We start from the raw sequence: 72,089 nt of genomic DNA on the forward strand, positions 1-72,089 counted from the left end.
ACCATGCACAGTGTGCTTGTACCTCCCATACCAATTATTAATCAAGAAAATGCTACATAGATATAGCCACAGGCAAATCTGGTGGAGGCAATGCCTCATTCAGTTTCCCACTCCCCAGGTGGCTCTTATTTGTGTCAAGTTGAGAAAAAAGTTAGGCAGTTCAGGCAGGTTGGTATATCCAACAAAACAGTTTCTACAGGAATCTGTTTCACCTTTTCTAGGTTTGAACATCTAAAGCAACATCTATAAACACCAAATTAATAAACATGCCATTTTATCAACCAGCCTTCTGTTATGGGATTCATGGCTTTAGCAACATGTGGGGTATTTACTGGATCTGTGAACTCTTATATCTCATCAAGTGGAAAGAATCTTCCTTCTTCGCACCCAACAGTAGCATGACATGAATTCATATTTTCAAAGAATTATGAAAATCTTGTGTCAAAAGCCAAAATTTATGTATTCATGGTAAATGTCAACGCTCTTTTGATCCCACTTTTGGTTCTGTTGTTTATTCAAATTCTGATTCCACTGTTTATGACAGCTTTACACACTTGAATAACAGGATGTCATGGCTTACTTCTAAAAAAAAAATCCTGCTCCCGACTATTGCTTCCAGCTTTACTTGCTATATTTGTATATTGTCATTCTTTTCTACACTGGAATGTAAATGTCATGAGAGAAAAGAAAACATGTCTATTTTGTTGATTGTTAGAACCCTAATATCTTGTATACCCTTGACACTGGATAGGGCTTAATGCAACAACTACAGAAAGAATAAAGCTGGAAGCACATATGTGTCTTCTACAGGTCAGATCCTGTATTCAGTCAGAGTCAGGGCCAATTACTGGAAATATGTCAACAGATGCAACATTCTATATGGCCTTTTTTCTATTGCAGTTTGGAACTTGGACATATGGAAGAGCCAGTTCTGATAAGATATATGATGAGCATGCAGCTATAGAGGAGGGGACTCATGTTCTCTAGCAGCCTGACACAGAGTCTAAGCTACAGTAGCTTGATTTGGCATAGAGAACAGAAGTTCATTATGGACATTTCGTGGGAAGTGAAATAATAAGAGTAAGTGATGAATGAGCTCTGTCAAAAAATAGACACGAGGCAAAAGCAATGAACCTGCTGAGGATTTTAGCCTAGGCAATGGGATCAGAGTCATGCAATTAGTCAAACAAGAGATGTTTATATCAGGAAGGAAAGTGGAACAATGTATTATATTTATGTGACTATGTTAAAACATTCTCTGTATCTGTGGCATCAGGGCAAAGATTCTCAGTAAATTTCCCAATTCCTGTTTCAATTACAATAGCTACAAAGAGTCTGCAAATTATCCATTTTCCTTTACAGTGTCAATTACTTCATAGTCCATGCCTTAAAGACAGAGATAGCTTCATCATTTAACCAAAAATAAAGATTCAAAGACAGACCGATTCAGAGAGTATGCATCTCACCTATGTGAATAGTCATTTGATTTATCTACAATTTACAGATAAGTACCTTCCTTTTTGACAGAGCAGGCACTCATTAGTTTACCATGTGTCTGAAGAGAACATTTTAGGAGTTGCAAGCAAATTTTAAAAGTTGGTTGAAGTTTTCTCTAAATTATCCTTTCATAAATATTTCTAGAGCCATAGCTTTCATCTATGCCCACAAATATTATCACCCGAACTATGATTGGTGCACAGTAGAAGCTTCAGACCAAGAAAAATGTATTAGAGAGCCTTAATAGGAGAATCCAGATCTTTGCCAACAGAATACCTCTTTAGCTCTTACAGACAGAATAATCCGACATAATGCAACTATATTAATTATGCCTACCAGGTAAGGAACTTGATAATCGGTTGTGGAAGGTTAATTGTCAAGTCTTTTCTTTATTACTGCTCTCCATTTAAGGACGAGAGGAATGAGATAGTGAAAAGGGAAAAGAAAGTAGATGCAGAAGGCAAAATCAAGACACAGAAATCTTAAAAGGCTACCAAGATAACCCTCCGTGTTAAATGGAACTTGTATTTCACATAAGGAATCAGACTTCCTACAACCACGTCATTTCATGTTCCCAGTGAATTGCCTCAGCTCTCCACTCCTCCAATTGAACACAGGAGTGCCTTGAAAGCCTTTAGCACTTCTTTTAGAATTTGGGCTAATTTTCATTTTGGTTAACACTAGGGCAATAAATAGATGAACTTACTCCAGAATTCTTACTCAGTTTTAGACTGTGTAAAATAATCAGAACCTTGAAAACTAAGAGATGTTTTAAATTACTAGATAATGACTCATTTTTCTGAGGTAGAGAAAAGTAACTCAGAATTTTTGTGAATACCATACTATGTAAACCTTTAGAAAACTTCAATTCTGCTTAAACAGAAAGAATAAATATTAGAAGAAATGCAAACAGGACCATATTGCATCCAAGTATCTTTTGTAATCTACACAATTATAGTGGAGCAAACAGTTGCTATAGTAACAAAGAGACTGAGCCATACACAAAAAAATGACAAGTCCAATGAAATTTACTGTCAAGATATGGGGCAACATTTCAATAAACCGAAGATGACAGCTTAGAAACATAAACATACAGTAACCAAGGATTCATTGGCTACAAGCTATGAATTAAATCAAAATATTAACCAAGCAATTACTCTGTGAGATATATGTAAAACATCTGTCTGGCTACAGCTTACTTTATAGTCAGGATGCCTAGTCAAGCCAAATAAATTAAACAAATATAAATAAGCAACTTTCAAGATAAATAAAAGTAAATATTCATAAATCCAAAGTACAACACAAGTTTTTATAGTAAAGAAGATAGATATGTCCTAGGAATTGGAGAAACAAACATGTGTTTATATCTAATAATTATGTGGCAATGATCATGAGATCAAAGCAAACCATATGTCTAAAATTTACTTGAATAAGCAGAGAACATGTGAAAGGCACATCCATCCACCATGAATAAAATCACAACTTTATTATTATTTGGTGTCTAACAGGTTTCATTCTCAATATTAGAACAAATTATGTTTCTTTCAAATGATGATAGGATCACAGTCCCCAAGAGGTAAACAAAGTGCAAAGCACAGAAAATTTACAGTTACGTAAAATATACTACAGAAAATTAACCAGGTGAATGAAAAGAAGAGAGGTTCTTTGATACAGGCACTACCATGACTTGGATTTTCAATTCCCCAAAGATTACTATGTGAAAGTTCAATCACCAATCTGTGTGGCTACTAGAGGGTAATGGGTTTTTCTAGATACACAGCTTATTACAAGGAAGTCAAGTGACTGAAGAGGATACTGGGATCCTAGAAAGTTCTCCTCTTCTTCCTCCTCCTTCTCATCCACCTCCTTCTCCTCCTCCTCCTCCTCCTCCTTCTCCTCCTCTCTGTTGTGATGAGGAGAAAGGTATTGCTATGTGCTCCTGCCACAAGTATTTATGGCTTAGCACAGGTCTAAAGCGACAAAACTAAGCAACTACAGACTGAAACCTTAAAATCTATAGGCCAAATCACACCTTTCCTATTTTAAGGCTTAGTTTTTACAGTTACAGAAATCTACAGGAGACATTTACAATGAAACAGACAGAAGAAAGTGGACACTCCAGCAAGCATATAGAGAAAGTAAGTTTTGATGTATTTTTCATCAGGTTCACTTTTCATACTTCATGTACTGGTCTGTATCACAGAATAACTGACATCATCTGTTTTAAAGATGTCTCCCTCCTCTTGGCAGGTACAGGCTTGTAGAAGTAACCGTCTTTTTCAATAAGAAACACAGAGTCAATACAGAGATGACAGCCAAGAGGTCAGAACAAGAGCTAAGAGCTAAAAACCTTACCCTTCACTGTGGCTGTTGCACTACCTCTCTCAAAGAGACCTACTTCCTGTGTGTCTGTCTTTTTATAGTGTTTCTGTTCTGCCTTCTCATTGGTTGTAAACCCAACCACATGACCGCCTCATCACTGCCTGTCTGTACAGACCTCCAGGTCTTCTATGGTTGGTATTGAGATTAAAGGCCTGTGTCTCCATGCTGGCTGTATCCTTGAACACACAGAGATCAACCTAGCTCTGCCTCCCAAGAGCTGGGATTAAAGGCGTGCACCACCACCACCGCCCAGCTTCTGCGATGGCTTGCTATTAGCTCTGACCCCCAGGCAACTTTATTTATTAACATACAAATAAAATCACATTTCAGTACAAATAAAATATCACCATACAGGCTGGCACGATACAGATGTAGAAATAACACTGTTTTATTCTAAGGTCTTAGTTTTAATATCAGTTCTACCCTCTTGAACTATGCAAATTTAGGAAAGAGACTTTAAAATATAGATTCAATTTCCCATTAATTCACCTGCCTCTTTATTTAGGAAAGTACGGAGTAAGAATTGCAATGCTTCCATTAGAGGATTATTGTAAAGATAGGAAAGTATTGTGCACACATAGTTCTCATCATTGTGCCTGCCTCATTGTTGGCCATAAATGAGACTTTAGTTCTCACCATGATCTTCCATAATATAATTCACATCTAACCTTCAAATCAGTTAGTCTTAGTGTGCTGTGGAATGTTGTTCTGTATGCTGTGAATATGTGTTGCTCTGACTGGTTGATAAATAAAATTCTGATTGGCCAGTAGCCAGGCAGGAAGTATAGGCGGGATAAGCAGACAAGGAGGATTCTGGAAAGAGGAAGGCTGAGTCAGGAATCTCCAGCCAGATGCAGAGGAAGCAAGATGCGAAGGCAGAACTGAGAAAAGGTACCAAGGCACGTGGCTTAACATAAATAAGAATTATGGGTTAATTTAAGTGTAAGAGCTAGTCAGTAATAAGCCTGAGACATGGCCATATAGTTCGTAATTAATATAAGCCTCTGTGTGTTTACTTGGGGGATGCGAGTGAGAGAGATTGGTCCTGACCCACGGGCCTGGCCTATGGAACACAGGAAATCTTCTGACTATATTAGTATATGCAGTGTCTAGCTAAGACGTGTGTGTGTGTGTGTGTGTGTGTGTGTGTGTGTGTGTGTGTGTGTGTTAGTTTGATTTGGTTTGGGTTTTTTTGTTTTGTTTTTTTGAGACAGAGTTTTTCTCTGTGTAGCTTTGGAGCCTGTCCTGGAACTCACTCTGTAGACCAGGCTGGCCTTGAACTCACAGAGATCTGCCTGCCTCTGCCTCCCAAGTGCTGGGATCAAAGGTATGCACCACCACTGTCTGGCTTTGTATATATTTTTGTTTAATCATCATGACAGTCCGAGAAGTTAGTTTTGATTAATGTATGTTTTTCAGAAAAGGATATGAAAGCTTAAAGTATTACTGTAACTATATAAAGTCACAATTATCTCCCAGTTGAGCAGAATTTAAACTTGTGTTTATTGGGCTCAATAGTCTAGTTTTCTTTCTGTTACCCAACCTACCATCACTAAAATGTTGGATTAAATCTTATCCCCTGATACTCTGAATCTAGGAGAAAAAAATTGTACCACTTTACTTCTTAGCCTCAGTTACCAACATCTCTTTATTGTTGAACCAAATTATTTTATAGGATCATATATGATTTTTGGACCTAGAATAGACAAATAATTTTCAAGTGTTGTGATAATGTAGCATATAAAATGAAAATGATAATGTTTCATACCAATTTGGATGTAATGATTAGTCATATAAATACATAATATTCAAATAACCTAAGAATGAAAATGTTTTAGTTATAATAGTATATGAAGATGTGGCACCAATGTATATGCAAAATTTAAGAGATTAGGTAAAGCTTTCATTTATATATGAGATAAAAGATTATGGATATTCTTTTGACTATCATTATGGCAGAGTAATGTGTTAATTGTACATACCTGAAAAATTCAAAATAGAAGAGATATATTTAATATATGTATGTGTAATTATACTTATACATACATGTAATTATATATAGCATGTCTTAGATATTAGTTACATAAAATGTGATGAGAATAGATCATAAAGATAGTAGTGAAATTTAACACAAGACAGATACAACACATTTTATGTTACATTTTGAAATTTTTGTTTTTGAAAGTATTGAGATGATATGATCCTGATAGATATTTTCTTTCTCTACAAAAGTAATAAATAGTAACTTTAGAATTAAGATATTCAGAGCATGGCATCATAAAGAAAGAACTTTGTAAATCAAGTTTAGACATTAAATCTTAGGTCACTACTATACTGAAATTCAGTATGGAAAAGTTGGCCTCCTTAATCACATTTTCATTATTATTTTAATGTATTTTGCACCCTCAAAATGAGCCTGCCATGCAAGATATCCCCACTAATATGATAAATGGTACAACTGTTAAGGAAGTGACCAATTGCTCCTTGATTGGACTTGAGGTCCACTTTACCAGGAGGGAATCCACAACTAAATCTATAAATCTGGTCAAATACCTTTGATTATGATGTTTAATGTTCTGGAGGGGAATGTACTACTAAATTAAACTTAACTAAATTGATATAGCATTAGGCTGCCTTCTAAATACCTATACTTTTATATCTACAGAAATGGGCTGTTCTCAGCGAAAACTTTGTTTGTAGTAAGTGGAAGTGAATGAAGAGAACAGAACTGCACACAATGTCAAGAAGAAAGGACAAATTTGGGTCTCAGCTCTAACGACCATATTATATTTATAGAATCCCATTGAGGCTAAGAAGATATGAGGAAGTGGGTTGAAAAAAATGGATTAGCCAGGAGATAGAAAAAAGTGTTGAGAAATAGCATCTTCTCTGCATGGTCATGGAAATAAAAATTCATCGAAATTGCATTGACTGGCACTAGGCTTGAGTAGAGTCTACCCAACTGTCAGTCATGAAGAGAGATTGGACTTACCAGTGCTACCACTAATGGATTAATGGAGGTGAGGAAACATAGAATCAAGTTGTATACCCGTTGGCAAGCCCACCAGTCTTTAATGCTTAGTTCCAAGTTGATGGTCACAAAGATGGTAATTGTTAAACTCTATGGCATTAAAAAAAAATAAAGTCATGAATAGGACAAAGAGATTTGTCACAAAATGCCACTGGTAGGGGGAATAGGGATATAAGAAAATTCATGAGGTGGGCAGGCAGAGTAATCAAAAGGCACTGTATACATGTGTGAAATTATCACAGAATACATTATTAATGAAAAAAGACATAAGGACAAAACAAATCTTCCCAAACTTAACACACACACACAATTCTGGCTATTGGAATAATTTATCTTTTTTGGACTGATGAAAGAAATGAAGTTGTAGGGCAGTCAACTAACTTAAAATTTAGGTAAACAGATATTTCCAAGGACAGGCAGGGATGTGATTTATCATTTACTTAGGTAACAGACAAGTAAGAAAAATGCTACTGTGTTTTTAACAAGTTACTGAAAGCCAAGTGCTGTCCAGCATGAAAATACAGAATGACTCAGAATGAAAGTGACAGAGGAAATCGTTAATCACTTAAGATAGTGTGATTATGACTGTGGTTCTGAAAGGTTAGGACAGGGCAAGATCCCAGGAAAAGCATGGATGCTGGTGAATGCCAGAAAACTGACCAGTGGCTGTTATAAAAGCTATTAATCCCTAACCCAATTCTATTCGCTTACTTTCCTGTGGAGCAAAAACACCATGGCAAGGGCACAAAAGCCCACTGACCTCAGGGAACAGGAGAAGACTCATTAGCTCCATAGGGGAGGAAAAGGCCATAACTATAGCCATAATGTTCTGACCCCGCAAAGAAGAAGGAGGCATTTGTAGCTGCGTATTTTTAAATAACCCCTGGCTATCACTGGAAAGGGGAAAATTCATTGAAAAGGCCCCCAACACATAGACTCCAAGACAAATTACCTATCCTAGATTGAAAATGATCCAGGGTAATACGTGATATAGACCACCACCAGACCAGAGAATGCCAAGTCATAGCAAGTGCCTCTTCTTCTCTTAAAAAATATGTAGAAAGGAAATCTCTTTGAGGCACAGACTCACTTCAGAAGACTAAAACTGATGATGGACTAGAAATGCCAACAGAAGCTTTCTCTAAGCAAGCACTCAACCCACAACTAGAGGTGATACTAAAAGAGTGTGAAGTCTGTGGTCCATTGCAGGAAATGTAAACTTAAAGCATTCCAGAGTACGCTGAGTCACCTACAGAAAAACCTAACCTTATTACTAAGAATATGCATTATTTACCTCAATCTCTTGTACTTTAATGGATTTCTGTCTTTCAACTAACAATTGCAAACTTTTCAAAGGCACAAGAGGAAAGGGCCTAAAATCACAATCATGATATGACACTGAGGGGCAAAGAATGTAGCTCAGTGATAAAGCCCTCATCTGGGGTCAGTCCCAAGTGCCACAGGAAAAAAAAACATGACTGATATAGCAAGGTTTATATGTAGAATTTCACATAATTATCATCAATATATTAAAGGATCATGTGAAAATATAGACAACACAGAGTAATAGAGACGGTGTTAAAAAGGTAAACATTATAAGAAAGTATCTTACAGAAATGTTAGATATAAAACTGTGGTAAAATGGACTCTGTGTTTTTGGTAGGCTCAGTACTCAATTAAATACAGCTACAATGAACTTGAAGTAGATCACTAGATTTTGTCCAAACTGAAATACAAAGAGAATCAGCAAAACAGAAAATCTAAGACCTCTTGGGAGGGAAAGTAAGAAAACATTGTAACTATTTAACATGTTAAAAATTGAAATCTGCAAGTAGAAAAGAAAAGATGGTAGAATAAATATTTTTAAAAGTGATAGTCAAGAACTATTCAAAATTGGTGAATAGACTGCTACAAATCCAAGAAGCTGAAATATATTGGAATAAATGTGAAAAATAAATTGTGTATTTCATTTTTAAAAATGTTCAATAACGATTTAACTAGACTATGTGGCAGCATCATTTCAGATTGCTCCAGACATGACTATGGATTTAATCTGTCAAACTGAAAATATAACTATTTTTTTCCTTTCAGATACTCAAGGACAATTTTATAAGTTTTAGGTGTCAGAGGGAATGGAGGACACCAAAAGAACATGGCCCACCAAATCAACTGAGCAGGGCTCACATGGACTCATAGAGACCAAAGCGGCGAACATGAGGCCTGCAGGAGTCTGCACCAGGTCCTCTGCATATATGTCATGGCTCTTAGCTTGATGTTTTTGTGGGACTCATAGCAGTCGGAGAAGGTGTGTCTCTGACTCCCTTGCCTGCTCTTGGGGTTCTTTTCCACCTATTTGGTTGCCTTGTCCAGACTCAATATAAGGGCTTTGCCTTGTCTTATTGTATCTTGTTTGGTTGTTATCTGTTGGGTGCCTATCTACTCTTATTTGAAGGGAAACAGGCAGAGAAGAGTGAAGAGAGGTAATACTGTGGTTGTATGTATTGAAGAGAGAAGAATATGTTTTCAATAAAATAAGAGAGAGAGAGAGAGAGAGAGACAGAGACAGAGACAGAGACAGAGAGAGAGAGAGACAGAGAGAGAGAGAGAGACAGAGACAGACAGAAGACAACCCTGGGGCAGACAAGGTATACATCTTGGCAGCTATGAGGAAGAAGATAATGGAGGAAAATAGAGAATAAAGAAAAACAAAACACACACACACACACACACACACACACACACATACACACACACACACACACAAAATATATCTACCACAAAATCCTACATTACTCTTGAGCATATACCCAAATTCTCAGTATCTTGCTATAAAGATACTTGCTCTTCCATGTCTGTGTGTGTGTGTGTGTGTGTGTGTGTGTGTGTGTGTGTGTGTTGAGAGAGATTAGATAAATAGATAAATAGACGATATGTATGTATGTATGTCTGCTTGTGTCTACATGTGAGTATGTACATGTGATCCAGGAGGCCAAAGGAATTAGAAGCCTGAAATTGAAGTTAGAGGCAATTGTAAGCTTTCTGACACAGATGCTGGTAACCAAGTTTATCTCTCTAGTACCCAGATATATATCATTAAGTACTCTTAGGTAAAGTATTTTTAACACGTAGGAACAGCATGTTTATCTTTGTCTTAAGGCTGTTTCATCTAAATTAAAACATTCCATCTGTAAAGCTATAGTAATAAAAACAGGATAGTACTACTAAAAAATAAGAAGACAAATTGATCAGTAGACTAAAGATGAGAACCCACAAATAAGCCCACACTTCTACAGCTATCCTATTTTTTTTTTACAAAGAGGCCAACAATTCACAAAGAAAAGATAGCATCTTCAACAAGGTTGAACTCAATGTCTACATGCAGAAGAATGAAACTAGATCCTTATCTCCCATCTGTTACAAAACTCGACTCCATATAAATCAAGGACCTCAACATAAGACCTAAAACCCTTATCTGATAGAGGAGAACGTAGGGAATACATTTCAACTCCTTGACACATGAAAGGCCTTTCAGAACAAGAACTCAATGGGACAGACATTAAATGCAATTAATTAATGGGATCTCCTGAAACTAAAAGGCTTCTGTACAGTAAAGGACACCATCATTTGAGTGAAGAAGTACCTTACAGAATGGGAAAAAGTTTTTACCAACTATACATGTGACAGAAGGTTAACATCTACTATATACAAAGAACTTCAAAAGCTAAGCATCTAGAAAATAAACTACCAAATTAAAAATGGAGCCTGAATATAAACAGAAAGTTCTCAGAAAATGAAGTAAAAACAGCTAAGAAACACTTTGTAAAAGGTTCAACATTCTTAGCCATTGGGGAAATGCAAATTACAACTACTTTGAAATAAAACACATGACAGAAGATGGTGACAAAGATGTGGGGAAAGAAAAACACTTATTCACTGTTAGTGGGTGGGCAATCTGGTGCAACAACTATGGAAATCAGTGTGGAGGTTACAACAAAAGCTAGAAATATATCTACCACACAATTCCACTACATTACTCTTGGGCATGTACCCAAAGTCTCTGTTTCTTGCTCTTCCATGTTCATTGCTGTTCTACTCACAATAGAGAATGGAAACAGGCTAGATGTCCATGAACTGACAAATGGATAATAAAAATATTTACACAATGGATGATTATTCAGCTCTTAAGACAAATATCATTATGAAATTCGCCATACATGGATGGAGCTAGAAACTGGCATTTTGAGTAAGGTATTTAAGACTCATGCATGACTTTTTTCCTCATTTGTGTGTTTTAGCTTTTAAACTTAAATATATGTGTTTCATTTGGAATATACATAGAGGTTAATAAAATTAATAAAGGAGTATAGATAGGAGGGGATCTTTCAAGAAAAGGAATATGAATGCTGTCTATCCAGATGAGCAGGACCAAAGGAAAAGCAACTACTGAACCTTGCCAAGACAGGGTAAGATGGTCTTTCAAAATTCCTGCTTCTGAAATGCTCTGTCAGATTTTCTAGGCCTGCAGCCAATGATGCTGCAGAATCATTAGGTAACTGTCCAGGCTGCCAGCTGCCTCTGTTAATTCTCCCAAATTTTTGGAAATTACTTGCTTACACGTCTTGTTTTCTCAGATAATATTATTTTCCTTCTCATGTCTTTGATACGATTGAAGACTAGGCAGTTATAGTTATAATCCTCTCATATATTAACTAAGAATATTTTATATACTAAAGTTAGAATCTCCAGGATAGGACAGCTATTGGAGTAATATCTGTAACATGTCATTTACCTATGGTCTGAACATTTCTGAACATTTAGTATGTGTTTCTTGCTTGTTGTTGTTCTTGTTGGTTGTATTTCTATTTTGTTTATGTTATTACTTTTCCCCTCTCCTGCACAGTACTTGATAATCATTCCTATTGTATATAGTTTTGTATTAGGTTAGAACTTTCTTATTTATACAAAAGGGGAGATGTAGTGGAGAACTGTTCTACCTATAAATGTGAAGTACCTGCCCCTGGGGCATGGTCTGGGGGCTACCATTAAGACCTGAGATGTACATACACCAGTTTCTGCTCTCCCCCATGGGCTTAGATGGTGCAGACTGACTCAGGATGCTGGAGCAGTGGAGGACAGTACCTCCACCTGCTGTGGGATGTATGGCAAATGTGTTGCTGATTAATCAATAAAACACTGATTGGCCGTTGGCTAGGCAGGAAGTATAGGTGGGGCAAGGAGGAGAATAAAGCTGGGAAGTGGAAGGCTGAGTCAGAGAGACACTGCCAGCCGCCACCATGACAAGCTGCATGTGAAGATCCTGGTAAGCCACGAGCCATGTGGCAAGGGATAGATTTACGGAAATGAATTAATTTAAACTGTAAGAACAGTTAGCAAGAAGCCTGCCACGGCCATACAGTTTGTAACCAATATAAGTCTCTGTGTTTACTTGGTCGGGTCTGAGTGGCTGTGGGACTGGCAGGTGATAGAGATTTGTCCTGACTGTAGGCCAGGCAGGAAAACTTTAGCTACAAATGGCGTCCAACGTGGTGGCAAGAGTTTCCACCTAAAAACTGAAAAAAAAGATTCTAAAACGGAGCTAAAAACAGCTTCCTAATTGTCTCTCTCAAATGAGCGGCAGCTGCCGGTTTGAGCTACTTGTGGGTTCCTAGCATACGCTCTGTGGTGGGAATGAGGCCTCTGCAAGTGGCACATTAAGCTGCATGGTGGATTTAGACTTTGCTAATACAAAACAAAAAAAGAGGTTTCTGGGCTACATGCTGCTTGGATAAAAGCATAGACCCACGATAGCTCCCAGAGCTGGTGGTAGAGTGCCGCTGCCATGTTGGGAAGCTGAGGTGGGTGGAGCCAGCAGCCACAGCTGCTGCAGTTTAAAGCAAGAGATTCACAATAAGACAGATTCAGATATAATAGTTTACAATGTGTGTAAAAATGTACGTAGGCTTGAAAGAAAAAAAAAGAAATATATACAGTTATATAAAGAAATAAATAGTTTTTAAAAATAAAGTCTTTAAAGAGACAGTAAAGGTAATATAAAAAATAAGCCACGTAATGATGAATATTACACAGAGAATCTGGATTGTGTTGTCTTTGGGATTTCTAACTGCAGAAAAACATTTGATTGTAAAAGCTGTTGAGTTATGCCAAAATGTATATTTTAAAGGTACCTTGACTTCAAAATTTGGATATAAGGATATGTTACTTTGGAAAGGAGTCTCTGCTTGTGTTCCCACAGAAAGCCAAAGGCTATGGAATTGTTCCAGATTAAGATACATCAGGTTTGACCAGCCAAGACCCCCTGAAGGTCTCCGATGACACCATGGCCCAGATGATCCAACATCCAGAATGGTTTGAAGGCATCTGGCTCAGACGATACAGCCTCATGGACTATTCCATAATTCTAAAAGTTTCTTTGTTTCCCCATAAGATACAGTGCCCCCCTCCAGCAGGAAGTAGTAAGAGAAGCTACGCCCAAATTCCCAAATTATATGTAATTTTACTTTGTTAAGGTTAAAACCTTCCTTTTGGAAAAAAAAAAAGGGGGGGGGAGTGCTGTGGGATGTATGGTAAATGTGTTGCTGATTAATCAATAAAACACTGATTGGCCGTTGGCTAGGCAGGAAGTATAGGCAGGGCAAGGAGGAGAATAAAGCTGGGAAGTGGAAGGCTGAGTCAGAGAGACACTGCCAGCCGCCACCATGACAAGCTGCATGTGAAGATCTTGGTAAGCCACGAGCCATGTGGCAAGGGATAGATTTATGGAAATGAATTAATTTAAACTGTAAGAACAGTTAGCAAGAAGCCTGCCACGGCCATACAGTTTGTAACCAATATAAGTCTCTGTGTTTACTTGGTCGGGTCTGAGTGGCTGTGGGACTGGCAGGTGATAGAGATTTGTCCTGACTGTAGGCCAGGCAGGAAAACTTTAGCTACATCCACCTTCTAGGACCCTGTGATGATTCTCCTATCCTATTTAGTGAGTTTTCTTTCCTAATAAATTCCTTTATCCTTTAAAAAAAGAAAGGGAAAATAGAATATAGTGGTGTAAAGGGTGAAAGTGAAAAGTAGGATAGAAATGATTAAAGGGAGGAGTAGGCAGAAAATGCAGAAGAAAGATTATGGAGAAAAGTGATTAACTTTTAAAAAGTGTCTTTTTTTAAAAGTTGATTTTGTTATTTTATTTGTGGACATGAGTCTATATAGGAAATTATTATTATTTCAATGATTATTCTTTGCCCCATTGAGTTGTTTTGTCTCTTTTGTCAAAAATCAATTGAACATTATTGTTACTGTCTAAGATGTTACTCTATTTCTAACAGGTGGTCTTCAGTAACTGGTGCTCGCATCTACTCCACTCATTATCCATGAAGCTAATGTAGGAAAAAAAAAAAACCTCTATACTTCTGTACACATATGTAGAGGTTTGAATAAGAACAGACCCCATAGGCTCATGTGTTTGTGTGTTTGAAAGATTGATTCCCAACTAGTGGAACTATTTGGCAAAGATTGGGTGTTATGGCCTTGTTGGAGGAGGTATGTCACTTGGGTAGGCTTTGAGGTACAGTCTCCTTCTCTTATTGCTTACTTCCTGCAGATCAGGAAGTAAGCTCTCAGCCACTGCTTCAACACCATGCCTGCCTGGCTGCCAAAATGTTCCCTGCCATGATGGTCATGGACTGACCTTCTAAAACTGTAAACATGCCCCCAATTAAATGCTGTCTTTTAAAAGTTGCCTTTGTCGTGGTGGTGTATCTTCATAACAATAGAGCAGTAACAAAGACACATACTATGCAACTTCTCTTCATTTCACCATTTCATTGGGAAATATAAATGCACCCTGAATTATAGAGTATGTATTCAACCACTTACAGTGTAAGATCTAAAGTTAAGATTTAAGATTAAGTACTCAATTGGAATCTAGTAAAACAAAGAAAGTATCCAAAGGCTTAAATGAAAATCCCTTCTCCAATTGTTAGACAGCCTCCCTTACTGAGGGAACTTGACAGTGTGCCTCATGGTCCATGAACAGCAGTGTGTAGTTTCTTGCCAGCATGCAGCAGTATTCAAATAAGCTAATTGCATCCTCCTGTGAGAAACAGTGGTCACCCTCCATAGTGGTATCATGATATCTGCCCCACACAACTTCTAATTGCTCACTCTGTGTCTGAATATAATACTCCAGTGGCTCTATGAGGAATTGTGACTTCTTCCTTGTTTTGAGTGCATATGACCCATTATTGTTAATCTTGTCTGTTCATCAAAAGTTGTCTTGTTTTCACATATTTTCATAACCTCAGGACAATACAGTTTGGGTCTTAGATGTAACACAAAGGCCCTGTGCTAAATGGCTCAGTCACCAGCATATGGCATTAAGAAGTGGCAGGAAATTTAGGAGAAAGTATCTAATGAAAGGAACTTAATTCGTTTGAAGACTATCCTTGAAAGATATTGGGACAATTACTCATGTTCTCTCTCACTCTTTACTTCCTGAATTTTGTAGTTTGCTCTACCACAGGCACATACCATGTTATACTTTCACCACAGGCTCAAGGCAGTGGAGTCATCTGACTATGACTACTTAAAATAATGAGCAATAAATCTTTCTTTCTTACGAGATGATTAACTCAGGTATTTGTTTTAGGAAAGGAAAACTAACACAGTTATCATCCCCCCCTTACTAAAAAATAATGATAATGTGGTCACAGGACACTATTGTTTATTATGTGACTCAGGAGTCACTTCAACTACAGTACCTTTACTTTACTCTACTATGAGGGAAGAACATTACTTCAATAATATCTTGATATGTCTCATCTTCTCCTTCAACTCTATTACAGATTTGTTCTTTTACCTTTCTGGTTGTATTTTAGCTTATTCTTTGAACTCTACTACAGCATTTCTAAATGGAAAATGACAGAATCATGGGCACTATGGGAACCAGCCAATTTGAGCTCTATGGATTGGAACTCATGTATGCAGGATTACCTAAGCATGATGTCAGAAATATTAATCAATACTGAGAGTAAGCCGTCAACACTCATATCCCAAAGTCCTGATTACGGAATTGCATACCATTTTTTTTCTTTTGGGTTGTCTCTTTTCTTCTTCCTATAAAATCAACCCTTTGGTAACTTCTGATATGCCGGCTTTAGTGATAGAATAACACTCTTCCTTTCTATCTTCAATTCATAGAAATTTTCTCACTATCACTGGAAGAATCTTGGGCAAATGTGACTTTTTAAATTAAAATATCCTTGCTTGGCTTTGTCCAAGTTCAGTCTAGAGCTAACAACAACAACAACAAAAATAACTATTACCTTTTCTTCCACTGTGCATGTGCGTTGTCCCAGAAGGAGTTTATATGGAGCAAGTAGAGATCCCTGTAAGGACACTTGTGCATCAGACTGGGCCTCCTGGTTTTATCATTATTTTTCCTCTGATTAAACAATTTGCTTCCCTACCTACATGCCATGTTACTCTTTTCTCTAAAATTACATCAAATTGTTTTTCACATGTTCATGTCTTTTTCTGCCTGCCAATATGTAGTTATAATCCCATTTGTTAAGAGAAACCTGAAAACTAGTTTCTCATTTGTAACACAAATGTAACACAAAGGCACTGTGCTAAATGGCTCAGTCACCAGCATATGGCATTAAGAAGTGGCAGGAAATTTAGGAGAAAGTATCTAATGAAAGGAACTTAATTCATTTGAAGACTATCCTTGAAAGATATTGGGACAATTACTCATGTAATTGAACAATAAAAGTTCAAGTTTATTGTTTTACAATTAAGTATGGAAAACAAATATACTTTTTATGTTTAAAGTGAACTGAGAGACTGAATGTACAGTGCTCAGTTTTCTGAAAAGTCTAAATTATCAAAACTATTTTTTCCTTAAATAGTTGCCTATTCATACAAAGCTGTAAAGTTCACAGAATTATTTATTTAATTGACATTTGAAAATATAAGGGTTTCCAAGGCATCCTCACTAATAGTGGGTTTTGCTTTTATTTTGCTTTTCCATCTGGAACTGTCTAAATTATAGCCTAATTTTCCTTGTCCTTAGTCAGCTTGGGAGAGATATACAGCTCTACAGGTAACTAGTTCTGACTATGACTTCATTTGAGCCTCTCCCTTTTGTCTTTGATATCAATAAGATATATAGCATATGCAACACACTCAATTTAATAGAAAATAATGGTAATTGTTTGCTTTGGGTTGAAATGTTGGTGAGAATCCAGTATCTTTTTACCCAGATACATTCTAGTTTTCAAAAATCTCGAGGAAAATTTTTTAGTTGTTTTTGCTGTTCTTTGTGCTGAATTGAATTCCAGTCATGGACCTAAGCTGAAAAGGTTGTCTGTCCCTCAGCCCCCACACCCATCCAATCTCTGTCTTCTCCTCTGCACTAATGAGACTGAAATTATACAAACTACATTTAAATTTGTGAGCTCACTTCCTTGATATTCGTCTATGATTTTCCAACAGGAAATTGTGTGGCAAATAAAAAGAATAAAGGGCTAGTGCAACTTTCTTACTTGGACCAATAGGATAGCACCTAATGAATTTGGTGGGGGGAGCACCTGAATCAGATGAGCGCAGAGTTCAGTTAATCTGGTAGCATGGGCATATATCAGCAGCTCCAGCACTGGTCCAAGTAGCCTTTGTTGTTGTAGTGGTTTGAATGAGAAATGTTCCCCTATCAGATATTTAAACACTTAGTTCCCAATTGGTTGCCCTGTTGGGAAGGTAGAAAGCTTTGGTTGGTAGAGCCTTGCTAGAAGACAGAGAAACTTGGGGCTTTAAGCCATCATGGTCTCACTTCACATACAGTTTGCTCTCTCTGCTATCTGAGTCTTGCTGGAGAGACATTCAACTTCTTACTCTAGCCACCTGTTATCATGCCATTATGGATTGTCCATCTGGAACCATAAGCCAATGTAAATTCTTTCTTTTATAAGTAATTTTTGTTCATGGTGTCTTAATGAAACAACAAAAAGTTACTCATATGTTCCTCACAATTGTGTCTTTAATAGGACATCTGTATGTGTGGGCTAATAGACTCCACTCCATAGAGAGCAGATTTTGTTTTATATGGTTACCACTGTTTCACTTCCTTTTTCTGAATGAACCTTTCTTCTCTAGATTTTCAGTCTTTGAAACATTGTTGGAGCTCCTTTCTTTCATTCAATTGCTTGTTTGAATTTCTGTATTTCTGGATTTACATTTTCTATATAGGTATGATTTTATTCATGGACTTATAAGAGAAAGAGTAGGTGAAATAAGTAGAATGGAATGCTATAGTCTCTTGTTACAAAGGAAAAGGCTCTCTATGGATATAAATGTATATTATCCTGGAAAGAGAATATCTAGTTGCACTCATGCAAGGTTACTTCTGAAGTGGAAAAGGAAGTGTTGATTTAATGATGCCATTTTAATAAATGTTGACCTCTTATTGATCCATCAGGAATAAACTAGAATTAATTTGTGTGGTGTTTAATGGAATGGACATTTCCCCTGTATATTTGAAGGACAACATGTTCCCACTTGTATCTGGGAATTTGTACAGTGAATTTTATTTCTTCCTTCTCTCCATTTTCCTACAGATAATTAGACATTGTAACTGTGAAGCCATTGCTAATACCCTTATTCATCTTTTGATTGTCCACCTAAGCCGAGAGTTTTACAAAAGTATTCTACTTCTCTGTAGCATTTAGCCTCTTCCTCCAACTTAATGTCTACTAAGAATGTTCCATACCATACAGACAATGAAACCCCTTCAAATCCCTGTGGCAAGTCCTGTCATCCTAGTCAATATTGCTTCATTAGAATATGGTTCTTAAAAGTCAGGTAAGCTGGTCCATGTCTATAATCCCAGTATTTGAGGAGGAGGATTGCCATGAGTTTCAGACCAGCATGGAAACCACCAGACAATATAAGTTTTCCAAGGATAGCTATTAGATGGTGGAATTATTTCAAAGACTCAAGGAGCTACATGTGCCTTCTCTTCCCACCAATACAAGAAACGTAAGAAACATAAAGAATAGTCTTGTTTTAAATCTGAAGAACTGACAACTGCCTGTAATATCAAGTCATATAATAAAGGAAACAGTGTGAGGTAAGAGAGCATGTATCCTGTATCATGAACTTCACTGAAGTCAGGCTCTTCCATCATGAATAACTTCTGCTGCCTTTTCCCTTCCACTGAGAAAGACAGATGTTTGTTATCAGTTCCCATACAGAAAAACTTGTCTGCAGATTTTTATTTATTCATTTAAATGTACATTATTGCCCGGGAAAATCTGTGCAGTTATGCCACAGGTACTTTGTCACCATTGACATCTGGATGACAACTTTCAGGAGGTAAGCTTATTTTTGCATATGAAGGGATTAATTACATATTTTGCCTCACCATTGCTTGTCTTTCCCAAGTTCATATATCTTGCCCCAATTGTGTCTTGCTATGACCTAGATAAGCAATTTAGTCTCTGAAATGTGGAATGTTGTTAAAAAGCTTCCTAACAATAATGTAAGAGTACATAATGCCTTTCGGTTGTGGCATTTACGCTTGGGGACAAGAACATTCAGAAGTTGTTCTAGAAAGTCAATTCTCAGCAAATGTAATAAAAGTATAAATATAGACTGATTTTGCTTGGAAAATGAATCACAATTTTACATAATTTCACCTAGATGAAATTGATGCTTTAGAGATTTGAAATTCCAATCAAACAATCTGATATCAAATAAATGTAAATGCTGCAATAAGTGAATAAATTACACACTTGCAAAATGATAAATGGCAGTTATTGAATTCACCTAAGCAACATCAACCAATAAATTCTGAACACATTGGGAAGCAGGAAAATTACACTTGATTGCTTATCAGCAAATCCCAGGAGGGAAATTGTAAAGGTTATGGAAATTGCAGGGCATGGTAAGTGATTGTGGATGCCAATACACTTTTACATGAGTATTTGGTTACCCTGACTCTTTGCTCTTGTAAAACTACATTGCAACTCAAAATTGAAATTTATTAAATGCCATCTCCATAAAACGTTTTATGACCAGTCTGGCACCTCAAATGACAGTGACCTGCTATACAAATGAGGCTTTCTGCCAGCCTTGGGCATGTGACCTCTAAACATTTGCATAGCATTTAGATCTTTGTTGTTATGTTTGCTTTTTGTTTTTCCCCCCTTGGATGTGAGTGCTCATTTATTAGAGACATTTCTAAATTATATCTGATTTTTTGATAGAAGAAAAAGATAAATAATAAGTGGTTCTTTATTACTACTGCTTCATTACCAAACTCAGTAACACAACAGAAATATATATATAAAACAGAAAAGTATACAAACATACTTTTCACTCTCTGTTTAAACCTATATTTTACACCAAATTGCTTGTGAGCAGAATAGTTTAGAATGACTGTTCCCATAGAACAAAGCAATCCATAGGCATGATAATGCATTACATTTAGTCATAGCACTCATTCAGTGGGTATTTGTCAATCACTCACCATGTGAAAAATCTTTGTTTAAAAATACAGTTGCAGAGGTGAACTAAACACATCCTTACAAATTCATTATTCATCATGACAATCAACCAATGATACAAAAAAAAATATTAAGACAGGACCAAACACAACAATCATTGAAATACATAAAAAGACATGGTCATAGACAATTTTAGGTGACAGAAAGAAAATTTGGGCATGAAGATTGATTCTGCCTCCAGTGACCCTATTTGGTTCATGAAAAGACATCTAAATCCAAACTCCAATTCCTGTGAATTAGACATTATTTGAAAATATTATTCTTGCAAACTTTGCATTTAGACTAGTACCTAATCCAGTGATTCTGTCCTTTGAAAAGGAAGGAGAGAGAGATCGTGCATAGAACATGGAGAAAGTCTGTTTAAAGACAAAGGTAGAGAGATCTGTGTTACACAGCCCAGAAACCAGCTAACCACCAAATGCTGGAAAAGGCAAGCAAAGGTTCTATTCTGGAGCTTCCCCTGTTAATGTATCCTGGTGATACCTAGATTTCTGGTTGCTGGCTCACAGAAGAGTGACAGTAAATTAATAATATTATTATTTTTTTTAGATCAGTAGGTTTTTGTTGTGTTCCTACAGCTCTAGGAAACTATTAGAACAACTTCCAAGACAGCATTTGAGTTGTTACCAAGAGAAACAATATGTACATTATCAAGATTTAAAATCCAGGAAGGCAACATTATTTTCAGACATCTAGAAACTACTGAAAAGTAGGGTATAGAACATTGACATCATGCAAAGAGGAATATCTGAATAAATAACCAACCAATGTTTGGTTTAACTTAAGGGCCAACCCATAAGCAGGAGCCCATTCCCTATCCTACCTGGATGGCCAGGAACCAGAGCCTTGATAGCCCAGAGACCTAGGGTAGAACCAAACAAGACTGGCAAAAAAAAAAAATCAATGAAATGATTCTTAATGATATTTTGCTATACTCATAGATCAGTACCTTGTCCAGTCTTCATTAGAAGGGTTTTAAAACCTCTGGCAGCAGTTGGGAACAGGTCCAGAGACCCACAGCCAGACATTATGTACAAAGAATCTAAACTGGAGGTCTTGATAGGGTCCCCCCATTTAGGAAATCAGGGAACCCTGAGGAAGAGAGAGAGGAAAGATTGTAGGAGTCGAAGAGGATGGAGTATTGTTGCTAAATACAATGTTTGTTTAACTATGTAAAGATGTGTTGCATTTGTTATGCCTCATTTGTTTAACTATGTAAAGATGTGTTGCATTTGTTATGCTGCATTTGTTTAACGATGTAAAGATGTGTTGCTTTTGTTTATGCTTCATTTGTTTAATTATGTAAAGATGTGTTGCTGTTTTGCCTTGCCTGCCTAAGGCATCTGATTGGTCTAGTAAAAAGCTGAATAGCCAATAGCTAGGCAGAGAAGGGATAGGTGAGCCTGGCAGGCAAAGAGAAAGGGGAACCAGTGAGACAGCTGGAACCCTGCCAGCCTGGGCCAGACAGACAGACATGGAGGAAACAGGACAGTAGGACATACAAAATGAAACAAAGGTAAAAAACTCTGAGGCTAAATATAGATGAGTAGATGAATAGAAACAAGTTAAATTAAGTTATAAGAGCTAGTGAAACAAGCTTAAGCTTTTATAATTCAATAATAAGTCTTCGTGTCTTATTTGGGAGCTGGTTGGATGCCCAAAGAAAATGCCAGCTACACAGGACAAGAGGAGGACATGGCACACCAAAACAAGTAAGCAGGGCTCATAGAGGCTCCCAGAGGCTGAAGTGTCTCTACTCACAGCATGAGTGAAGGAGGGGAAACTGTGGTTGTGAAATATTGTATGAGAGAAGAATCTGTTCTCTTTTTTTAATTTATTCTTCTCTCATACAATACACCCCAACTGAAACCTCCCTTCCCTCCACTTCTGGTCCATTCTCACCTCTCCTCTGCCCCAGATCACTCCTCCTCCATTTCCCTTTAGAAAGAGCAGGCCTCACAGTGATATCAACCAAGCTCAGCATAAAAAAATACAATAAGGTTCAGCATACACCCTCAGATCTAAGCTGCACAAGGCAAACCAGTGGGAGGAAAAGGGTCGATAATTTATGAAAAGTACAAAACAAACAAACAAAGAATCAGGGACTCCCTTGGGAAAGTGGAAATATGTTTTTTGGTTTTTGGTTTTTCAGTATCATGGAAGGTTAAATGAATTACACAGGGAAGCAGAAGGATGAAGTAAAGAACAGAATGATAGAGAGACTAAATTGAGGAGACAGAACTCACATGAAGGCCATTGGCAAGGAAACTTCAAGGACCTGGAGCAGAGTGATGAAAGCATCCTGTTCTAGAAGAAAGGAAGCCTAAGACCTAGGGAATGGGCTTCATGGCACTGATGCGCACAACATCTGTAGGAGAGGGCAGTCAATCACTACAGTTACATGAGGTTCTATTCTCTTATTACTTAAATTTTTCATTCTTTTGCCAATAGAATTTGTTTTCCAACAATTGCCTTTCTGATAAATATTCTCTGAATGGGAATTATTTCTTTAGCTTTCTTCTCTGAAAAACTAAATTAACTGCTGAAACAGCTTTACATTCTCTAAGAAAAAGACGTAGTATACTTTCTTCTTCTCACTTCCCCATAGCATTCCTGAAGCCGGAATTTTTAAAAATGTAATTTATTTTTATTAAGACTTTTACTATTATTTGAATAGTGAATATGTCTGGCACAGGATGAAGTATTAAATTTTGATGTGGAGCTCGTGGTATTATTTTGAAAGCTTCTAAAATCTTTAAATAATAGAGCCTAGCTGCAGAAAGTAGGTTACATGTTACATGTCTGATATAATTACATGGGCTTCAATTTCTCCCTTGCTCTCACTGCTTTCTCTCTGCCATGAGACAAACAGCCTCTGTTTTGTTGTTGTTGTTTGCTTTCGGGTGTGGTCCTGCTTCAGCCATGATGTTTAATTGACCACAAGTTCAGAAATAATAGTGCCAGCCATAATGGATTTGAACCTCAGATGTTATAAACCAAAATACTTCTTCCCTTAACTTAATTTACTCTTGTAGATGTTTTAGTCATATCAAAAAAAGCTAACTAATACATGTTCTATCATAAAATTATTTTAAAACTTCAATATTTTGAGTTATGAATTAAGTAATAAGTATATAAGCAAGGGTGAGTAATACATTTTCATGGTTTACTAATTAAACTTAGTCACAACATTTCACAGATTCAAATGTTTCTCAAATTAAATCATGACTACTATAAATCAATTTATAAGAAAATTATGGCAATCTATGCTTCTTCATGTATTTTTACCCCACTCCACAAATAAACCAAATATAAAAATGTGGTTCATTAAAATTATTATTGTATATGTTCATACTATTTTCAAGTATAATCACTTAAAACCTACCTTCTATTCCAAAACTACAATAAAAGCTATTTTTTAAAGTGAAAATAAACTTCATAAAGAAGCCCTGTGAGAATCAGTTTTCCCCAATGGAGTGACAGTGGGCACATCAATCGTACTACAATGTATACCTCATTCTCTGGAGGACACAAGGGAACTCCCCGTTTTTAAGTGTGCTTTATGTTGTTGTTATGGTTTTGTGTTCTTGTTTTTATTTCCTTGTTTGGGTTTGTTTGTTTGTTTGTTGCGTTTTGTTTTGTTTTTTTAAGAGAAAAAGAATATGAAGTTGGGTAGGAAGGAGACAGAGAGAATCTCAAAGTAGCTAAGATACAGGAAAAAATATGTTCAAAATATATTGAATAAAACTTTCAAAGAATAAATCTGTCTAAAAATGTAGAGAAAAAAGATCTATTATGCAAATTAATAGTAATTTTCTCTGTTTCAGATACAGTAATTTTAAGAATAGATATTTGAATGATAAAAATATTTGCATGTGCATTATTTTATTTTATTTTAATGTTTTGTTGAAGTACAATTGATAGACTAAAATTATCTATATTAGATGAAGACATCTTCATGAAGTTGGACAGCTGCTCATAGCAATAATATCATCATCACAATCAGGATATTAGACTATCACTTCTTTTTTATCTTTTTTATTATTTTATTTTATTTTATTTTACAATATAATTTAATTCTACATATCAGCCATGGATTCCCTTGTTCTCCCCCCTCCCGCACCACTCCCCTTCCCCCCAGCCCACCCCCCATTCCTATTTCCTCCAGGGACTCCCTTGAGGATTGAGATCTAAAGATCTGTTTGTGGTGCTTTTGTTTGTTTGTGGCAAGAATGTGACTCAAACTCTATCCTCCTAATATATATTAAAGTATCTAAAAACTGGTCTCTATAGCTACAACTATTTTGGACAGCAAAACTTATTCATCTGGTATTATTGAAGAATTATGCACACTGAGCACAATTATTTTTTTCTCCATAACACCTCCTCCCAAAGGGAACAACTATTCTACTCTTTGCTTATAGAAATAGACTGTTAGGTAATTCATACAAATGAAGTCATACGTTGTTTGTCCTTCTGTGAATGGCTTTTAGAACAATGCCCTTCAGATTCATTCATGCTGTCCCAAAGAATAGGATTCCCATTTACTCTTTACAAAGAGTAGAATCCTGTTGATATACCCAGGACTTCAAGAAAGAAATTAAAAACAAAAAGAAAGAAGAAAGAAAAAGGGAAAAGAAAGAAAGGAAGAAAGAAGAAAGACAGAGAGAGAGGAGGGAAAGAAAGAAAGAAAGAAAGAAAGAAAGAAAGAAAGAAAGAAAGAAAGAGAGGAGAGAAAAGAAGGAAAGGAGAGGGAGACAGAAAGAGAGATGGGGAAGGACCTTGGTTTTTAATGTATGAAATTTTCTGTGGTATAAATATTCAAGATATGGCCTATTTAAATTCTAAGCTAAAATTATTTTAAAATTCATGAATATTAAAAATCAATTCTTGCCAGTCTGTCAGTTTCAGCTCATAAGGATGCTGGTACTCTGGTACACATTTCACCAAAAAAAAAAAAAAAAAAAAAAAAAGGAATCAAATAAAGACACAATAATGTTAAAAAGTTCAGGTGCATTTTGTGTGATATCCATTTATTAAACCCTAGTTGTAACCACCTTGTGATTCATAGCAATGGAATTTATCATGAATTGGTTTAATATTGGTCCTTTACATACCTATTATAGCTGAGATGTATTATTATTAAAATATGATTTTAAATATTAAAATACAATTTTTAAAAATAAAAAAGTCCTTAGAGATAAAACATTTTTGACACAGGGTCTCACTAGACCTCTATAGAGCTCAGACTGGCATCTAAACAGCCCGGGATGGCATCAAACTCCTGAACTCCATTTTCATAACAATCATTTTAAATGAAGCAAGGGAGCTAACAGCAAAAGATGTAAATACTTACAGGATGAGGAAATATTATCCTAAAAGTCTTATAAAAATTTATCATTAACACTATTGTTTAGAAGATACCAATTAAGAGAGTGTCACACAATTTTATGAAATATAGAAAGCAGTTTTCACACACATTTCAAAGGCAGATACACATTTCACCCACTCATAACTCTATTCAGGCAAAGGAGTTAAGATGTAGATAAAGCAAGATAAATTAGAACATGAAAATAAAACCTGGAGAAGTAAGTTACTTCTGAATCTGGATTAAAAGATGACATATTTTACAAACACCTTTTGTCTAAAGTTAATTTACAACCCAACCTTTTGCCAAGCATATACAACTGCTTTTCCATTTTGTTCACTGATGATAAAAATATCCTTGAATACAAAACAAAGCATAATCCTGGTTATCTTATATTGAAAGCTTTAGTTAGAGGAATATGTGATTATTTAGAAGATCAGAGCATTGTAACCCATAAATAAATACCAAATTTTTCATAATGAAATACTATTTTATTTTCTAGACAAACTTAAGTGTCCCCCTTACTAACTATCCAACCCCAAACCATTAGTCCATTATTCATTAATTTATTTGTTTTGTTCACCAAGCAACCATTCAGTACCTATCAGGAATCATGTCAGGCTTGAGCTAGAGTTTACAGTCAATGATACCCTTGAAAACGGAAGTTTTTCTGTTTAAAGAAAGATCTATAGCTATAAAATTTTGAGCCAGCATCCTGACTTGATTCCAGTTTAAATAAATGGCTCAAATAAATATTTGCCAGGTAAATTCACTTGGGAATGTCACTCACAGTTAATCCTACCTCTTACCCAGGTATCCAAAAGATAATGACCTCCTAGTCCCTAGGTCAACAGATGTGTGTTATCAGCCTAAGTACTAGATACTGAGGTTGTGTAGTATCTCCACAAACCAGGAGGGAGATGATGGCAACCTTGTAGCTACAGTGCTGATTGAGTCTGTCTGCCTTTTCTTCTTTGAAGCAACACTAACAAGAAGGTGAGGTCTTCCCACTGGCTTATCCATCCTAAGAATGTCAAGCTGATTATTTGTTGCCCAGGAGCCAGGAAGCTTTACACTTAAACCAGCTTAAAAAACATCTGCCCTTTTCTGATGTATACGTTCTTTTTTGTAATTAACTTGCATCGTTTGGTGTGCCACTGACTCCTTTGCTTGTTGGTGATGACAACTGTGACAGTTGTGATTCATAATACATCTAGATTGTGTTACAATAACCTGCTGTGTTCCGGATGACTTTGTGAGTACACAGAAATTGCTAATGATAGAAAATATATCTAATTACATATCATTTAAAAATTTTTCCTAGAGTTTGCTCCTAAAGAGGAAAAGATCAAACACGTGTAAAATCAATTAAAACGCTCCACAAAATATTAGTCCATTATATAGGAAGTTCAGGTAAACAATCATAATTAGTTTCAGTACTTTATGAAATCACTGCTACCTATAAACCTCTGTATGAGTGTGTGTGTGTGTGTGTGTGTGTGTGTGTGTGTGTGTGTGTGTGTGTGTATCTGCATACAGGCCTCTGTGTTGGTTAGTATGGATGTATACATGAATGTGCATCCACATGTGAAGGCCTGAGTTCAATACCAGATGTATATCAATCACTCTTTATTTTTTGACACACAAACTCTCATTGAACCTAAATCTCATTAAGTTAGATTGACCAACTGACTGACCACCTTCAGGGACTTGTCTGTCACTATACCCTCAACCCTGGGGTTATTGGCACATGCCACCACCCCTGGCTTCCAGCATGGATTCTGGGAATCCAGACCCAGGCCCTCATTTTGGCCAGGTAATTTACTGACTGAGCCATGTCCCCAGCCATGTGAAATACTTTTTATTACTTAAGAATTTTGTGAGAATTTCATGCATTATTATTGTATTTACATAACTTTTGCCCTTCCTTTTCCCTCCTCAAACTCCTCCCAAACTCCCACTCCTTCTCAAACCCATAACTTCTATAATAAACCAATTACGGAATGACAAGGAAACTTTTGATCACAAGCTGCTCTTCTAGAAAATTAATCAGTTCAAGTATGAATGTAGAATAGTATCTCAAATGTCTCTCCAAGGCTGCTATAGATGGGGAAGGCTTGGTCCCCAGCTGATGATGGTATTAGAAGGTGGTAGAAGAAGCCTAACTGAAAGAAGTAGGTAATTACAGCTGCAACTTTAATGGGGATATTGGAATCTGAATCAATGAATCAATCTCTCTCCCTCTCCCTCTCTCTCTCTCTCTCTCTCTCTCTCTCTCTCTCTCTCTCTCTCTCTCTCTCTCTCTCTCTCTCTCTCCACCCCCTCTCTCTCCCTCTTTTTCCACAGCTGGAATTAGGTAACATACTCAACCTTGCTCTTCCATCTTAACCAGCCTAGAGCAATGTGGTCAAGTGAACATGAACCGTCATCTATGAAACTTAATCTTTCATCCTTTAGAGCTCAAACATCTCAGTATTTTGTGAAAGCTATATGAATATAAATGGGGAAAAAACCTAAAATACTCTCTTGTTCTAAATCTGCAGCAACAGATGTTATGATCACCTAATACTTTTATTTTAGAAACTGTTTTCATTTAGAAGGAAACAAAATATCTTGTTAACAATATGGGTTTGGGAATGAAGGGCTGGGATTTCATTGGCTCTGACACAAAGCAGTTATGTAACCTTGGAAAAGGCATTACATTGTCTCTAGACTTCCCTGTTATCTTGAAAGTAGAACCACTATGTAATGATTAATCTTAACTGTCAATTAGAAGTGATTTAAAAGAGCCTATGAGGTCACCAACAAGCACTATAGGTGTTCTTGTGAAAGTGTTTCAGAGAGGATTAACTGACAAAGGAAGGCTTGCACTGAGTGTAGGTGCCACCGCACAGCAGGCAGGGACCTGTGTGAAATAAGGTGGGGAAGAAACTTACTGGTTCAAGCACTCCCCTCTGGATGCCAGGGGTGATGTGCTTTGCTGAACCATACTCTTGCTGCCAAAGTGGATTGAAATCTCGGAAACCAGGAGCCAAAATCTAAGTCTGTCCTCTGCTCAGTTGTCTACATGAGGTACTTCATCACAGCAACGCAAGAGTAACTAATAAACCACTCTTTATAGAGTCTTAGGAGGGCTACATTTTGAATTCTTTTGAAACATTGTGTTTACCAAAAGATGCTGCCCTAGCCACTTTCACAAGGACCCATACCATTATGGACCTATGATTATCTTAATGCCTATGCCTGGTAGCTTAAAAGTCTTAAGGACATTTAATTAAAAACAAACAAACAAACAACAGAAAAAAACTTTTTACAAACAGGCCTCTCCTACCCCTTTGATCCCCTACCTTTATCTGGTCTGATAACTTTGGTTTATCACTAAAACAAAATAACTCTAAAGACAAAAAGCATCTTAACATAAGTTACTATTTTAATTTACTTCTTTGTTGCTATGATGAAACACTGACCAAACCAACTTTGGCAAAGAAAAGATTTGTTTGGTTTATACCTCCCCATCCCAGTCCTTCACTGAGGGAAGTCAAGACAGAAGCTTGAAGCAGAAACCATGGAGGAATGCTGCTCATTAGCTGCTCACCCTGCCTTGCTGAGCTGCCTTTTTTAGATGGCCCAGGAGCATCTGCTCAGGGATTGCAGCACTCACAGTGGACTGATCCCTTCTACATCAATGGACAGAACAAAATCCTCCAGAGATATGGTCACAGGCCAGTCTGATGGAGGCGATTCTTCAATTGAGAGCCCTTCTTCCCAGGTGTCTCAAATTGACAACCAAGATCTGTTATCATAAACCTACTGTGAGGTCCTTAGGTACTTTGGAGCATGACTTCAAATGAGATTGAAGGACCATGGTCCCTTCCTCTTTTGTCCTTCTGTCCTCATGATGAGATCGGTTTTCTAAGCAATGTATTGCGGTCGCCATGTGCTGCATTTATAAGAAGCCCAAAGCAATGGTTCACATGATCATGGTTTAAAACCCCTGAAACATGAGCCAAAGGAAAGTTTTTTTAACTTACAATTCAGTTGGCTTATTTTGTTATAGTGATGTATGCCTAACTGAGACAATAATGTTTAAGAGAACTGTGATAGAAAGTTGCTCTCTTCTATAGCTCTACTGAAGATTTCAAAGCTGTAAACAGAACTTTCAAAGGTCTCCTTCAGGAAATCCACTCTCTGGTTTTCAATCAAAAGTTGTAAACCCCTGGAAACTGCAACCTTGGCTCAGTTGTATATTTGCTCCCAATGCTTTCTGCATGACTTTTTACTTAAACCACACAATGCAACAACAATAAATCTCATCTAGATCTCCATTAATCCTCTGACTCATGTCCCTCAAACTTATTGGCAGAAACTCTTGGAAGGATGCTGTGTAGTAGTTTCCTCTGAGAAGAAATCTTCCATTTTTCAAGGAAGCTCCATAACACAGGGATGGCAGAAAGGAGCTGGAAAAAAAAAAGACAGTCTAAGAAGCCTGAAAAGAAGCTTTATAAACTCAACAACTCAAGGACTTAAGGGAGTCCCAGACTGGACCAGATCACTAAACCCCGCCCTTCCTTCCCAAACACATACAAGCTGTAAAGACTGTTTAAAGATACTCTCAGACAAACTGGGCTGCATTGGAAGATGCTTAGACCAACTTAGCTACCAAGAAAGGACATCCTCTAACACATTGAACTGCCTCTAGGTTGCACATTGCACTCCAAGTTTCCAGGATGTGTGAGATGTCACCCATCCTGAGGTAGGTTTTCAGTGATGCAGCTGTCTTTGGGTCATTTATGCTTCTGTAAACAACCTCTTGTCCATATTCCTGCACATAACACCCAAGAAACTCATTGGTTCACTGGTTGGACTTTGTGACTAACCGTAGCTTTGGTCTGTTGTTGTTGGTTCCTATCTGAGGTGACTACTGTTTTTTCACCTCTCCACAGGAATAGTGTCACACAACCTATGATGTCTTTAGTGAATGGTGTATGTCAATGTGAGTGTATGCTGCATGCTTCTAAAGAACAGAACATCTTTATTCTTTGGTAGATGCTATAGTTGCCACACTGACTTACCCTATGTCACTTGATGGGTATACCAAGATCCCACCCATCGTCTTCTTACATTTAGAAAAACTTGAGCAACGATCCCCAACTCAGACGCTGCTATTGGGTGATTACTTGGCAAGTGCTTTATTATTAGGACATATTTATTGGCAGTCTATATTGTTTGGGAAGTCTCCTGGACTACCCTATTCAACTATTTGAAAGATTTCTCTTGCCTGGCCCTGAGGTTTTTGTTAGTTTATGTTCATACATCGTCAGCCCAAATGGCTAACTTCCTCTAGCAGTCTAGCCTCCATTGCTTCAGAAAATCCTGTGCAAGCTGCTAAGGGAATAAAGCAATGAAACAGTCCTACCCAGATGTAACACTTAAGAACCACAGCAATGAACAGCATGGCAAGATATGCATGTTCAAGAAGTGGGACTCTTGTGTTGGTGGTAACCTACAGCTGTCAAATTGGACTTCAAACCCACTCAACAGGAAGGAAATCTAACCAGCTGTTCCATGCTAATGATGCCAGGGCTCTTACTAAAGAATGTTACTGCCACTTTGCTACACTACCAGATATTTCACTGCCTTCTAAATCTCATCCTCATACTCACAGATAAGTATAATTATCGCCTCCCATTTAAAATTTCTTTTTACAGAAAATGGAGACCATTACATAGAACCACAACTAGACACAATACAGAGAGAAATGGATCAGAGGGAGCCTATCTCCAACTGAAATCTACATCACAGTTCTTGCATCTATGGATCAAGGAGTTTAATTGGAGAGGGGGTGGAAAAGTTGTAAGATACAAATACCAGGAAGTTTTCTGTGAAACAGTGTCTCCTAGAAACAGCATCATAAATCACACTGGAACAATGGCAATATCAATGTCCACTAATGAGGAAGGGGAAACTTTTCAGGGGGTCCCAAAGAAAAATAAGCAACTAATGACTGCTGAGAGAAACAGAATTAGCCTCCCTCAAGGATGAGCCCCCTTATTGGCTGTCTAATGGAGAGTAATCAGTCCTGAAACCATATATATATATATATATATATATATATATATATATATATATATATATATAAACAAAATAGACTCAATCAGCATATATAATTATGTGTGCACACACATACATACACACATGTATATAACAATCATAATAAAAAAGAGAGACTATTCATTTGAGAGTAGGGGTCACATGAAAGGAGTTGGAAAGAGGAAGTGTACTTGAGGGTTGGAGGGAGGGAAAGGAGGGAAAAATAATATGATTCTATTTTAATTAAAAATAGTTTAAAAATAAAATAATAATAATTTTAAAAATACCTTTATTGAATTGAAATTTAAAGCATGACAATTATCAAAATTATTACTATTTAAAATATCAGCCTAAGGGTTAGGGAAATAGTTCAGTCCATTAAAATGCTTATGCCATAAGCATAAGAAGTCTGTTTTCAGAACCCAATTTAAAAAAAAAACTGCACATGGAAGTACACTCCCTAATCCCAGCACTGGGAAGGCAGACACATACAGATCCCAGATCCCATAGGCTTACTGATCAGCCAGCACAACTTATTCAGTGACTCTCAAATCATTGAGAGACCCTGTAGATGGCTGTCTTGAAGAACAATACCAGAGGTTGACCTTTGACCTTCATCTGCATTCATATGCACCACTATACATGGGTATATTCACTCACACACAAACATAAATATACATAAACACACATACACATCCCCCCAAAAAATTTAATTCAACTTAGTAAAACAGGAGTATATTATTTATATTATGCAAGAATTGTTTAATCTGATTTAGATTAACTCAATTATCTTTAATAGTCTTGTCCCCATAAATTGAAATAATTTGTCTAAATACAATAGAGGAAGCTATTTATAAATTTTGTCAAGAGGCATAAAATTATATCAATGTTTGGTTATGCTTTCCCTAATTTCTAAAATATTTACAATAAGCACTCATTAACTTAATTATTAAGTAACTTAGCTTGCAATTCTTTTATTAAAAACAATTAAAATCAACTAACCTACTTAAAAAGGAAATAAGAATTAGATTATGTGAAAATCTTCATCAACTTTCAGCAAGTGAGGTAGGAATATGTTTTATATTTAAGTTTTGTTATGGAAGGATGTCATAAAATGATATGAACTGAAATGTAATCATATCCAAATGCTCAGTAAGTTTAGATAATTCACTCAGTAAGTGAACAGAAAAGAAGAGATGTCCTTGAAAGACAGAGCTGCGTAACTTTAGAGTTGCTTTTGCTCCTATGTTAATATTGTTGTCTTATTATCTACTCTTATTATTTACTCTCTCTATTCTCTTTCACTATCTACTCCCACTTCCATGTGTTCTTATAGTGTCATCAATGCAATGGAAATCCTATCAAGATTAAAGATACAATATTACCAACTCTACAAAAGGTCCCATCTATGCTCATATTACATACCAATGCTGTAAAACTTAGTTTTGTCCACTTGATGCAACATAGAATCATCATGGTCAAATGCAGGTAATTAATTATCATGGTTATGGTAATTGATGTGAAGAAGACTTACCCACTGTGGGTGGCTCTATTCCCTGGCCAGGAGATTCTGGGCTGTGAAAGAGCAGAGAAACTGAGTTCAATGCCAGCATACATTAACTCTTGCTCTCTGCTTCTGACCGTGGATGTAATGGACCATCTCCTTCAGGTTCCCACTGCGTTAACTTCCCTGCAACGGTGGACTATAACATGGAACTGTGAGTCAATAAACATTTTCTTTTTTAAGTTGCTTTTGTCAGGCTGGTGTTGTTGTTGTTGTTGTTGTTGTTGTTGTTGTTGTTGTTTTATAGTAACGGGAAACAAAATTAAGGGAAATTAATGCCCTTCTAGATCTGAAAGGGTTATAGGTTACTTCAACCTAGAATTTTGAGTCAGGGTTTCTCTTTGTAACAGCCTTAGCTGCCCTGGAACCACTTTGTAGACCAGGCTGGCCTTTAACTCACAGAGATTCCCTGCCTCTGCCTCCCCAGTGCTGAGATTAAAGGCCTGTGCCACCACACCTGGTATGAGGTGTGTTTTTCTAAAACTCATCATCAGTGCCCACTACCAGTTTCTACTTATAAATCTGCAGGGTTTTAAGGACATATTAACAATTAGATATATAGGTGGTTCAACTCGTTTTCTTACATCCTTGCCTTTAAAGCCTAAGTCTCTTTACTTACATAAGTAGTGTACGGTGGCATTTCCTTATATCCACCTGATATCATTTGTGGTTTCATTTTCTACATTTATATTTTTACTTTCATGCATTTGCCTTTATTTTTACATTCTTTCAGTTAACATCACCAGGAAGTAGATCTAATTTATCCGTTTCCAGATCATTCCACAGGTTACCCTAAACCATTTCTTTAAAAGCCCACCCTTGCCCTTGTGATTCAGTATCCAGCATTTAGATAATTACTTTTCAAACACAGATGGGTCCACTTGAGTTCTCTCTGTTGCATATCATTGCTCTCCCTATTCTTCAGCAAGTGCATTTAAATGAGAAGTGATCTTTTATTTTGATTACACACACTCCATAGCTCATTTACTATCAGTACAACTTGTTTTTATCCATTACAATCCTGTATGGGATGATGTGACAATTTTACAAAAAGAAAGCTCAGCTCTTGGAAAAGAAAAAAATTATGAATTTTCATTTGTATCAATAAAGTTTCTCTATTATATTCATCAAACTTTATTATTTGATCTTAATTATTATTCACTTTCTTCAAATAAATTTCAAACAGTGCTACTTGCTGCTTATGATTATATTATAAACAGGTATTTCCAAAGAATAGATCCTAATACAACAGAAGGAGAAGTACCATTTTCATAAGGAGTTATTATCTATCATATTGAAAATAACAGTATGGCCAGGCAGTGATGGCACATGCCTTTAATCCCAGCACTCAAGAGGCAGAGGCAGGCAGATCTCTGTGAATTCAAGGCCAGCCTGGTCTACACAGCTAGTTCTAGGTCAGCCAGGGCCACACAAAGAAACACTACATCAAAAAACAAAAGAAAGAAAGAAAGAAAGAAAGAAAGAAAGAAAGAAAGAAAGAAAGAAAGAAAGAAAGAAAGAAAGAAAGAAAGAAAGAAAATAAAAGTATTAAGACACATATAAATGAGTTTTGGATTTTTAGTAGAAAACTGTAACTTCATGCATCTAAAGATGATCTAGAAACAAATGGGAAGAGATTTCATGTGGCAATATGATTAAAAATGTTAGAATGGTTGGAGGGTCTAATAGTCCATGTTTGTGGCCACCACACTTTATATTTCATTTTATGTTGTTCCTAGTGAAGTCACAGGGTTATTTCCAGAAGTTCAATAAGTCTAGCAGGAATTGCTGCAAAAAAATAGATCTACAACTTCACTTCTTGGATAACACACACGTAGCTTATGTACCACAACTAAAATTAAAACATTTCTTAAAAACTTTGATAGCTAGGAATCAAGATGAAGCAACGCTTAGGCCACAAGTAATAAATTACTGCAACATTACTGCTGTGTTTAATCATAGTTTGAAATACTTGTTTAGCTCAGCTTGGGCACTACAGCTTTACTCTCTTCCCAGAGCATAAACTTTAAGAAGCCTATGTTCCTTGGGATACTTTAAAGTATCAGTTACAGAAATGCAATTCAAAGTAGCTTAAGCGTGAATAGAATTTATTGCCAAATATTCCCAAGAACTAGGAGAGGACTGGACCCATTAGTACTGAAATGTGCTACTTGAATTCATTTTGCATGAAATCCACTTGCAGGCAAAATGTCATTGAGTCTAGGCTCACATTATCCTTGTTTGACAGCTGCAATCGAAAACGCTGCTTTATGTTTCTGCTCATGCAAATCATCACAGAAATCTCTGTCTGACCTCACTGAGCTCTAGCCGATGCTTGGCTCCAGCTGTTATCACATGCCCATGCTGTATCCTGAAAGGTCATTTCCCCAAGTAGAAGAGATTGCCAGACACAAACAGAACTGCTTCAAAGATTGAGTCAGATCTGAGTCATCACTGTATCCCAAATGGCCTTTGACACACCTCATAGTCAATCAATGAATGTCAGGAGAGCAAAGCAACATTATTGTGGATGAGTTTTTCAGTATGGATAGAGGCTAAGGCATTTTGTACAAAGAAAGAGATCGAATAAAGGCATAAAATACTGTCACACGTGTAAGTTGATACGGAGAGGCAGGGTATAAAACAGAAAATAGTGGAAAACAAGGACATGTTTGCATTTGTTTGGTTTTATATATCTATATGGAGACAGGAAAACCATGCTGACTTCTTTTTTATCAGAGTAAGATTTTGAAAGTCAAGTATAATTACTGCAACTGCATTTGGAGAACCTTTGCAAAATGTCAGGGAGTTGAACCAGCTCCTCTCATGATGGAGTTCTTGTAAGATTCTCAAATCTTACAAAGTTAAATAACTGCAAATATATTGTGCAAGCAACCTCCAGCAGTTTTGTGAGCATCTGCTAAATGTAATTAGTGATACTTTACATATCAAGATCCTGAAGATAATTAAGTTGAAAAATGAAGGTTATTTAACAGTAATATACTAAAATTAGTAACCAAGAGTTTTATCATTTATCATTACCCTATGACAGTACTTTTCCATTTTTGTTAAAGGAAATGAACCAATGCTAAGGAAGTTACGCAGAGAAGGAAGTGTGCCTTCCCTACCCAGATCATCCAGAGACAGAACAAAGGGACACACACACACACACACACACACACACACACACACACACACACTTATAGAAATGAATCTCACTAAGTGTTAGTAGAGAGTCGATTCTTACCTTTGGCCTCTTCCTCCATCATTATCTTTCTTTGTTGTCTGTCCCCATTTCACAAATTATAGTAGTATCTCTTTTGCTAACATAGTCCCAGAGGCCTTGATATATTACCCAGAGCCAATACTAAATATATGTTAACAAAGGAGAAACTTTGATTACAAAGTACTCTATTTTACTATGAAGTCTACTCCATAAACAAAGAAAACAGGATACTTACAAATTAAAAAATATAAAAATATACACACATGTATATAAAATAAACCCAAATTCACATGCAATCATTTTGGTAATTATTTAATTAGATTTCTACACTGAATTTTAAAATTAATCAACAGATATCACAACTTTGTTTCTTCTTATCTAAGGCCACACATTAAATGAGAGAATGGCAGAGCTTAGATGCCATCTACAGCCAATGCCATGATATGTTCTTAAAAGCAGAACACTTTGGAATATGGAATCTAAAAATTAAATTTAGAAATATTTAATTGATGTGAGATACTGTTTTTTCCTGTGTATGTGAAATTATCCCCCAGAATATTTTGTTTAAATTTAATAAAAATAAATGGCAATAAATTAAATGACAAATACAGTAAGTATAGTTAAAACTATATATATGATTAATTGTATATAATATATATGATTCATTTTCCTCAAGAAGAATGAGCAGATGACTGGACACCTCCAGCTTCCCAATCTCAGCTTATCTTACTCTATTTCAGGAACTAAGATAGCTGAAGTTATTCATTGAAGTTGAGAGATATGTGCCAAAGTTTACCTAGAGAATGCACCTACAAACTTCTGTTAAGATGTCTTGCAAGATTATCCATTTGCCTTTATTATATTAAAAGTAACTAAAAGAGAGCTTAGGCTAAAGAACAAATTAACGCAAATGTGTAATTCTCTAGAATGCTGAAGATGGGTTGGCCAATCTTCATTTTAGCAATTTTAAGTACCCAATTTCCAGTCTTTATCTTCCATATACATTATGTGGTGAAGAGGAGATTCAAATTTTGACTTAGAGCCACCAACTATTCCAGTGGTTTTTTTTTTCTACACCTTGTTCCTTTTTCTTATTACTCTTTTTATTGTTTGTTTTATTTTTTACTAAAAGGACAACAGCAAAAAGTTTTAATATGCTCAACATTCTGCCTAGCATCTAACATACCATTCTAGTAAACATTGAGCCATTTTTTTTCACTTTTTCTTCATTTTAGCCCAACATAACTAAACTGGTTCCTACTGCTATTATAATGTTTTTTTCAGATGATAATCTGAGATTTTAAAATTTCCAATGTTATTAGTACAACCTGGGCAACTCATTTATTTTATTTCAAGTGACTTTTCCCTATGTCATTTGAAAATTTAAGATATATTTTAGAGTTCTGTCTGAGCATTTTATTGCTACTGCAACTCTTATGAAGGAAATCATTTAATGGAGGCTGTCTTACAGTTTCAGAAGTTTAGTTCATTATCATGATGGCAAAAAGCATGGTGGTATGTATGCAGACATGGTGCTGGAGAAGGAGCTGAGAGTTCTACATCTTGATCCACAGGCAGCAGGAAATTCTGTGCACCACACTGGGCATAGCTTGACCATGTATGAGACCTCAAAGCCTGCCTCCACAGTGATACACTTCCTTCAAAGCCATACCTACTCCAATAAGACCATACTTCTTAATAGTGTTACTTCCTGTGGGCCAAGCGTTCAAACACATGAGTCTATGGGGGTCATACCTATTCAAACCACCACAAGTTCCCTCTAACAATACTAATACAATACTAAGTAACTAATCCAAATATATCATATGCATATGTGTGTATATGCATTTGTGTGTGTGTGCTCTTGCTACAGTGAGCTTGTGAAAGTCAGAGGAAAACCCCAGCTGTTGATCTTGCTCCTCTACCTTGATGGAGATCAGAATCTTTCTTTTGTTTGCCCCTGCATATGCCAGGATAGCTAGCCCTCAGGCTTCCAAGGATTCTCCCATCCCCACCTCCCTTATAGGAGCACTGGGATTATGGATGCATACTACTGCATCTGGCTTTCATGTGTATTCTGGAGCTTTAAAATCAGAGCCTCATGCTTACAGGGCAAGAATATTAGCAAAACATTTCCTTTGCCCTGGCACCATCATTAATATAGTGAAGATTCCTTTGTTATTTGCCAAACACTAGCTGAAATTCTTCAAGGGCTAAAACATTTGATAAAGAGCCAGTCCAGTTATTTGTAGAACTATAGTTGTAGATGATGTGGTAAAAGGCAAGAAGAAACCAAATCTAAAGGTAGACAAAACATTAAGAAAATGAGTCAAGTTATCATGAGCAACAAAGTTAATAATATTCCCAATATTAGAAGATTAAAACTCTGAGTTCAAATCTAGGAATAATACAAATATTATATGAATTTGTTAAGTTGCTAAATTCCTTCTGTACTCAGTTCTTATCAGTTGAAACAATTTTAGCACATGGTATCAAATGTCTTATAAAGATTAAGTTAATTAATGCATGTGATACACTCATAATAATATCTAATAGATATTAGGCTCACAAAATTAGTATACAATGTAAATGTTTATAGTTAATGGGGTAAGACTCTCAGGCATAAAGAAAATCCTTACACAGGAGATACATGAGCATTATCAATGTAAGGTAATAGCTATTTGAAGGTTCTCATGTACTAGGTTTGATGACAAACTCTAACACACCTATATGTTTGACTTATAATTTCTGAATGCATTAGACTGCCTCTTCAGGTGGATGGGAAAATAACGTGTAACTCTACCCTTTCATCAGAAACTGAGAAGGCTGAGTAGTATTCCATTGTGTATATGTACCACATTTTGTTTATCCATTCTTCAGTTGAAGGGCATCTAGGTTGTTTCCATGTTCTGGCTATTACAAACAATGCTGATATGAACACAGCTGAACAAGTGCTCTTGTGGTGTGGTTGAATATTCCTTGGGTATATGCCCAAGAGTGGTATAGCTGGATCTTGGGGGAGATGGATTCCCAATTTTCTAAGAAATCGCCATATTGATTTCCAAAGTGGTTGTACAAGCTTGCATTCCCACCAGCAGTGGAGGAGAGTTCCCCTAGCTCCACATCCTCTCCAGCATAAGGTGTCTTCAGTGTTTTTGATCTTAGCCATTCTGACAGGCGTAAGGTGGTATCTCAGAGTTGTTTTGATTTGCATTTCCCTGATGATTAGGGATGTTGAGCAATTCCTTAAATGTCTTTCAGCCATTTGAGTTTCCTCTGTTGAGAATTCTCTGTTTAGTTCTATACCAGGTTGATCTCAGTCTGTGGGGAAGGCTTTGCCCTGGAGGAGATTGGAATGGGGGGCGGGCTGGGGGGAAGGTGAGGGGGGCGGGATGGGGGAGAACAAGGGAATCTGTCGCTGATATGTAGAACTGAATTGTATTGCAAAATAAAAATTTAAAAAAAAATAGAATGGAAAAAAAATAAATATATTCTATAGATATAAAAAAAAAAGAAAGAAACTGAGAAGGCTTGTACAGAACTTGTATGAGGATTTGGGAGAGGAAATTTCCCCAGCAAGCAGAGTTGGCAAAGGGCCTGGTATGACAAGGCCAAAGACAAAATCAATAGCTGCTAGCTGAGAACTCTCCCTCTGGACCACAAAACCTCAAGCTTCTTAGGATCACAGAAAATAGTTGCATAAAACTCTGTGTCCAGTGGATTCTTTTCAAGACTCTAAAAGGGAATAAATTATTTATTCTATTTTCATAAAGCAGGCCAGGAGAAACTCTATGCTGGGGAATATGAGGAGCTGGCTTGCAGTCTTCCTCCTGCTCTAGTGGGACACTGCTCCAGGAACTACTTCCCATCCCTTCAGGATGGTTTCTTTAGAAAGTGTGTCTCTATAGTCCTAAGGTACAACAAGAGCAGAGACCCTCTTGTCTTAAGACACCACTTGACTTAACGTTTTACCCCAGTACAAACAACTTGTCTAACGCTTAGCAGATCTTGTACAAACATTTGCTGAGTGAATTAATTTAAAAAAATATTAATTCTCATTTATGACATAAAAAGAAAAATTTTAGAGTCTGACAACTACACATACCAATATGCATACTAGTTAACAATGACTGAAATGTAGATGTCAGATTTTATCTCAGAATAATGAGAAATATTAAAGCCAGTGTATAAGCATAAAAACTGATATCAAAAGCTTGCTTGGTAGTCATGAAATAGCTGCTTCAGGCTTGCTTAGAAGAGACACACACTCCGGTTCTGCCATGTTCAGGGTAGGAGCTGTCCTGACTGAAATCCCTTGTAGTGTTGCTAGATGTAGTTCATGTTATGTCCTAAAAGTGAAAGGAAACAAGAAGAGGTTAAGTAGAACTTTGCTCTGTTAAGTTAAAAACAAACTCTACAGCAAAACAACAAACTCCCGCTTGATGGGGATACTCACTGGCTGTAGATTTCATTTCTGCCCACACAAGTGGTCACTGAGTCGCACAGACTCAATGGAGAAATAATTCAATCATGTATTTGTTGAATACACGTCACCATGTACAATTTGCAGTAAATATACAGGGACATTGAATACTTCACAATGTCTGAGGTCAGGGAATTATATTGTAGAGATATTCTTAAACCATGTGTAATATAAAAGACTAATGTAAATACATGTGTGTGGTCTATTATTTACATATATACAATGTCTTCTAGTTTCCACAATGAAGATATTTGGAAAAAAATCATAATTTTGAAGTGATGAATATCAAAGATTAGTTTGAACAAGCAAATGACAACTGTCTGACTTATCTTGGTATTAGTCCTGAATAATGTTCATTTTAAGAACGTCTGCTCCAGAAAATCTGGCCTATAATTCAAACACTGAAAAATGTGAACATGGGCACATACTTTGCACAAACAAGGTCAATTTGCAAAGATGAAAATGCGAGGTTTCTTGTATATTTACTATAGATATTTAAGTAAATTTTCCTTTTGTAAACTGCTTTCTCATTTTCAGTCAGACCACAGCTTGATCCTTTCGATCGGCTACTGCTTGAGTTCACTTGGAATTCAGAGGAAGAACAGAGCTGTGTGACTCAGCCAGAAGAGTAACAGATGGTATCGGTGGTGTGAAAGTGACTCCACAAGTCATAAATCATGTATTAGCAGGGTCTGGAAGGCAGATTAATGAATCATTATTGTATTGCTTTTGAGTTTCTGAAGGTTGGTTTAAAATTATTTTCCCCTACATTGTCCCAGTGACTATTTAAATTAACCAAGGCATTTTTCCTGTTTCTAAATCAAAATAAATCTACAACAGTTTACTAAGTATCTATTGAGGAAAATTTCTTCTGAAATGAGTGCCAAAGAACACACTATTGTCTCAAGCATCCAAGATTTTAAAAGAACATTTTTTAGATAAACTTCCCTATCCATAAGAATAAAGATGAAGTTGGCTTCTTCTAACTTTAACCTATTTTACCATCTGTGTTTACATGTTAAAGAAAAAGAGAACATCACAAATCAATCTTTATAGTCTACTCATGATCCTGTAGACCAGTGATTCTCCACCTTCCTCAGGTTGCCAAACTTTAATACAGTTTCTCACATTGTACTGACCCCAACTATAAAATTATTTTCATTGCTACTTCATAACTGTAATTTTGATACTGTTATGAACTGTAATATGAATATTTTTGGACAAAGAAGATTTTCAAAGGGGTCACGACCCACATGTTGAGAACCACTGCTGTAGATCCTTAACTGATGTACATGCAGACAACATTAAATGGAGCAAGCAGGCTGTGTGTGTGTGTGTGTGTGTGTGTGTGTGTGTGTGTGTGTGTGTGTGTTGTATCAATCAAAGAAAAGGAGGCCATGAGTTTGATGTGGGGTTGGAGAAACACGGGAGAAGTGGAAGGGCAGAAAAGGAAGGGGATAAATGATGAAATTATATTTAAAAATTGAAAGTTTCAAAAAAGCACATGAAGTTGGGTGGAAAAGTGGGAGAGGTTTAGAAGAAGAACTGGAGGGAAGAGAGCGGAAGGAGATTTGATTAAAGCATATTGTATGCATGTATGAAATTTTTGTGCAATAAAATATTAAAAAACAAAGTTTAAAAAATCTGTTATAAGCATGTATGCATAACAGTGTAAAAAAAAAAGAAAAGAAAAGATCTTTAAAAAAATTCAAACTTGAGCTGAAGTTCATGTTCTAAACATGCCATAGAGACAGAAATAATATTAAATGTGAAGAGAATAAACAAAATACCAGGTTACTTTTGTGGATGATTAAATTAGATATGGTCAATCAGGAAAAAAGTATTTAGCTTTATGACTGTAAAATTAGATACAAAACCAAAAATTAATAATAATCAATTCTTAAGGAGGCACAACATGAGAGGCATGTGTTGGAAGAATTGGTAGACTCAGATCAGCCTGTCTACTTAAGCTTGAACTTGCAGGCTCTTAGATTGTTTGGGAACCATGACGAATTAAAGAGCTACCATATGACATATGTAATAATATGTTTTAAATGCAAATGGAGAGGCAAAGAAAAGGCTGCTTTATAGGGGGAATTAAAGCAGGAATTAGTCAAGGCCAAATTTGTGAAATTTAAATGAACTACTGATTAGAACATCGAAGACGCTCTGTAAGTAAAATTAGAAACTAATGGAACAGAATTAGAAGTAAAGAGCAAAGAGCTCAGGCCTCTGTCGTTTTAGCTGTATGTCATTGTAGTGTGCTTTTTAATGAGAACATGAATTTGGACTAGACTAACAGCTGAAGATATCTACTGATAAGACATTAGTACAGGAATGGTAGAAAAATACCAAGAAAGTGAGCTTATGGAAGACGCCAGCACAGAACAGGAAAACTGTAGGTCGAAAATTTATCTCTTAAGGATGCTGAGGAAATGAATTGTATAAAGAAGCAAGACATAAAACACAGAACGGATTGAGCAGTGGGGTGGGATGTTTTGACACAGAGGAGAAAGGCAGAGATGGGATGTAAGGGGGAAATGTTAAGAGTGAAGACAGGAAGAACTAACACAACATGGGTAAAATTGTTTGTTGTGACCAAAGAAGATGAACCCATGTGGTTTGAACTTAAACCTGGTAGACAATACAGAAATGAAAACTGAAATGTCATTAATTAATTGAAGGAAGCCAGGCTAAACTCTAAAGCCTAAAATCTTGAAAATGATAACATTTGAAAGTCATCTGAGGCTTGTATCAGCATCATATGGCCTTTGTTATTTTTAAACGGGGAGAATTTGGCTTTACTTCAAGGTGGTGTAACAAATGGTATACATGAGATTGTAACGTTTTATCCTAAAAGAGATAGAAGAATGAGAAGAGGTGGTTTGGGGCCACTCATGCATCTTACATAGAATGACTGTCATTTAAGGTAAAATGCACATTTGCCCTATGGTAATAGACATAGAATTATGAGACAGGGTATGCTGGCCCTGAACATTATCTTTAAAATTTGCCCTTTAGTATTTATACTTGAAAGCCGGCTCTGCAATTTTCAGTGTATCTGATCTTGTAAATGTCAGTGTAATGCCTCAGTTTTTTCCATCTATAAAATGTGGATAAAAATGCCTATTTGCAGGATTTTATGAGCATTAAGTAAGCAAATACAGATAGAGAGCTTAGAAGATCCTATTGGGCACTGTAAACTCTGACTAGATCTTCCCAGGTAGCTCATTTATTATTCATGGTAATGGTTCAGCTACCAACATATTTAAGCTTTTCCAATGGCTGACTTAAAATATTTTATTCAACATGCCATAAAATGAAAAGAAGTGTGTTTGCAAACAAGCATTACAAATTTTAATTGAATTGGTATCTGTAAATGTTGCTTAAGATACTATGATAATCAACCATATGTACATAATTTTAAGTAATGTTAGCCATCACCTTCTAAAGGATATGACAAATGATGATAATAAATGCATGCTATGTTCGAAATAATAAAATAAAATATAGAGAAATTATATTACATATAATTATATATTATATATAATATATGTAATTTTTAATTTAGTCTTTATTAATTTTATGGCCTCACTTGCATTGAAATTGTTAGTGGTTAGTTAGAAGTTCCTTTATAATTAAAACAACATGGGTATGCAATAAATTGTAGTAATTGACTTCTTAGTCACTCTAATGAAATACCTGTAGCAATCAACATATAAAGAGAAAAGTTTTGCTAGGGTTCACTGTTCTGAAAGTTTCAGTCTAAGATACTTATGGCCCCATTATGTTGTGACTCTGTTAAGGACTGTGCATTATGGAATAGAGCTAACCACTCATGTCCTGAGCCAATGAGTGGACAAACCTGCTCATGGCCCACAGAGCCTACTGAAAGTGCCACTCTGCAGACCAGTCCTTTAGCATATAGACCATTGAGAGACACTGTACACAGCCTAGCCAAAGCACATGCTGTATTGTGCTTCATAGAGAAAGACAGGATCTTAAGCCTCTTGAAGGAAAAGAAAAGAGAAGGGGGAGTAGGTGGTAGATAGTTTAACCAACAAAGAACCAAACAAGTTTAGGGTGGGTTTTCATTCTACAGTATGACCCTTCACAACACCTAAAATATTATATATTTCTGTTTAAATTTTCAGGATTCTTTGTTTTATTTAAGCCTCATAATTCAGTCAGAAAAAAATGACTCTAAATAGTCTAAGTGGTAGCAATATTCTTCCTCTGTGTAGTGCTAGAGACTGGACCCATGACCTTATGTAAGCAGGAGCTCTAACATGGAGCTTTATCTTTCCCAGCCCACAGGGACATTTGAAACATTTTAGATAGACTCTCTGAAAATTCTGAAGAAATTTCCAGAAACAGGATGGGACTAATGGCAACTGAATTTACAGAATCACATGCAAACAACACCATTGAATCCATGTACTGTAGTTTTCATAGCTCATCTAGTGCCTCAGTTGTGCCTGAGGTTGAATCTGTTGTCCATGCTATCGGATTTTGACAATACTGTGACAGCTACCACTAGGGGATAAATGATTTCCTATAGCTCTTATCCTTCATAGACACTATTGTTAACTTTGTAGATATTTCTGTGCAGAAATAATTCATGAACAAATATTATAGATATAGATAGACAAAGATGTAGATGCTGTCAGAAATGATAGAAAACCTCATAAATGTTTGTTAAACTCTCCATCAGAAAAAGAAGGAAAGATAATATATCTTGGCAATATATAGAAATGCTCACTATACTATTTTGAAATTGAGTTAATTCTGAAGAGGTCACTTCCAGAGTGAATTTTTGATATCGTGGAGTTGATAAAATAAAATTTACCACAGATATGATCAAGAAAATTTGCTGCTTAGGGACCTAAGAAAATCTAAGGAAGGACTAGCTGTATCCAAGCAGCACAATTGAGGACATTAAGAAATTGATTATCTATAAAGGAGCAGAGAAAACCTTTTTAACTTCTGTACACACAGAGATGTAAGCTATGGGTTTCATAGTCAAACTAAAATATGAAGGGTACAGGTAAAAAGAAATAATTCATTTGCATATCATTTGAATGAATCTATTTGCTTATATTTTGCCTGGATCTATGTGCTTCTCTGTGTGTGAATTCCAATGTTTCCATGGCTTTTCTATAAACTCTCAAGGAAAAAAAATAGTAGTAGAGATTCAACTTACTACAACTCTAGACACATATTCCAGACCTAGAAAACAGGTAACTATTTCATTCTGTGCATCATGCCTATCTAGATTCCCTTGAGAGATGATTGATGTGTTAGAAGAATTTGAGAAATCACAGGTCCATTCTTGTTAGACAAAGACCAACTTTGTGTGTCTAGTTTAACTTATAAACCCTTTTATTTGTCCCTGGGATGCTGGGATCTGCCCAACTTTCTATTACCCTAGACTTGCTTCTATAAGAAAAGCCCCAGTAAATAGCATTTTTTATTTGAAATTCTGGATTTATCTCCCTCCTTATCTTCAAATTTTGACATTTTATTCTCATGCTTCAGGTGTTGCTTGACCAATCTGCTGATAAATCATCCCAATTTGATCCAGGTAAAGATTATCTCTATTTCTGCAACATGGACCTGCCTTAGGCCTAGAAACTTGATGCAATAGTTATTCCTTTATCTTACATTCAGTAGATATTTCTATTGTGCCATCTAGGATTGGAAGAGGGGCTAAAGGAGAAATGTGAGTCATAAAATAAATCTTATACTTCTGTAGCTGTAGCTTCATGGTAGAGTGCTCTAGGTGCAGCAGATTTAAATCCTCCTTCCTCAAAAGTGAGGCTTTTGGAGGTCCTGTGGGGATAGCTCTGGACATTGATGCTACAAGAGTACAAATCTCAGCTCCATTTGAAGTTTTCAAAGATGTCTCTCCAGACATCTAAAAATCTCTGCTATAGCAACTTCACTACCTGAAACCAGTCCTTGTCATTCCAGTGTCTTTTTTTATGGCTAGCCTATTTGTAGTGGGTCTGTGTGTGATCTTTTTTCTTCTGCCTATGGGCAAGCAGATAGCTACAAACCACAGCCTCACAGGTGTAGCCTCTCACAGTCATAAATCTCTTATTATATCTATGCACCACAAAGCTATGGATAGCTGTTTTCTTAGATCAGATTTCTTATAACAAAACTTGATGTAGGGGTTTGAGGACCATGCATTTGTTGGCATTATCTCAGGAGAGAAAGAATGAGAGCATAAAAAGGATCTTATCTTAGCTGGAGATTACTGTCAGATGATGGTTTCTGGTTCTTTAATTATACCATGAAAGTGGTACAATATAAGTAAAGGGAGTCTGTGGTCTCCATTAGTCATATTGGATGCAGGTAGTTCTGGAAGTCAGGCTATATAAATTGAATAGGGGAATTATGTAGAGAGAGAGAGGGACGGTAAGAATAGGAAGATAGACTGAGAGAGTGGGCAGGGATAGGGTGCATGTTGCATTAGATCTTTCAGAATGAATAGCATATAGTTCACTGACAAGCTCTTGCTAAGTATCTCCTCAATAGACTCAAGGAAGAGGAAAGCATGTCTACCCTCTCCTCTGGAGAAAATAGAATACAGGCATCCTAACCTGTCTCCAAAGATATTCTTATCTCATTTGTTTGGATGTTCAACTAAATATATTGCCTTCTCTTGGCTTACCACTGAGATGGTTTCTGTGTCTATGAGGATAGAACTTATTGAGTATCCTCTTTGCATAGCCCATTTAGATGCTCCAGCAACCTCATATAGGTTCTGGGGCGCTTGGGAACTCTTGGACTCTTTTCAGTTTTTTTCTAGAAGTCTGAAAAAAAAATGAATAAACTAACATCAATTTTCCCCTGAAAAAATAAAACCTGGAAAAAAAAACACTTCTCTGAAAATACAGTGACATAAAGGATTGTTGATGATCTAATAAATTCTGGCTCTTACCTTAAAGGATGTTACGAGCATTAACTGAGCTCTTGCACATGAAGCACATTTGAAGGTGTGTTGTACACAGGGAACTTGACATAGAGTTCAGGAATTACTACCAAGTAGGTCACTGATTCCTCATGGTAATTAGCCTTATGAACTTCTCTTCTATAAACCCAGGAGCCTTGTGTTTCAATACTAATCTCTAAAGTTATCTTAATTTCTGGAGCAATGGATAAGATCAGTCCCCATCAATAAGGATTTTTTTTATGTAAGCGTCATCATTTCTTTGTACTTTCTGAGGTTCTCAGGTTGAATTGCCTTTCTCAGTGAGAGGTGACCATCACATCAGAACAAAATTAATTAAAATTCGACAGTAGGTACAGTAAGACTTCTTTCCTTGCCCCCACCCCTCTGGTCTTCTCTCATCAACCTTTCTGGCCACAATACCATAAGAAATTCTGCTCACAGCTTTCCTCATTGCTATTGATTAGGTTACTTGTTCACCTTGCAGCTTGAGACACTAGGAAATCTATATGCTAAAGAAGCATTATCCTGGAATGGGTAAAATTATGAATACACAAAGCAAAGGTAACCCAGAAATTTGGGGTACATTTTTCCCTTGATGAGAGTGATTGAAGAATAATTTGCTATGCATTTTTAAATATACTATGAGTATATTCATTTCATTTAGGTTATTAGAGTTGGTACCCACTAGGTTATATATTAAGGAACATTCTCACTTTGTTGGAACATTATATTGATTTTTTTTTGAGAAACTATGACAGGCATAAAGATTGCCTGAATGCAGAGTTCATTAATAGTTGAGTAACCAGACCTCTGCAGAAGGATGGAAAATAATGTGTTGAACAGTAGGAAAAGAACAATCATTGCCAAGCTCTGGAATATCAGAGGTCCACAAATGATTGCAATCACTAATAACTAATGATTGCCTTAAAATTATTAAAATTTATATTTTAATCAGTTTTAATTGGATGTAGGATATAAACAATCTGGAATTGAAGTGCCTGCATAATTACTAAAATATGAATTTTAATTTGGAGAAATATGCTGTTCTAAAAGGCTTTCTAATTAAAAAATAGGTGAAAAGACTTTTTGTGAATTTCTGTCTATTCCATAAAATTAAAAGGACACATTGGGACAAAGATTGCTGATTAAAAACCCAAGAAGCTTCTAGAAGCAGGATATTGGATATATCATTTAATAAAGAAGTCTAAAGAAAGACTACAGAGAAACAGGGTAACCATTCTCTTTAGGGACTTTTCTAAGACTATGCTAATAGTAATGATTTAAGCACATATTTCTATCACCTTTTACAACTAAAATACTGGTGACAGGAGTGGTGAAAAGCATACAAACTGAAAAGGTATTCCAATTAAAATTTCCATGCAGTAAATTAATTATAAAATGTATTGAAAACTATCAGTGCCAAACTTTAGACCAAATTGTTATACTCTTTATGAGGACTACAATGTGCATTGGGTGTTCAAAATATTAAATTTACCTTGAGGCCAAACATACAGACAGACACTACAGTCTTGTGGAATTTAAATGAAACCATTCATGTTATCTTTCTGAACTTAACTGGCTCTTCAGTTGACAAGACAGAAATCCAATAGTTAACATACTGAAGCATGGAGAATAGAGGCAGCAAGGGACCCAGAATACAAATGGGAGAAGATTAAACAACTTTTTTCAACAATTTGCATTTGTTGTGTTTTCAGGAGGATGACCCTTGCTGGGAAATCATAGGTAATTCCTTCTTCCCAGCACATACGGAGGGACTAGTAGTATACCAAGAAAGAACAAAGTAGAGGTAGCAGTCTGGCAACAGGCTACTGATAAAAATTGCCAGCCTTCTTTTCATGATCAAGAGCCCAATGACCAAGCCCTACAGAAAAATGAATCACTCATCCAGCTTATAGATATGCTTTATTACTGAACTACAAAAGAGAATGGTCCACCCATTTTTACTTGTTAATAAACTTACTGATCAACAGTTGAGGGGTTCAATTATCTTCACGTAACCCTAGGATGAGTTCACTTTCTCCTAGAAATGAGTGATCATTTTCATAGAGAAGGGAAAGAGCTTAATGAAATTACTGACAGTGATGCCTCATCAGACAAGTAGTTACTATCTAGAACATTTAACAAGCTTCACACACACACACACACACACACACACACACACACACACACACACACGCATGCATGCATGCAAAATGACCAATAATTTCTTTTTAAAAGGCCGGAGATGTAGCTACAAGGATAAAGCATTTGCTACACACCATGAGAACTAGTTTGGATACCCAGAAAGCTTGGATGTCATGGCAGCCCACCTGTGATTGAAGTGGCCTTGAGGATGTGGGGCAAGGGGAATTCTAATTCTCTGTGGGAGCATAAACTGGCATAGTCATTATGAAAGTAAGTATAGATGTTTCTAAAAACTAAACATAAGACTACTATATGGGTTTCCAACCATAGGTAATGGGATCCAGAAAGCCAGCTCATGCACCAGGGATAGATCTTTATCACACTGCCAGGGTCCCTCAAACAGACCCAGCTACACAATGGTTTCCCATATGCAGAAGGTCTAGTCCAGTCCCAGGTTCCACAGCTGCCGGTCTAAGATTCAAGAGTTCCTCGGACACCTTGCTCACCCTTGATACAGCTGGGAGGGGCTTAGTCCAGGTTCAACCAAATTCTAGGCTTAGCTGTACCCCCATGGAAGAACTTATCCTGTTGGCTGAGGGTATGAGGAGTGGGTCAGGAGGAGGAGGAAGGTGGGGAGAGGGGGGAGTGGCAGGAGGGATGAGAGGGAGATCTGTGGTTGGTATGTAAAATGAATAAAAAAAAAATTTTAAAAGAAATCTACAGACATTAACACACTGAAACAATCAATGAGTCAGTGAAGTCACAAGAAATCTTTCTGTCTGGAAATAAAGTTCCATGAAAATACAACATAATAAAACCACTGGCATGTATCAAACAAACAAACCACCACCACCAACAACAACAACAACAAAAAACTACTGTATTGGGCTCTTGGGAACCTATTCCTCATGCTGGCAAGCTGGCAACTTTGCCCAGCCTGAATACAGGGGGAGGTGTTTGGTCTTACAGAAGCTTAATATGCCATGCTTTCCTGATGCTCATGGGAGGCCTACCCAGTTCTGAGTGGATACAGAGGAGAGGTGGACTGGGGGAGCACAGGGGAGGTGGGAGAAGGAAGTGGAAGGATGAGAAGAAGGAGAGGCTGCATTCAGGCTGTAAAATTAATAAATAAATAAATAAAATATAAATACAAAACAGTGAATTAGCTAATTAATAAACAAAAAACTACTGTACTGGCCCAGCTATACCACTTTTGGGCATATACAAAAATTTTCTAAACCGACATACCTGGAATATTTACATGTCCATATTTGTTGCTATATTCTTCACAATAGCTAAGAGGTAGACAGCAGATGGATAACTGGAAATAGAAATGTGGAATAAATACCAATGGTATTTCGTTCAGTTATTAAGGAAAAAATGAAATCATGGTATTTTCAGGATGATGAATGGAACTTGAGACTATTATATTAAACAAATAAACACAGATTCAGAAAGACAAATACCACATATTTTCTCTTGTGTGTGTATCCTGGATTTCAATGTTTATATATGTGTGCTCAGATGTGGGTATAGGTCATGAAACTACAAAGGGGACCATTAATGGGAGGAAAAGATGTTTCAAGACAAAATTGGAAAAGAGAGTAATAGAACACATGTGATGTGAAAGTTGAATAGAGGCTACTAGAGTGATTGAGGCATTCCTTCAAGAAGCTATTCACTGAAAACACCTCCTCATTCTCAATATGTGTTATATAGTAATTTTCTCAGAGATGAAATATTCCATCCTGCTGGGAAGCTCATTAAAAATCAGGATGTTCTTCTAAAGGAAGACTGGTTAAAACTCAGGAAGTAAACAACTCAAAGGTTTAAGGAAGTCCTTGAAACTGACCAGAAGAGCTATAGGTTTCCTCCCCCAAAACTTATAGAAACAATAAGGATTGCTGAGAGACATTCTCAGAAAAGAGATTCCTCAGGGGGAGGAGGGAGCTAGTGCTGTGGGATGTCTTTCTGTATGCTGTGAATATGTGTTGTTCTGATCTGTGGTTGATATATTGTACACCCCAATAAACTTATCTGGGCATCAGAGAACAGAACAGCCGTAATGTTAAACATTGAGGTTAGACAGTGGTAGCACACACCTTTAATCCTAGCATTCCAGAGGCCGAGATCCGTCTGGATCTCTGTGAGTTCAAAGCCACACTGGAAACAGCCAGGCGTGGTGACTCATACCTTTAATCTCAGGAAGTGATGGCAGGAAGCAGAAAGGTATTTAAGGTGTGAGGACGAGGAACTAGGCCTGGTTAATATTTTAGGCTTTTAGCAGCAGTTCAGCTGAGACCAATTCGGATGAGGATACAGAAGCTTCAAGTCTGAGGAAACAGGATTAGCTGGGGAATTGGCAATGTGAGGAAGCTGTGGCTTGTTCTGCTTCTTTGGTCTTCCAGTATTCACCCCAATACCTGGCTCCAGGTTTGTTTTTATTAATAAGACCTTCTAACAATTCATGCTACACTAATTGGCTGATAAGTAAAGCTTCATTGGCCTATGGCAAGGCAGCTTAGAGGCAGGCAGGAAATCCAAGCAGATATATAGAGAGAAGAAAGAAAAAGAGGAGATGCCAGCCACTGCTAAAGGAGCAGCACGATGCCAGCAGACCAGTAATACCACAGCCACGTGGCAAGTTATAGATTAATAGAAATGGCTTAAGTTATAAGAGCTAGCTAACAAGAAGCCTGTAGCTGAAAACTTTCCTGGTCCTGTCCAGCTCCCAAGGCCCTGCAGTCCTGCAGCAGCTAAGACCCTACTAAACACCCACAGGCCTGTATTATTTTTTAACTATGGGCATGGCAGACTTCTTGCTAACTAGCTGTTATATCTTGAATTAACCCATTTCTATAAATCTATGCTTTGCCATGTGGCTTGTGGCTTACTGGTATCTTTACATCTTGCTTCTCATGGTGGTAACTGGCAGCGTCTCCTCTGCTCTTTCTTTCCTTCTTCTCTCTCTAGTTAGAATGTCCCACCTAACCTTATTCTGCCTCACCACTGGCCAAACAGCTTTATTTATCAACCAATTGGAGCAACATATATTCACAGCATACAGAGTGACATCACCATCACTTCCCCCTTTCTTCCTATTCAAAAGGAAAGTTTTAACTTCAATATAGTAAAATTACATATAACAAAACAATTATCAAGCAAGAATTAGAGTTATAATATCTAGCCTATTTGTATTTGGCGAAATTAAGGAAGATATCCTATCTATCCTATATTTGTGAGTCTAAGGTTTTATATCTACCTTATCTCTTATTGTAACCAAGTAAAACCATAATTATAACTATCTAGTCTTCAGCTACATCAAAGACCCCAGGAGGATATAATATTATCTAAGTAAACAAGAAGAGCATTGCAAGCAACTTCCAAAAATCTAGAATGACAAAGACAGCCATCTACTTGGACAGTTACCCAAAGTTCCTCTGCAATGTTGGGGCATCCGTCTTTAGCCTATAGGTCTAGAGTCTCTCAGTCACTTCTTTCAGTGTCCTGTAGAATATCTAGCAGTTTCCTCTGAGATGCAGGAACCTGAAGAACCATCTCATCTTGCAAAGTTCAGTGGTCACCTTCCTATGAGTCCTGCATGTCCAGTCAACACAACATTTTATCAGGCAGTCGACACAAGGGCACTTTTTTGCCCAGTGGTTAACTTTTGCCATGAAGAAGATAAATTCCATGTGTAGTGTCTTTAGTGCCCATCATCATCCTTGAAGTAATTGGTGTTGAAGTAATCTGGACACTGTGACTCATTGTCTAGAAAAGCTTGTTTTTAAAACATTTTAAATGCCATATTCTGTAGTGCTTTGAAGTGTTTGAAGATTACCAACCTAATTGAAATATATCTATGTATACATAGAAAACTTAACTAATATAAATATAAGTTTGATTACCATAGATGACTAATTATTACTCTGTATGTCTCAGCTACAATTTCAAATGAGTGGCACAAACAAAATACTTTAATAAGAGTAGAAATATACATACAGTATAACAAAATTAACTTTAAATTTGCATCAATAAACTAAAATCCATATCAATGTAAAATATTTTAAGCAAGTTGTTGCTCTTTAAAAGCAGATTCAATAATCTACCCTTTTATCCTATTATATCTATATCCTATATATCATATATAGATATCCTATATCTATATATGATATCCCTCTTTCTTCTTTTAGAAAGATATTTTTAGAAAGATATATGATATCCTATATATCATATATAGATATATCCTATATCTATATATGATATCCCTCTTTCTTCTTTTAGAAAGATATTGACTATGACCAATAATAATTTGTAACCAACAACCTAAATAAAGACAAACATCCATAATTCATTTTGGGGGAATATAGGTATAGTTTTCTAGGCTACTTCCTGCTGATAGAGGGTGCTGTATTCTTATGGGAATCCTGAGAAAATTAAGAATTATGATCAAGTCCTGACTGGTATAGTTTCTGATGCTGTTTTCTCTGAGCCCATTGCCTTGAAGCTATTTTGGATGTTGAATCATCTGGAGACCTCTCAGGGGGGTCTTCCTCAATCAAACCATATTAGCCTGGTAGCAATCCATAGGTTCTCATCTTCTGTGGAAATGAAAGCAGAACCTCTTTTCCAAAGCAATGTATCCTTAAACATAAATTTTGAAATCAAGATATCTTTAAAATATACATATTGATTTAACTCAGCAGCTTTTACAATCAAATGTCTCTCTGCAGTTAAAAATCCCCAAAACAATACAATCCAAATTCTCTGTGTAATAGCCATCTTTATGTGGCTTATTGTATTACATTTACTGTCTCTTTAAAGACTTTATTTTTTAACAATATTTCTTTATACAACTGCCTATATTCATTTTCTTTTTTCTTCCAAGCCTACGTACATTTTTACACACATTGTAAACCATTTAAAGTCTTATTCTATCTGAATCTGTCTTATTGTGAATCTATTGCTATAAACTGCAATATGACTAGGACTGAAATGGCAGCTTTGGCTGCCAGCTCTGCCCACCTCAGCTTTCCAACATGGCAGAACCACCAGCTCTTGAGGAACCATGCTCAGTGCCCCACTTTGGGCGCCATCGGCTGAAAGTTTTCCTTGTCCCACCTAGTTCCTGAGGCCCTACAGTCCCGCAGCCACTCAGACCCAAGTAAAAACACACAGGCTTATATTATTTTTTAACTATGGTCATGGCAGGCTTCTTGCTAACTAGCTCTTATATCTTAAATTAACCCATTTCTATAAATCTATACTTTGCCACATGGCTCATGGCTTACTGGTATCTTTACATCTTTCTTCTCATGGCAGTGGCTGGCAGCGTCTCCTCTGCTCTCTTTTCATTCTTCTCTCACTAGTTAGAATGTCCCACATAACCTTATTCTGCCACACCATTGGCCAAACAGCTTTATTTATCAACCAATCAGAGCAACATATATTCACAGCATACAGAATGACATCATGCATCAGAAGCCTGCCATAGGCCACACAATTGGTAATTAATTTAAGCCTCTGAATGATTATTTTATAAGCATCTGAGAGACCACAGGGCTGTGTGGGATCTAGACAATCCAGCTATATCCCAGACCATCCATGATGTCTAGAAGAGATACAGACCAAATGGGATGCCTAGAATGGATACTCTCTGACATGTGGTGCTGCCTATAAGTTGTGCAGTAGTTTCTAGTGTTCCAGCTTTCATGAGTCATCAACTATGCCAGGACTTTTGGTGACAAAGCTGTCTTTGATTCATTTCTGCCCCTATAAATAATCCCACAACCATAATCTTGTAAGTAGCCCTAATAAAACTCATTTGTTTACCAAATTGGACTGTGTTAGTATTTGTACTTAAATCACTGTTGATGTCCAATTTGAGATAGGTAGACAGACATATGCTCACATCTCCCCAAATAGTGTTACTCAGTAGTATGGGGTGGTGCCTGGAGAATGGCTGTGCTATTTATGCTGGCATTTGGGCTGGCTGAATGTGTATAGGTAACCACAGTTGTTGTGAGTTTCTAAGTAAAATAGTCATGCCATGCCTAAAAGACAACATTATACAATACTCCTCTATTTCTTTTCCAGCTCTTACATTCTTTCCTCCTCCTCTTCTGCAATGTGCCCTGATCTTTTTCTGAGGATTTAGGGAAGAATAAAAACACCTGATTAAGGGCTAAGCACTCATTGTTCCTGTTTGTTTGCAGCACTTTGACCGCTTACAAGTCTTCACAGAAAAAAAGAAACCTTAATTGACCAAGACTGAAAACAGCCTGGGTCTATGGATATAAACATAAATATTTAAAATATTGTCTTAATTTTTTTTAAATGGTACCTTTTGACTTGGTTTATTAAAATAGCTATCAAGGAGACACAAAAAGGGAATAATCTCATTTCAAAACCATTTCTCAGTTATTTGTAGTTCTTTATCTCCTCATACCTCATACATGAAAAACATGAAAGATAAAATATAATGGCCACTCAATATTTCAAGTGGGCCTCTGATCTTTACACAAAACACAAACATCACAATGTAGTCCTCAAAGCTCATGATCTGATTCTCAGGCTCACAGCTTTTCCTTAACAGTCTGCTTACTGGTGATACACAGCAATCTTGTTTATTGGGAAGCCCTATGCCATTTTGTTTATCTTATTCTCTCATCTTAAATATCTTTCATTACAGTAAGCTCTGTCTGATGGCTGCTTAATAATTTTATCTATTCGAGACTTTGTTGCAATATACCTTTCTACAAGATTATTTCTCTCAGTATTACTTTCCCCTTCTGCGTGAACAGTTAAATCTAGCACCTAGCTAATATGGTCATAATTAATTGTGTGCTTTCATAGGATTTACCTTATTGGTTACAGTGTTTCTCAAATGTAATAAACACATGACAACTAAGTATGAATAAATAAATGATGAATAAATGAGTTTGAGGGTTTTGTTGTTTTGTTTTGTTTGTTTTTCAAGACAAGGTTTTTCTGTTTAGCCTTGGTTGTCCTGGAACTTGTTTTGTAATCAAGGCTGGCCTTGAGCTCACAGAGATCCACCTGCCTCTGCCTTTCAAGTGCTGAGTTTAAAGGCATGCACCACCACCACCCAGCCTGGCTGAATAAATGATTTTAAGTGAATAGTGTATGTCTGATACAAGAACTTGAAAATTCAACTGAAAGTAAAGTCACTAAAGCAAAGAAAGAACAAGGAAGAAACAGATGGTTACATTGATAAAATTAGATTTTGGTTTCTAAACTACGGTATATTATAAAACACATTGATGTACAGCTTCTTGACAGAAATCTAAAAGGTCATTCATATAATTAAAAGTACATACTTGACAAGGCTTATAAAGAGAAACGGAAGTCAGAATTTAAAGGTAAGAGAAATATTGGCCAGAGAAAAATGAAATTCAAAGAAAAAGTATCAGATAAACTGCCATTAGTAGTGAAAGACAGATGACTAATAGGATGGAGCAATGAGAAGAAAGAACTAAGAAAGGAACTCTTAAAAGGGCAAATATGATCAGTGTATATAATATCTTTAAATAAATTATTTCTATGATACCTAATAGTATGTGCAATAATATATACCAATAAAAAGAATATGACATAAAAACAATTAACTGGAGGAAGCAGTAATACTCCTTATGTGTTAATTGGCCAAGAAATGTATTTAATATAAATGTTGATGGTGTGATTAAAATATCTTATGTAAATGTATGAAAATTTCAAGGAATATATAAAATATGAAACAAAAACAAATAAATGCAATAGGTTGATTTATTTAAAAATTAAATCCTGATATTTATTTTGAAGGTTCTATCATTTTGTTGAATTCTACTAGATTAAGACATACATGGAATTTAGGAAAACGGAAAACATGAGCACGTAATTCTACAGATATAAAAAAAATAAATATTTGACTGCCTCAATAAAATATCAAAACACCTATTCACACAATCTAATAAATTTACAGTTGAGGGGAGGACAGAAAAATTAAAAGCAGAAATGTTGAGCCTAACAGAGAAGTTTGAGGAATCCAGACATACAGACACTGTCATTTTGTCTTTGGGATTAGAGTATAAGAAGTAGCAATAGTCTTAAAGTCTCAAATTGACTATATTGTTCTAGGGCAAACACACACACATGCACATGTGCATACATGCACACAAACATGTATACACACATACACACTCATATATATATATATATATATATATATATATATATATATATATATACACACACACATACACTCAGACATACACACAAGAATCTAAGCAATAGGCTTAGGACAGTATCATAAAATACTTATTTTACAAATGAGATTCATGGAAAAGTGACAATGTTTCCTTCTCCAGAGTGGCGATGTCCCAGAGATCCAGAGACCTTGGAGACAATCTGTAGCCGAGATGAAGTTGATGAGTATTGACTTTCACGTGGGTTACGGCAGGAATGTGTGTCTCTATGGGCTCAGCATTTGCAGATGGCCATAAAGTGGACCAGATGCTCTGGAGTTCCCAAGAACCTCCACAGTGCTCAAAGCTATCACAACACAGGAAAACCAATGGAGATCATGGATTGGTTAAGATGGAGTTTCCGTCACTAGTCTGAAGGTGTGTTTGTGTTATGAATGAAATTCTTTTAAAGAAGAAAGGAAATTTCACTTCCTGCCCACAACCATCATACACACTGTAAGTATGAGTACTTGGTAAAGAAAATAGCACAACAGAGTCTGGAAAGAGGTAGTCAAGAGAACATGATGCATGCCTCCAAATATTAGGAAGACTTTAAACAACATCTTCCAGGTGTATTTGATGGAGATGTGAGTTCACATATGTGTAGATTATAAAGTGACAGCCTTAAACATTGTCCTACCACAAAAGTCATCTTGGAATTTTTACGAAAGATTGACAAACTACAGCTATGAATGAGAACAAATACAAATCACTATGGACACATGCCTTCAGTTTGATAAAACGATGAACCATGGACTATTTATTCTCTTACGATAAGGAGGAACGTATTAACACAGCAGATTATCAAACAATGAAGGAAGAGTTACACTAGTTGGGAAAATCAAACATTATAGGTTTGACCTGTTGGCTTGTATCTTTAAAAAAAAAATCTAAAAGGACTTGCAGAGTTGTGTGAAAACACTAGAAAATCTAGCATGTTGTGTCTGAACGGCCCTTTCTGCTTTGCTGAATCACTTAACTAAGTCAGACTAATGAAAGATAAGACGCTGCCAAGAATAACATGGGTTCTGTCATACTTCTATAGGAGCAAGCTCTAAAATTATGGGAAAATTTGCCTGTGGGAAAACAATGATTAGAAGAATTCTTTTCACTTTGAAAGAAACTTATGTGAAAGGAAAACATATGTCATTCTTGCCTGCTCTAAAGGTGCAGAATATGTGGAGTGAAGACATTTGTAACTGAAAAGTTAATCCTTTCCCATCTTGTCAGCTCTTGACTATGAATGATTAGTCATAAGGGTTGTAATGAGACAGTTCTTGTCTGACTTTTTCATTTTAGAGTTGTGAATTCAGTAAGCACAGAGATCATTTTATGATATATATATATACATATATATGTAAACATATATGTAATAAAAATATTTTAAGTGGTTGAGATATTAACAATTCACATTCAGTAGTTGTAGCTTTGCATCTCTAGGCATTGTCTTATACTTTATTCTTATGGAGAGTGGCCTAGGCAATCATAGAAATAATTATCTCAATCATGTTGAATGGTAGACAAAATTAATTGAGAAGCACTGATGTAGAATAGCATCAGTATTAGGTTAACTGATTTGGAAACCTAAAAAACTCAAAACAGTTTATAACAAAAAGGAAAATATGTAATAAATATGCTGATAAGGACAGTAATTGTCTTCACTTATATTTTAATATATTAGACTTTTTATTATTTTAAACTTTATCATTTTATAGAGAAAAAGAAGAGAAAGTGGGGTCAAATTTAAATTATTGGGAGGAGCTTTCATTTCAGTCATTTTCAGAATTTCCATTTAGGGATGAGCACTTCAGGCTCTGGTATGGCTGATGCAGTTATAGTCCAAGTAAAAGAAATTATTCTTCTAAGTCTGAATGCATTTGGTATATGACTCTTTTAAAGATTCATTTTTGTTTTATTTTATGTATGTGTATGCGTGCCACTTGTGTGTAGGTACCCACAAAGTTCAGAGTTCAGAATAGGGTTCCATAGAGGATGGAGTTACAAGTAGCTATAAGACACCTGATGTGGTTGTTGGAAACCAAACTCAGGTCTTCTCAGAGAGCAACAAGTGCTCTTGACAACTGAGCCTCCTTTCTAGCTTCTGATACTTGATCTTCTTAACTAAATAATTCTTAAGCTGCATAACATTCATAGGCAGCCAACACAGATAATGACAGACATAGAAAGAAGCTATGGAAATTCTAGAAAGCTGCATCTCTCGACAAGTTTTGTTGGACCCTCCTCACATCCTTTGATGTGTTAAGTAGAATATTACTACTAACAATAACCAATTTGATGGTTAAATATTAATTGTCATATCACTTGGATTAAGATGTACATAGGAGATAAGTAGGGCATATCCCTAGCTATATCTACATGGGGATTTACACAGATAAAGGACATCTGAATATGGATCATCCAATCCTACAGACTTAGGGACTTCTGTAAAATGCGAAGAGGAAAAGAGAGATAGTGAGCTTGAGAGCAAGACTTCTGTGTGTATGTTTCATGGACTTTGTTATGAGCTGCTCTGATTTACATACCAAATCCACCATCTACTGTACCGACATTCCTGAAACCGTGAGCTAACACAAACCTTTGTTTCCATATATTGTTTTGTCGGTGTTTTGCAATAGCAACCAAAAGCTCAACTAGCTTAGCTAGTACTTACAGAGTTCGTGTGCTTGTCCAAAGACTAGCTGAAATGTTTTACATAAATTATCATTTAATCAACACAGCACATGAGATAGGCACTTGTCTATTATTTGACAGTGCAGATGCCCAAGTTCAAAATATATATAAATAATATATAACATAAATAGTGGATAAAATTTACTCACTAAATGAAAGACTGAATTCTAATTAAGAATCATAGTACACTGAGAAATGAAACAAAAAAAAGTTCAAAAGTTAGAAAGCTTAGATTCAAGGATGACTCCTGAGGTAATTTTAATTGATTAATTTTTCTCTCCAACTCCCAAGTTTCCCATATGCAAAATGGGAAGAATGAATTTTTAGTGTAAATCAAGTTAAATAATTGTGGTCATAATCTAAAAGATGTGAAAAATCACTATATTCTTAAGATATAAATACTGAAATAAGTGTTGGAATTCCCATAATTGTTCTTAATAAATGCTTTTATATAAGCCAAATCAATTCAGAACAAAGGAAAATAAAATGGAATAGCTTCTTTTATGTGAAGTCTGTTTTCTTTCTATATTACCATCCTCATTCCTTACAGCACACCCACCTACTTCAAAGATGACAATGGAAAACTCTGTCTCTTTCTCTCTCCCTCTCTCTCTCTCTCTCTCTCTCTCTCTCTCTCTCTCTCTTTCTCTCTCTCTCCTTTACCCCTTTTTCTCCCTCTTCCCACCCTCCCTTCACAATACTCTTAGACTTGTACAGATAGGGAATTTTAATAAAATGAAATTTAAATATTCATTCAAATAAACTATATTCATTCAAATAAACATGAAATCTGTTTTCAAAAGCCAAATAAAAGGCAAATTGATTAGTTATGTGCCATTTAGTAGACATCAATAAGGAAGATGCACATCCCAAAATGCACAATTTATGATTCCTACTTAAAAGGTATTTTAATTAAAAAACAAATTTAAAATTAACCATGAACTTCATAGGTTAAACCAGTGGTAATTGCATGAAGAGAAGCAAACACATATATTTGAAGGATGGCTATGATTCATTATTCTTATTCACACTTTGAATATTGGAAAATTCTGAGCTGATAATAAAACAGTATGAAAAAGAAAACGCAAATAGAAATGCCTGCGTAATTTATTTTTGGCTCTTCAGTTACCTTAGTGATAATCTTGCAAGGTGTTTAAATCCTGTTCATAGCTAAACACAATTTTATACTCATTATAAAACTGACACACTATTTCACACATGACTTATTCTGAATTTTAAAAATATTGTACTGATATACACATCTCTGAGCTAAGTTTGAAAGATTCTGTGACAAAAAAATTGATACATAGGGAATTTTTTCAATGATTTCAGAATCTTTGCATTTGACTGGGTCTTTCCCTGAATTAACTGGTGACTATGACTAATACAAGCCTATATAAATAACTAGCTGTGAGGAATTATCTGATTTCATTGGCACCAAGTCTTTCTAAGCTGGCAGACCATTCATCACCAAATCAGTGACAGTGGATGAGTGTGATTACCTATGTGTCCATGTTGGAAAAAGAGCTCTAAGCACAAAAGTGTCAGTAATTATTAGCACAGTCAGAACAGTCTTAGTTAGATATAATTCCTCAGTCATACTATTACTTATAATTTATTTGATCAAAAAAGATTTTAGAGTATCTCCACAAATACTAACTCCAAATAAGGACATGTAGACAAAGTTATCAACTATTCAATATGTAGCAAAGAGGAAATGTTATATTTATGTATTTTGTGACAGGAATCTAATTTTCTTTGTACAAAAAGTAGAATTCAGCATTTAATAACTTGAATAATTTCATGGTAATTTTTGATTCTCACACTCCTAGCATCAAGTAAGGAAGATTCAGGAAAGCATGCTATAGGCTCTCAACATATACATACCAGTAAAGCACTTACTGAGGTTTGTTTACATCACACTCCTTTTCTTCCAGAAACCATCCATATTTTCTTCATTCAATTGCTAAGCTCCTAAGCATGTAATAAATACTATTCTTGACTTGGGGTACAGGTGAGGGGTGAAATAAATTACATATTTGCCTCCAAGCAACACACACAACTGGGGGCTGCAATTCTCTCATGAACAATAAGATATGGGCCTTAGGGAGAGTATCTATCTCTCTAAGAGACTAGGTCTAGGGAAAACAGCTTGGAGCAAAACACAGTAGTTACACTTAACAATAGAATAATGTCCATCCGTATGGATAGGGTACATTAATTAGACAATACATGGGTTTATATTAACATTTTCACTCATGTGTCTAACATTTTTGACCCTATAACCCTCATTTATTATGGTAACTATTTTTGAAAAGATCTGAATGACAGGCAGTGATTCTGAAAAGAAAGAGAAATCAAATTAGAATATATGCCTGTTCTTTACACCTGGTTTCCAGTTTCAGCATTTATTTTAGAAAAATAAATAAATATTTTAAAAGGATCAGAGCTCCTTAACCCTGTCGGCACCCTCCTTTTCTTAAAAAACCTCCATAAATAACTTTCCATAGAATAGAATTACTGCACTCAACACAGAGTATAGATAATTTGTGGAAGACAAACAATCCATTTTTTTCCTTACACGAATTCTCTTTCTCTGCTTAGGGACAGCAAGGCCAGATTGGCATCCTTTAAAATCTTAGCACCATGGAGTCAGTTTTGTCAGTACTCACAACACGCATGTATTGTATTGAAACAAGTAAGGAAGGCAGGGGGAAGAGAGAGATCAAATTCCACTCAGTAACATCTATACAAAGACAGAATACCTACGGTTTCTCCTGAGTCACTAAAAGCTAAGGATGCAAGCTGCTTTATGAGATTTCCGCTGCCTAATTTCCATTTACCTTTTAACACACCAGTGATTAAAAACATTCTTATTTTAGAATATTTTTTATTTATCCTTACACAATTGCATTGTGTATACAATGGCATATCGACCCCCAAATCCTTTATCCTCCTCCCTGACACCCCTCAACATGCCTCTTTCCCAGCTCGTGTTCTCTCTCTTTCTCTCCTTTTTCCCTCAACCTGCTAAGTCCCACTAGTGCTGCTACCTGGAATACTGACTGATCTTACTCAGATCTTGTGCAGATAAACACAGCTTCTGTGACATCATGAGTGCAACAATTGTGTCATGTCTGGGAAGTAACATTTCGCGACACTCATCTCCGTTCTCGGGCTTTTACATTCGTTCTGCCCATTCTTATAAAATGTCCTGTGAGGCTTATTTGAGCCATAGATTGAGGTTGTTCTAAGCCTTGGTTAAAGAAACATCTTTCCACCATGGGCAGCAGTTGGTGCAGAGACTCGTAACTGATGAAAATTCTGAGAATAAGTGACTGCTGAGTACTCGGCTCTAAGTGGAACATCTATATGGACCCAATTAAGAAAAAGTTCTATGTATTCAGTGCTGTGTTAGGCACTGAAGCAGAGTAGTTCTCATGCTGTCAAAAGGGAGAATATGGGAAGGTTTTGTAACAATGAAAGCTACAGTAATTCATATCGGTTTGAGTCAAGATAGATAAACATTAAAAAAAATGAATAGCAACATTAGCAAAGTTCAAAATTCATGCCATACAGTAAGAGTATGATGTGAATCTACAGAATTTCTATCTTTTTATTAAACTGTATTTTTATTTCCTGAATGGTCTTCCTTATTTCATGTGTATATTTTCTTTCTCTTCACTGTGGCATTTATTCCTGTCCTCTCTGAGTTCCTTGAATGTATTAATAATCGGTGTTTCGTCACTTTGAGTGTCACCCAAGTGGCTCTACTCAGGAACCATTACTTTGGGAGAATTGATTTTTGAAGGACACACACTGTCACGCTTTTACATGTCTATGTTTTTGTGGTGGGACCCAAACATATCGAATTAAGTCATTGTTGATGTATTTTGGTATGGATATTTGGCCCATGTAGTGGTATTTGCTCAGCACAGGACCCTGGGCTATATGGCCCTGATGGGGGAATGTCTTTCTGTACACTGCAAATATGTGTTGCTCTGATTGGTTGATAAATAAAGCCATTTGGCCTATGGCAAGGCAGCTTAGAGTCAAGTGGGAAATTCAAAGAGAGAGACAGGAAGTAGGCAGAGAGAGATGCCAGCAAGCTGTCCAAGGAGCAACATGTAATGAGACGCAGGTAAAGCCACAGAACATGATGTGGTACATAGATGAATAGTTATGGGCTAATTTAAGATATAAGAGCTAGCTAGCAAAAAGCTTGAGCCATGTCCATGCAGTTATAATTAATATAAGCTTCTGTGTGTTTACTCGGGGGACTCAAGTGGGAGAGATTTGTCTCGACCTCTGGCAGGCCGGGAAACAGGAAATCTTCCAACTACAAATGACACCAAAATGTGGGGCAAGAGTTTCCACCTAAAACTTCAGAGACTTAAAAAAAAAAAATCTAAAATGGAGCTAAAAACAGCTTCCTAGTTGTCTCTCTCAGGCCAGCCACAGCCTTTGGGCTTGAGCTACTCTATGGTGGGTTCATGATGTGCAGGCTTGACCTGCAGCATGGCAGACTCCCACTGAGGTACACAGAGGTACTCCAAGCCCCACATTATGCTGTGTGGTGGATTTAGCCTTTGCTAGTACAGACAAAAAAAAAAGTTTCTGGGCTACATGCTGTTTTGATAGAAACATAGACCCACTGCCTCCCAGAGTCACTGGACAGCATGGCTCCCAGTGCTGGCGGTGAATTATCTCCACCATGTTGAGCGGAGATGGGCGGGGTCAGCAGCCAAGGCTGCTGCTTCAGTACTAACCACTGCAGCTTAAAGCAATAGATTCACAATAAGGCAGATTCAGATGGAATAAGACTTTAAATGGTTTACTGTGTGTGTAAAAATGTACGTAGGCTTGGAAGAGAAAAGAAAATGAATATAGACAGTTATATAAAGAAATAGAAAGTTTTAAAAAATAAAGTCTTTAAAGAGACAGTAAAGGTAATATAAAAAATAAGCCACATAAAGATGGATATTACACAGAGAGTCTGAATTATATTGTCTTTGGGATTTTTAACTGCAGAGAGACATTTGATTGTAAAAGCTGCTGAGTTAAATATATATATATATATATATATATATATATATATATATATATATATATATATGATATCTTGATTTCAAAATCTATTTCTAAGGATACTTTGCTTTGGAAAAGAGGTTCTGCTTTTGTTTCCACAGAAGATGAGAACCTGTGGATTGCTTCCAGGCCAATATGATTTGACTAGCCAAGATCCCCTGAAAGGTCTCAAATGATACCATAGCCCAGATCATCTAACATCCAAAATCAACTTCAAGGTAAATGGCTCAGAGAATACAGCCTCACAGACTACTCCAGTCAAGACTTGACCATCACCCTAAAATTTTCTTTGTGTCTCCATAAGATTATCAGTGTTCTCTATCAGCAGGAAATAGCCTAGAAAACTACACCCACATTCCCCAAAAATAGATTGATGGTTTGTCTTTGTTTATGTTGTTGGTTACAAATTGTTATTGGTCATAGTCAATTTTTTTCTAAAAGAACAAAGGGGGATATGATATAGAAATATAAGATAAATATTTTACATTGCTATAGATTTTAGTTTATTGATACAAATTTAAAGTTAATTTTGTTATACTATATGTATATTTCTACTCTTGTTTAAAGTATTTGGTTTGTGCCACTCATTTGAAATTGTAGTGTATAGTTGAGAAACAGATTAATAATTAGTCATCTATGGTAATCAAACTTATAGTCATGTTATCTAAGTATTCTAGGTATACATAGATGTATTTCAATTAGGTAGGTAATCTTCAAACACTTCAAAGCCCTACAGAATATGGCATTTTAAATGTTTTAAAAACTTAGACTTTCTGGACAGTGAGACATGTCTGCTCCTGACAGCACCGACTTACTTCAAAGAGAAAGATGGGCATCGAAGACACTCCACATGGAGTTTATCTTCTTCTTGGCAAAAATAGGCATTTGGTCCAAAAACTGTTCTTGCTTAGACTGCTTGACAAAATGTTTTGTTGATTGGACGTGCAGGACCCATAGAAAGGTGACCACTGATCTTTACAGGGCAAGATGGCCCTTCAGGTTCCTGCTTTGCAGGAGAAACTGCCAGACATTCTACAAGACACAGAGAGAAGTGACTGAGAGACTCTAGACCAATGGGCTAAAAGTGGATGCCCCAACACTGCAGACGAACTTTAGGTGACTGTGCAGACAGCAAGCTGTCTCTGTCATTCTAGATTTTTGGGAGTTGCTTACAATGCTCTTCCTGTTTACTTAGATAATATTATATCCTTCTGGGGTCTTCGATGTAGATGAAGACTAGATAGTTATAATTATAATTTTCCTTGGTTATGATGAAAGATAAATTAGATATGAAACTTTAGATTCACAAATAAAGGATAGATAGAAAATTTTTTCTTTAATTTTACAAAATACAAATAGACTAGATATTGTAACTGTAATTCTTGCTTGATAACTGTTTTGTTATATGTAATTTTAATAGGTTAAAATTTAAAACCTTCCTTTTGTTTAGACAGAAAAGGGGAAGTGATGGGGGAATGTCTTTCAGTATGCTGCAAATATGTGTTGCTCTGATTGATTGATACATAATGCCGTTTGGCCTATGGCAAGGCAGATTAGAGTCAGTTGGGAAATTCAAAGAGAGAGACAGGAAGAAGGCAGACAGAGATGCCAGCAAGCTGTCCAAGGAGCAACATGTAATGAGACGCAGGTAAAGCCACAGAACATGTGGCAATACATAGATGAATAGTTATGGGCTAATTTAAGATATAAGAGCTAGCTAGCAAAAGGCTTGAGCCATGTCCATGCAGTTATAATTAATATAAGCCTCTGTATGTTTACTGGAGTGACTCAAGTGGGAGAGATTTGTCCCGACCACTGGCAGGCCAGGACAACTACATTGCCCAAAAATGTGGTGCTTCCTGCTGTTGTACATGACATCTTATAAGAACTTGGAGAAGGATCACATGCCCCTTCTCCCTGCTCCTGCCTGCAGAGTGGATTCACACCTGGTCAGATCATAGGATGACTTCAGCTGTCTACTCCAGTCTGTATTTGTGAGTGTTTTTCCTCAATTTGTGTCTTACCCTCCTCCCTGACACCCCTCAACATGGCTCTTTTCCATCTTATGTTCTCTCTCTTTTTTCTTTCCTCAAACTGCTAAGTCCCACTAATGCTACTTCCTGGGATATTGAGTGACCTTATGCAGGTTTTAAATGCCATAGTGAAGAGAAAGAAAACATAAGCATAAAATAAGGACAGTTCCAAGATGAGATGGTCCATCATATTACACTTCCAGCCAGAATCTCAGACAATCTTATCCATTGCTGAGACTGGCTCCAGACTCTATGAATAGTCCTATTGAGACTTAACTATCTAAGCCTTCTTACAGGACCCTGCAGAGATACTGTCACCCTCTTAACAGCAGGAAGTAATTCTAAGAAAATGATGCATGTCCCTCTCCCAAAGCTTTCATTTTTCTCAGGGTTATAAATGGATGGTTATAGGGTTGGGAGTGGAACAATATAATTTAGACTCAGTATTCTCCTTTAGAAAAGAAAAAGGGGGAATAGATAGGTATAGGATATTAAGGTACATTTTTGTATTTACTAGTAAACTAATTCAGTAAAATATCAGCCTGAGATAATTTGCACTGAAATGGATTCTTGTATATTGATGCAAATGTAAACTATTCTTGTATTCCTATTCAAGATGATTTATATATTAATACATATACAAAACTATACTTGTTGTATTGTGCACATATTTCTACTCCTGTTTGAAATATTTTGTATATTGATGAAAGTGTAACATTATATTTATCATACTGCATATATGTTCTACCTCTGTTTAGGATATTTTGTATATTGATACATATTAAGGATATTGTTGTCATATTGCATATTGCACTGTACATTTCTATAGCTGAAATTTTCTCTGGTCCTGCCAAGCTCTGCAGATCCCGCAGCCACTTATAAAAGCTTATATTAATTAAAACTGTTCAGCTATTAGCTCAGGCCTATCTACCACTGACTAGCTCTTACATTTAAACTCAACCCATTTTCTGTTCGTCTATATGTTGCCACGTGTTCTGAGGCTTTACCTATATGCCATTACATGCTGTTCCCTGGACAGTGGGCTGGCATCTCCTGACTCAGCCTTCCTGTTCCCAGAATTCTCCTTGTCTGCTTATTCTGCCTATACTTTCTGCCTGGCTACTGGCCAATCAGCATTTTATTTATCAACCAATCAGAGCAACACATTCATAGTATACAGAATGACATTCCCCAATCACATTTCTACCTCTGCTTAAGATATTTTGTATATTGTCACAATTTTGAGGTCATTGTCTTTATACGGTATATCTGCTTACAGACTGTTTACCTTGTTAATGTAAAGCTTTGGTCCTTAAGTTATTTAGGTAGATAAGACTTACAGAACAATGGTCACCCATGCTTGTCATTTCTATAGTTATGTTAGTTAGGTTGTCCAGATTTACAGAAACATATGCCAGATGGATAGGTAATCTTTAAACACTTCATAGACCTAAAGAATATGCCATTTAAATGTTTTGATAACTTAGAATTCTGTTGACGTGAGACATGATTGCTCCTGGCAGCACTGGTCTGATCCTGAGAGAACGTTGGACATCTAAGATATTTCCATTTGGAAGTTTGTTTTCTTCTTGGCACAAATTGGCCTGCTGGGCAAAGAACTGCCCTTGCCTAGACTGCTGACAGTATAAACACTGCCCTTTCTGGACAAGCGGGACACAAGGAAAAGTGACTACTGAACCTTGCCAAGATAGGGCAAGATGGTCTTTCAGAATTCCTGCTTCTGAAAATGGTCTGTCAGGTATTCTAGGTCTATAGCCAAATTGGATGCCCTAATAATGCTGAGAAACTACAGGTGACTATCCAGGCTGCCAGCTGTCTCTGTCTATTCTCACAAGAATTTAGGAAATTGCTTGTTTGCATTTTCAATTTTCTTGGGTATTATTATGTTCTTTCTCAGGTCTTTGATGAAGTTTAAGACTAGATAGTTACAGTTACAAACCTCTCGTATCTTAGCTAGAATGTATATATAGAATATTTAGGATAGGACAGCTATTGGAGTAATTTTGGTAATTTGCCAATTACCCATGTTCTGGACATTCAGCATGTCTTTCTTGTTTGATGTTATTCTTGGTTGTAGTTCCATTTTAGTTTGTTATTACCCTTTGTTTTCCCTTGATAATACTTGATAATCATTCCTATTATATATAGTTTGCATTAAGATTAGAACATTCTTATTTTTAAAAGAGGAAATGCAGTGGTATTTGCTCCACTCATAACCTTGGACAATATGGCCCAAAGGAGGTGGTGCTTCCTACCATATATGTGACCTCTTATAAGGACTTGGAGAAGGGTCACATGTCCCTTCTCCCTGCTCCTGCCTGCAGAGTGGATTCACTCCCAGTCAGATCAGAGGACAACTTCAGCTGTCTACTCTGTTCTGTATTTGTGAGTATATTTTCTCAATTTATATCTTAATAAATTCTGTTACCCATTTAATAGACTCATGTGGATTGATCATAATAAGCCCACTGTTGTTGGTTAGGCATTTCAACTGCTATTTGCTGTTATCTCAACTTGTTAGATTTTTGAATCAACTTTATAGTGACTGATGCTCAGTATTGCATCCAATCTGTGCTGAGGTGGGATATCAGTATCAAATATGGTCCTAGTCCAAATAGGTTATGGTATAACTTCTGACCTCATGAACAAACACATGGTAAGGGTATCATGTTCTAGATGCAGTCCTTCAGATGGTTGGACTGGAGTGCTAGAAAGGCAAAAATTTGGTTAGCAGTGGGGCACAAAGATTCTCAGTACAGATCTTCAGCTGACAGAGTTAGAATCCCAGAAGGAACAGAGAGAGGGGCGGTTACCCTGGAATGTATCAAAGTCTCAGCTCAGATCTTCAGATGGCTTTGACAGTCTAGGGTGCAGGGGAGAAATGTTGCCTTGCCACCAGTAGAATGTGAGATCAGAGTTAGACACAGGTCCTCAGATGTCATGGGTCATGGATAGAGGAGGGAAGAAAGTGGAACCTGTGGAGAGCATGCAGGGTTCCAGTGTGATGTAATTCTGAAACCCAACATTAGCTTTAATATAACATGATTTACATTCAGATTGGTTAAAAAAGTATAGACTTAGAGAAAAAACATTATCATAAGAAATTATACTTGGAACTCAAAACAGGAGAAAAATTCTATACAGTTGGCAAAAAATATATATATGCACTCAATTTTTTTTGAGAACTTCCCTTCAGGCCATCATCCCAGGGCCAGATGTCACACTGGTAGAAGGAGAGCATGTTTAAAATTTCAGCATATTAAAACTGTAGGTGTCATGAACCATTTCTAATAGAAATGAGTTAGAATTAAGACTCCTTAAAGAAGCATGGAAATGGAGCAGACATGTGGTTTCTCCTTTGCCTCTGCTGGCTTGCAGCTTCTCAGAAGTCTGACTGATAGTGTTCTTGTGACAGCACCTGTCTGCTTAAGGCCTATTCCACACTCAGTGGTATGTGGAAGGCTAGGCTGGCAGAGGAAACTGGATCTACCCTCTGTGTGCTTGACATGACTATGTCTGTAATAGAAGTATCTTATCTGCTGATCACAAACCTGATGAAGCAGCGCGAGATATGACTTCTAAAATGCCAGGCAAGTTTGTATATGAGATAAGCTCCTGTTTTAAAGGCACAGTAATCCAGATGTAATGTGGCACAAATGAGTAAACCAATAATGTTTTCTTCTTTAAGATAG

This window comes from Peromyscus eremicus, chromosome 10, assembly GCF_949786415.1.
Source record: "Peromyscus eremicus chromosome 10, PerEre_H2_v1, whole genome shotgun sequence".
NCBI lineage: Eukaryota > Metazoa > Chordata > Mammalia > Rodentia > Cricetidae > Peromyscus > Peromyscus eremicus.